The sequence below is a fragment of the Vitis riparia genome, unplaced genomic scaffold, assembly GCF_004353265.1.
Source record: "Vitis riparia cultivar Riparia Gloire de Montpellier isolate 1030 unplaced genomic scaffold, EGFV_Vit.rip_1.0 scaffold460_pilon_pilon, whole genome shotgun sequence".
Lineage (NCBI taxonomy): Eukaryota > Viridiplantae > Streptophyta > Magnoliopsida > Vitales > Vitaceae > Vitis > Vitis riparia.
Window position 1 is genome coordinate 117312 of NW_023269682.1, and position 72089 is coordinate 189400.

Below are 72089 nucleotides of genomic sequence, written 5' to 3' on the forward strand. Positions count from 1 at the left end.
CCGGGGATGGGAAATAACTATATAATCAGGTGCGGGAATGGCATGGGAATGACATGTCCCGAACCCGCCCCATTGCCATTCCTAGTTGGGCTAGGGTTTTTTCCATACCCAAATGCTTTCACTCGGATATCACCCCAGATACTTTCACCTGAATATCACCTCAAATGATCATTCTCCAACGGTGATACAATATGCCATTTTTCATGGGCAGGAGTGCTCCAACACCTAGGAATGTGGTTGATGTTGAGAGGGCTGTTAGCAACGTACCCGAGACTAGGGAGGCTACCGACAATACTCTGATGTTGTTGCATGAGAGAATTGTGGGGGGAATCTTCCCCCTTTTTGGTTATGGACATTTTTTTATGTAATGGATATGTGCGATACTTTTTTGGACTTCACTGGATATTTGCAATATGTTTTCTGTATTTTCCTAAGTTTATTGGGTGTTTGTTTTTGGGTTGTAATTTGATTGTGTGTCGATTAGTTGTTAATGGCTTTGATCTGGTTGGGTGTTTAGGAGTACTACAAGTCCAGTGCTTTCTGGTCATTTTTAGGTTGCAAGGCTTGCGTGGCTTAGCTAGGCGCTTTGTGGGCACACCTAAGTCGCAAGATCTGGGTGCCTCATGGGCACATCTTAGCAATTTTCTAGTGGCATGGCTAAGTGCTTTGTAAGAATACCTAAGCCGCTAAGTTCATGTGGCATGGTCGAGTGCTTCGTGGGCACTCATCAGCTTTTTGCTGGCGGTCTGGCCGAGTGTTTTGCAGACATTCTGTTGGGCTTAGCTTAATGCTTCATAGGCATATTTTTAGGCTTGGTGGAATGCTTTATGGGCATTCTTTGTGGCCGAATGCTTCATGGACATTCTTTTAGGTTTGGTCGAATACTTCACTAGCATTCTTTTCTACTTGTCCAAATGCTTTATGGGCATTGTTTTAGGCTTGGTTGAATGATTCATGGGCATTATGTTAGGCTTAACAAAATGCTTCGTGGCCTAAGGCTTGGTTGGTGCTTTGTAGGCACTCTTAGGTCGTTAGTTGTTGGTAGAGTGCTTCGTGGGCACTCCTAGGCTGTTAATATTTTTTCGGGTGTTTTACGGGCACTCCTAGGCCATTAGTTTTTGGTGGAGTGCTTTGTGGGCACCCTAGGCCTTTAATATTTTGTCGGGTGCTTTGCAGTTACTCCTAGACCGTTAAACTTTTGCTGGAGAGGACGCTTCTAGGAGTGAAGACATATTAAATGTTGTTAATGGATGTCGCTCATTCTACTGCATTTATCATAGTTCTGGTTTTTTTATCGTCCTGTCACTGCTTGTTCGCGGATCCCTCATGTATCACATGTATTACCGACCTTCATTCGATGACTGTTAATGGTTGCAAATGTGGCTGCTGCGTAGGGGTTTTGATATCCCCTTATAGACAGATGTGGTTTTTCTACATACTGTTGAAGCATCCCCGCTGGAATAAGCCACTCCACTTAGTAATGAAGGTGGCAACATTCCTCTGTGGTGTGCCCCCTATCCCTGTGATACTCGTAGAACCGACTTTGATCTCATTGGCTTGAGTCTCCTCTCATGGGGTGGAACCACCAAAAACCGTCTAAATTCTGAATGATGGGCAACAATTGCGTATAGCCGAGAGAAAGCTTTGTGAATTATGGGGTAGGGCGACCGCTTGACTCGCTTATTTTAGTTCTCTTGCCATTTGGGGGCTCCCGACCCATCTAGCACTTTCCTTCAAGGGAGCATGTGAGGTTGCCACAATTTTCTACAATGTGGTGCACAAAATGTCTTCCAACATGACATACTCGTTATTTTTTTGAAAGTCATCCATGGTCTCCGGTGGTTTCTTCGAAATGAACTTGAAGAAGGATGTTCTCGGCACGAAGCTTCTTTTGAATGCCTACATTATCGTCTCCATGCTGTAAGTCTTTATTTGTGTCACTGTCTGCCCAAACCTCTTCATAAAATCACGCAATGTTTCATATTCCATCATCTTAAGGTTGTTAAGACTATCGAGCCCTTGATGCGGGCGGGCGGAACAAAGATAATGAGCCATAAAAACTTCTGACAACTCATGGAAACAACAGATAGAGTTAGGAGGAAGTCGATCCATGAGGACTCCCCGGAAAGACTTTGCATAGTAGTAGATGGTTGTCGATATCCAAGGTTATGACTTGTTGGTAGTGCATTAAGTGGTCAAACGGATCAAAGGTGTCGTCATACATTGTAAACTTCGGCACAACGAACCCTAGTGGATGACCATGCTTCAAAATTCGATCTAAGAGTGAGGTGGACAACATGTCATTAAGAAGCCAAGATGTCATTCTTATCGGTGCCCAGACAGGGGGCTCCGACCAAGGTGAGATTCCCGAAATCATTGCACCCAACTTGCTAGACACATGGGTGCATCCTAGGGAATGATATACTCAGTTCTTTTCTAGTGCAGGATTGGTAGCCTCACTCAGATCAGGCCCTACCCATTGCGAGTGGGTTGTGCCTTCCTCTTCCCAATATGAATCATGGTCATTAATATCTACAATTGTTGTTTGTCCCAGATAATGTGATCCATTGGAGAGCTGGCAGGGTTTCTTTACTAGCTGGTGATCGATCTTTACTACACTTGAGTGCATTTGCGCTGCTGCATTGATTTATACAACCATTTTTGTTGGTGCTTGACTACTTCAAGGATTGGGGTTGCCCCAATGTAGACTAGTGACCACTTTCTTATGGTCGATCCAAGATAGCCACCAATTTTCTCAAATTCTTGATTCCTTACCCTTCAGTTTGTTTTTCTCTCCATGTTTTTCTGCCCCTCTTGCTCATCCTTTGTCAGGATTTATAGTTTCTTTTGGGCGTGCCCTGATTGGTGGTCATGGAGTCAACTTTTTCTTAAGAAGGAGCTCTTGTCAAGTCAAACTTATGGAACTTCATAATGCTTGCTATTGATCGAGGTGGTGTGTGTTAGGCAGCGCATGTTGCTTCCCTCGGAAAATACTCTACTGGTTATGTCTTTTCGCTTTGGGAGCCGTACCTCATACTCTGCGTATGCTGTCCTGTTAGCCTTCGAGGTTCATGCCCAAAATTTCTGAAGTGCGAGGTTTCCATCAAGATTTATTCGAGCTATGGTGCCAGATATGATTTGTGTCAGATGTCATGGCTCCTAAGGTCCTTCCATCAGGCCCTTTTCCAATAGATGAAACGATATTTCATTTTACGAATATATCAAATAAATCGAAGATATATCGAAAATATCGGTGATAAATAAATTAATGAAAATTTTAAAAATATTAAAAATATTTAAAAATTATATAAGAAATAAAAATAAATATTTTAAAGTTATTTAAAAAAAATAATAATTATATATATATATATATATATATATATATATATATATATATATATATATATATATATATATATAATTTGTTATATTTGATAATAATATCTTTCGATAAAAATATAAATTTTATAAGTGTACATTTATTATTAAGTTACATTATAGATTATTTTATAATATTATTATGATAATATGTTTAATTTTAAAATATATTTAATATTGAAATTATAATCCATTTTAATTTAAATGTTTCAATGATATCAAATAAACAATAATATATGTATAATTTTTTTAATATTTATATTTATTATATTTAATAAATATATAGATTATATAGAAAAGACATATTAAGAAAATTATGTTTTTATATTTTTGGTAATAAATTAAATCAAATGTAGAAATAAAATATTTATAATTTATTTATTTAATAATAAAAAAAATCAATGAAATATTGATAAAATGTTTGAAAATATCAATGAAATATTAAAACATGAAAAATTGAAAAATCAGTAAAATATCGATAAAATATTCGAATATTTTAAACCTTGTTTCCAATTATGTTTGATTGAATAGTCCTTCTCGAACACAAATAAGTGACTGAATGTTTTTATTCGGGCTTGTTAGACCGATACTTCCGATTAGGGTACACACAATTTCCTCATTTTTGCTTCGGAGCCTATTGGTAGTCTCCCTTAGCTCTTCCAACTGTGCTTAGTACTTAGCAAGTTGATGAGCTTCGAGTGTATCGTTGGGTTGGAGGGTTGATGATTGGTTGCCGAACGAGGTTCACACATATCTCCTGCATTGGCACTTGAATCTCATCCAACTGGTGTTCTTCTTGAGTGTAATCGTGCTCATGTTCACTCTTTTCACTCATTTAATGAATGAGTCATATTTAAGTTTAACTATTCAACCTGTCTAACCTATTTAATTAATTAATCATGTTCAAGTTTGAGCAATCAATCCATCCAACTATTAAACCTCTTTTGCTTAATCGTGTTGAAAATGACCCAATTATGACCCATTTAACTCATATAAATTTATTAATTTAAATTAAAAATATTTTTTTTAATTATAAATATTAGATAGTTAAAAAAAGTAAATAACAATCTAAGTAAAAAAAATTTATATTTCATTATAAAGATTAAAAAATATTTTATAATTAAAACATTAAATAAAGTTATAAACAAGTGTAAAATTAAAATCTAAATATACTTCTACATTATAACTATATTATAATTAAAATTCAATAATTAAATTAATTAAGGTTATAAAAAGTTAAAACTGAAAATAAAAGGTATTTTAAAATAATGCATTTAGAAATTTTAAATTTTAAATGTTCAATGAATTAGAACAGTGTTTACAAGTTCATCTTGTTAGAATCACGTTAATAGGTTTTTCAGGTTAGAATTGTGTTAACAAGTTTATCAATTAATATGTAATTTGACTTAACCCATTTGTGAAGTTGAATGGGTCATATTGTGCTATCCATGTAACTAACTTCTTGTATTCTTGTATACTAAATATAACATAGAATTTTTAAACTTTTAGTAAATATTTAAGTTGACGATAATATTGAACATATTAGATTGAATATTAAATTGAAATAAAATTAAACTTATTGCCAAAGCATGTCCAAAAGTGAGAGTAAGAGTTTTACACTAATGAAACAATGAAAAAGATATTTTAAATTATTTGAATAATAAAGAAAAAAATGTTAGTTTCTCCAAGTACATAAAAGTTAAAAATGTTATAAAAATAAAATAAAAATAAAAATAATAGGAGAACAAATAGAAGAAGAGATAGTGAGAATCAAACTCTCTGTAATTTTAGTAGAACTCTCCTTTTAAAGGAAATTAGGAGAAGGCAAACAACAATAGTTAAGAAAGATCAAGGAACATATGATCATCCATCCTAACAAATTCTTGTTCCCCACAATGAGTTCAATTGCCAAAGCACAAGGAGCATGAACTGCTACAATGGCTACATAATCAACACTTGCTTACAGGCCATTCGAAATATTTATCAGACGTACCTGTTTAGTTCACCTTGGGTGGTTACTGGCATGCTTATTCCAATGGGCTGAAATGGGTTCTATTTATAGAGTTTGGGATGTGGAAACTGATTAGCTAGGGGCGGCACCGCTGCCTATGGGCATGCAGAGCGCCAAATGTTTATGCCAAGCTCATTTTGACTCCGGCAATGCTGGTGAGCAAGTTAAAATAATGGAATAACAATAAGCTACAAAATTTGTTTTTATATGTTTATTTGATGTTTTAATTGTGCTATACGTTGTGATTTGATGATAAGCTCATGGTGAGATAAGATCCTATTTAGAGTAGTCTAATCTTAATATTCACCATCTAGAAACTTAATATGTATGAACATGCAACTAAATAATGCATCTTCAAGAGCTATGAACATGGGCTGCCATTTTCATTCATTTCCGATTTCTTTTCGTATTTCTTGGGATTCAAAGACAAATATTCCGAGGCAGCCTAGTTGTTGAACATGAATAAAAATCGTCATTTCATCTGATCCTCTGAGAAGAGAGGCTCTTCTTTCTACATGCCATACAGAAAATATATATATATATATATATATATATATATATATATATATATATATACTCATTTGAAGAGTCAAGTATATTAAGAAAAAAAAAAATCCAAAACTGCTTTGGTTAGGTTCAACGGGTTGATAAATCTCTGCACAAAGCCACAAACAATCAACAGCATCCCCCAAAAAGAAAACCCAATTCAGTTTGAAGCTTTGAAAGGTTGTTCAGTCTTGTACATTTTTCTTTCTACCATTTTTCTATTATTATTTTATTGATGGAAACTACCAAAAACGATGAGATGGATTAGTTATGAGTTAGGACAAATGTGTGTGTGGAGGAGGAGAAAAGCAGAGACTTTCCGAAGGACCATTCTGTGACTATATTATGAGAGAGAGAGAGAAGAGAAAAGGCAGGACAATAGATCATTTGGTCTCCTACTTTTCAGACCAAATGGAAAGAGTCAAACGTGTGTGTGGGTTTTACAGGTTAAAATGTGGCAGTCTTGGGAATATATCGTTCTCATCATGCTTAGATTAACTTTCCCCTTACGTGTTTTTGTGTCCTGCTCTATCAGCCATATTCTTACATGAAATTAGTAATTATCTTCTCAAGGATCCTCATCTTTATCACACAATGCATGAACCCATGGAAGTATTTCACTTCATTAAATAGATGAGAAGGCATAATTGGCAAAACTTGGGTTTAGCCAAGGCTTTTGGCTAATTCGAGCATATTAATAATAATAATAATAAAAAAACAAACAAGCAAACCAGCAAATGTATATATATATATATAGATATATACATATTAATGAAAAGAAAGGTCTTTCAATGGTGAAGGCTGGTGAACAAGCTCCAATCTCAAACACAACCCTAAGATAATAAACCCTCAAATGTAATCACAATATTTGATACACCAAAATGTGTTTTCACAAAGCATGCAAACGACAACTTGTAAGAACGAAGACAATCCTCCCAATACCAATAAGCAATTGCAAGTAAACTCACATGCTCTGTTTGATCCTCTACATTATCTGAGATGAACTTCCCAGTCTGCATTAAATTATAGACAAAATATGACCACAAAGTTTCATAATACTAAGTAATATAACAAATATTACATCAACACGTCTTGGTAAATATGACGAACTCTGGAATAAGACCCAGATCACCAGACACTAAGACTAGGTTATTGGCTTTGATGGCCTGAGAGTAAGGTCCCAAAGCTGTTGGAGCCTTGTCCGTTTGAACAACCTGTTTATACCTACAATCACAGCCACCCATCGTCATTTCTAGCAAGTGGCACTCATCCATGATCATCCCACTTAATAAATCAGTGACAACCCATCACTCATCTGTCCGGTTGGTTCGAGCTCTTGCAATTACATTTTGAGAAGGGACAAAAAAAAAAAAAAAAAAAAAATTGGAAAAGGAAGCAACTTTTTCAAGTCAAAAGTGAAAATAAATCATGTTTTGTGAATTAAAAGCTAAGAAAATTAGAGTAAAATCATGTTCTCTGAATTAAAAACTGAAAAGGAAAATTAAAAGTAAAACGATGTTTTCTGAATTTAAAACTAGAAAAAATGAAACAATGACACCATTTGTTTTTGCCTTCTTTTTCCCCTCTACACATGTTGGATACGAAGCATATGGGTCAGTTAACTTTGTCTCAAGGCACAAGAACAACAATGAATTCCATTAACTCTGATGGATGACCTTTGGACCCATTCCTTAGGGTCTGATTGGAACCCACCCAGTCAAACAATTGACTCTGGTACTAACAGTAACAGGTTTCCATCACTAACAGTAACAGGTTTCCTCAAAATCCTCATGTAGATTAATCCAAAGAATGGATTTGCAGATTCGGTGACAACCCAAAACGGCCTCTTAAATATGATGGAACACAAGTAACCCCCCAAAACAGTGTGGCTATCATTAAGGGCTGATTTGGTATAGCATGGCAGTATGAGATATGTAACATCTTACATGTTAAGACCCACAAATTAATGCATCTGCATAAGAAGGTGCCGTCTTTGTCTCGCTATTGCGCAAGTAATGACACCTTGGATATTGTCTTCCCGGATTGGTCCTTTTGAGGTTGGATACTCTCAACGAAATTCTATATCTCATTTCCACTTAGATACAAACAGAAAAATCATTCTTTTTTTTTTCCCCTCTCGTTTTTGAGAAGGGATGAAGATTATGTGACAGTATATCTCAAAAAAATTCTGTACCTTACATTCTCACACAAATACATATTAAAAATCATTCCTTTTTTCTTGTTTTTTACTTGTTTTTAAGGAGTCGGTCATGTGTTTGGTTCAGATTAAAAAATCAATTAATCTACAAGTTTTTTCTTCTATGGTAGAAGTTTAAACCTAAGTTTTTCTTCCCTACAACTCAAGAAAACACAGTTCACAAAAACCATAATACAAAGATGTTGAAACAATCAATATAATGACATTAATAAAAGAAAAATGATGATAGATCTAAGAGATTTTGGGTTACCTAGGAGTCCACAAAGAGAAGAATGTCGGTTGTGAGCATGTTGACTATGGATGAGAGAAAAGGTAGAAGAAGATTATGATTTTATATATAGGGTTTGTATACTGAGATTTTTTGGACAATGGGCTTTTTATATATTGGCCCTCATTATTAATTCTAAAAGTGGGATCAAGTAGGCTCATTAAGTTATAATACTTAAAAAAATTTGTTTTATATGATGTCACTTCCCGAAAAATGACACTATAAATATAAAACTAACATTATCTAACTACCTCAATTGAAGATTTTTTATATGATGTGTCACCTTTATTAATTATAAACCCTATGGTGTCATTATTTTAAAAGTGACACCATAAATTATTTTTGTAGTAGTGAAATCCTATAAATCATAATACTCCCCTTTAAATGATTAAAGAATATGCCTTATTAAAACCTTATTAGGAAAACAAATCAATAGGAAAAATCCTAGTGAAAGAAAAAAAAGTAATATTTTCTTCTAAATAAGTTGATCTTAACAATGCCTCATGAAATACCTTGTCAATAAAACCAAGTAAGATAAAATTTGGACAAAGGAAAAAGAGTACAGTGTATGGACATTAATATCCCCCCTTAATGTAGACATGATCATACTTTTTTCAATGCTTCAATTTATAGATCTCTCACTCTCTGCATCCCAGTGTTACATCTTAACTTTTTCAAAGTAGTAGATGGTAATGCTTTTGTAAATAAATCTATTTGATTATCATATGATCGAATCTATCGAACAACAATTTCACCATTCTCTTAGAGCCCATGAGTATAAAAGGACTTAGGGGAAATGTGCTTAGCATTGTCACCCTTTATAAATCCTCCTTTAAGTTGTGTAATATAAGCAACATTGTCTTCATGTAACTTGGTCAGATTATCTTTGATGAGGAATAGTCCACATTACTCTCTAATATGTTGGATCATCGATCTTAGTTATACTCATTTATTCAACAAGATTTAGACTTCAGATTCTCTTATTTTTATATCTTCATATATCTTCATGCATTAGACTTCAGGTCTTAATGTTTCTCATTTTGTTAATAAGTTTAGATCTATTTAGATTACTTGTTTCCACTTTGATTAATAGATTTATACCATTTTTTTTCAATTGAGATCCTCGTCATTTTTAATGATGTTAAGTTACTTTGGAAAAAAGACCTTATTTTGTTTCCATTTTATATGACTTATGGAGATCTCGCTATTTTTAGGTACCTATACCTTTTCAGGGGTTATTGCATTTTTTGAACCATCTTCCTTTTCAGGGAATGTTGTACTTATGCGATTTATTCAAGGGCTATTTATTTATAATTTTGGATTGATTAGTTAATTTATTGCTCTTCTTATGATGGTAACCTCTAAAATAAAACTAATAGTAATCTCTTCAAGAGTAGCCAATATTTCAATGTGTTTTTTTGTAGGATTTACAAGCAATATATTTGATTTTGTTACTATCTTTGTGTCAATGATCTCATAATTGATTTGCAATACTTTACAAATGAATAATATTTGTATGATGATCAAGATGAAATAAAGTCTATGCATTCCAAATAATTTTATTATTTTCACATTTGTTCTTCTGGAACTAGCTTTCATCCCCTAACATATGGGAAAATTGTGTCTATCAAAATATCACTTGGTATAATATGTCATGAGACTCTTTAGGGATTAATATATGTTACTATATATAAATAAGTACTAGAAAAATGAATTTTTGAATTTTTTTTTTTAAGTCCATGTGAGGATTGTTAGGACATTGAGTCTTGTGTGATTATTGACAATTTTGTTCCAATTAATGTTTGGTCATAGAAATCTTTTTAGATAACAACTTGTTTTCCATTGAAGATCAATTGTTCGTCCATTGAGAAGTCATAGGTACATCTAAATAGGTTTAACTTGTGCCATATAAGGCTCATTTGAGGTATAAAAAGGTTCAATGTCATTTTTGGTCTTAAAATGTTTTTTAAATGATTTTTTAAGAAGCAGGGACCGGTCAAGTGGTTAATCCCGCTCAAGTGGTCAACCCTCTCAAGTAGTAAGGATCACTCAAGTGGTCCAAGTCCACTCAAATGGTTATATTAGTCCTATCGAGTTTAGATACATATTTTGGATGAATTTTATTTGAACTTTATTTTGGAAACTTTAGATACCAAAACTCTTATGATTTTTGCCTATAAATACCTCCTTTATACCCATTGAGGGTTACCGATTAGAGATCATAGAGATTGGAGATTGTTGAGATTGTAGAGATCTTAGAGTTTGGGAAACCTCTTATTCTTTAAAGAGGGACTCCTTGTGAAGAAAGCTTAATTGTCACATCATTCCTAATATCTCATTCAAGGATTTGGATATTTGAATTGCTGGTTGAAAACCTTAATCCCTTAGGAGTAGCCAAAGGATCTATTAGGGAGCAATAGGGAGTTGTTGCATCATGAACGTGGATCAAGTTGTAAGTGTTGAAAAGTAAGTCTTTAGGGTAAAGAGACTAGGTAAATCTATGTAACTTGATTTCAAATAGTGGATTTAGATTAATTTATAGGTCTTAGACCTGGTGGTTTTTTATCTTCACAAGTTTGTAAGGGTTTTCCACGTAAAAATATTGTGCCCCATTGTCTATATCTTTATATTTGACATTATGTTTGAATTGCCTAAAATATGTTAATTTGATTAATCCTAATATATTGTAGGGTTTTCCTAAAAAGTGCATATTTATTTATTCCTACTTATATTCTGGTTGATAATGTTGATTATCTTGAATTGATTAGTTAGGTTGTTAATGAGATACCCTTATGATTGATTGGTTAGTTGATTGTTGAGGTGTTAGGTTGGTTATATTGGTGGTTATAGTGGTTATACCTATAACCAATTATTGTTATTCCTAACTTCATTTAATATATAATCTGTTTGGTTTGTTGAGAATGTCATTGAGTTTGTGAGGTTGGTTATTTTGTTGGTTATTATCATTCCTAACCTATCTCAATATCTATCTCCGATATTGATAATTATATTATTTTATCCTTGAATAATCTTTGGATATCAATTAACCATAAAAATCAGACATTTATTTATAGTGAACTCATATTTGATTATCCAAGACATCCCTGATATCTCTTAAAATAAAGTTTAGACATAATTTATATATAATTTATTTATAATTTTTTAAATCTCCCATTCACCCCGCTCTGGGCGTTCTTTAGTGGACTTTTGGTTATTATTCAAGTGGTATTAAAGTAATACCCATTTTTCAAGGACAACTGTTGTCAATCCTAGGAGACCAAGTTGGTCATTAAAAAACATATACTAATTTATTTCAAGGAACTTCTAATTCATCATAAGTATAATATGATATCCACTAGAACTGATATCTTTATTGATTCTTTAGGCATCTTAAGCATTATTCCCATAGAATTTTGTTCCATCTAATAATAAAATAGTAACTTTTGGAGACCTTTTAATCAAGTTTTTGAGCCTTGATATTGTATTGACATTAGTTTTAGGCGAATGTTGCATAATTTATGACATAATCATGTAAGGTTTTATCAATTCATTAGTACTAAACCCATATAATTTTATGTATAAACAAATAAGAGGCTTGAGATCCATAAACATTGCATGTAGTATATGAAAATAATAAGATATGAAAGTTAAACATCATGATATATATCAAATATAACATTCCATCTAAGAAATCGCCATTCAAAATTTATCTTTATTTTTTGTTGGTAAATAAACATACTTGACAAAAGTTAACTAAGTGTTTTGATAAACCATGAGTATAATGTCTAATCACTCTTATATTTAGAGAATTAATACAAGTGCAATAAATGAGAAGGAATTACCTCATAAATGCAAATGTTGTATCATTTTAAAAAAAACATAATATTTGAAACTAATATATTTAAAAAAAAATAACAATAATCAATAAAATCATAAATGGAAATTTATATATATTAACACTACCAATAGCTCTTCTAGAGCCTTGAGTTATTGTTTTATTATAATATGAATTTTTCATAGAAGCTAAACTTGCCCAATTGGGAAAGAAAGAACATAATATGAATAGCTAAGCCCATTTTTTGGAAGTGTTCCGTCATGTGAAAATAAAATAAAAAGAAATAAAAAGAAATTCTAATTTGACCCAATCTTTGAAAAGAAACCTAAATTGACCCATTAACTAAACTTACACAGCATACAAGGGATTGCTTCTAAAAACCATCATCATATTTCAACAATTAATTAATAAATGATAATAGTAAAACATTATTCACCACCAATATCATCAAAACTAAACTTAGACATTCACCACCATACAATTTTGGGTTGAAGCTATTAATACTTCTTGTTACACTACTAATACGGTTTTTCTTAGGCCAGGAACAAAGAAGGCATCTTATGAATTGTGGACTGAGAGAAAACCTAACCTCAAGTACTTTAGGACATTTAGCAGTAAGTGCTACACACTTCGAGATGAGGAAAACCTAGGCAAATTTGGTTCAAAATCTTATATAAGTATCTTCTTAGGGTATTCCAATAATAGTAAGGCCTATAGGATTTATAATAAAAAATTCACAAGTTATCAAAGAATCCTTGAACGTAGTTATAAATGACACTGGGTATGATCAAGATGAAAATGAGGTCATTGTGAGAAATAAAGCTAGGCTAGTAGCCTAAGGATATTCTCAAATAGAAGGGATTAATTTTAATGAAACCTTTGCTCTTATAGCTAGGTTAAAGTCCATTACAATACTCCTAGTCATTATATGTTCTTTGAAGATGAAACTTTTCCAAATAGATATCAAGAGTGCTTTCCTAAATGGGATTCTAAGTGAAAGGGTTTATGTTGAGCAACTTAAGGGTTTCGAGGATCTGAAATTCCTAAATCATGTTTATAGGTTAAAGAAAGCCCTATATGGATTAAAGCAAGCTCCTAGATCTTGGTATGAGAGGTTCATGTCTTATCTTTTAGAGAAAGATTATGAGAAAATGGGAGTTGATAGAACCTTATTTATCCATACGCCTAAGTCTGAGTTATTAGTGGCCCCAATTTATGTTGATGATATTGTTTTTGGATCCATCTCAAGTGACCTTGCACTTAGCATTGTTGAACAAATGAAAACTGAATTTGAAATGATTATGGTTGGTGAATTAACTTTCTTCCTAGAATTGCAAATTAGACAACTAAAAGATGTCATCTTTCTTTCATAGCCTAAATATGCTAAGGAGTTAGTAAATAAATTTGGTCTTGAATCCATAAAGCATTCTAAGACACCCATGAGTATTACAACCAAGCTTAGCAAGAACATATCTTAAAAAGATGTTGAGCAAAATACTATAGAAACATGATAAGAAGTATGTTTTACCTCACTACAAGTCGTCCAAGCATATCCTTTAGTGTTAAAGCCTATGCTGGATACCAAGCAAACCCCAAAGAGTCACAATTAAATTATGTTAAAAGAATTATATGTTATATTAGTGGGACTTTAGTCTATGGACTATTGTATCCTCATGATTCTTCTTTTTTTTATTATTGGATATTCTGATACTAGTTGGGTTAGAAATGTAAAGGATAAGAAAAGCATTTCAAGTGCTTATTTTTTCATTGGTGATTGTCTTGTGGCTTGGCTTAGTAAGAAGCAAAATTTGATCTCCTTATTCATTTTTAAGTTGAATACATTGTTGTTGGGAGTTGTTACACACAATTCCTATGGATGAAACAAATGCTATGTGACTATGGAATCGAGTAAGGGACCATGAACATACACTGTGACAACTCTAGTGCTATCAACATCTCCAAAAATCTCGTTCTTCATTCTCATACTAAACATATTGAAATTCGTCATCACTTTATTGGGGATTTAGTTGAAAATAAGGTTGTTTCTCTAGAGTTTGTCCCAACTGAACATCAATTGACAAATATCTTTACTAAACCCTTGGATTCTCTTAGGTTTGAATTTCTTAGGAAATCTTTAGGCATGTGCTTGATCGATTAAGATCTTTTTTGATAGGCTTCAAAGGTTTGTTTTTTATTGTCTATTTTTTGTTTTTGTTTCCTTTGGCCTTATTTATATCATCTTTAAGCATATGATTATTGTTTACTTACTTGCCTTATTAGCATAATATGTAATATCTCGAGTTTATGACCTAATGAAATATATTAAATGTACAAGATTTGATGTTAATTTTCCTTAGATATTTGTTAATCACTATTGAGGCACATGATTCTTGATAATTAATCTTTGTGATTGATTAAGAGGAAGACTTCTTAAGTTTACCTAATAAAGTAGACTTTGGTTTCTTTGGAAGGATCAATTGTCATGCCTAAATCTTATTATCCACATACCTTGTTTGACAAATATTATTATATTGTTTTTCGAAGTGAGTCAGTGCAAAATTTGAATCCTTGGCCAAGTTCAACTCTTATATACTTTCTAAGATTCATTCATTAAATTTATGCTACTCACTTACAACATTTGGAAACACCCTTAAAGTGGATACAAAGGCAACCGTGAATAAAATAAAGAAAAACCAAATGTGATCATGGTATATGATGCATCCACTTTCAAAAGAAAAAAGATGATATCAAATTAAAGGGAAGTTAAGTTGTGTTGTTTATAGATTAACAAGACTATGTTAAATAGAAATCCAATGGTCTTAGAACAAACAGACTGGATATGATTTTAATTTGACCAAAGACATGACTTGATTTCTTCAAAGAGATCAATTTCGAAATATAAAACTAGACATTAAGTCTTATTCCCTTGAATGTCAATACTTATGTTTCTATGTTGATCATCTTATACATTGACAGTTATACATTGAGTTTCTAAACTAAAATTGGGATTAACTTTGTTTTTTGGAGCTAAAACTTCATTCTTGTTTTATTAATCTATATTATCTAGCCATTTTACTTGATATATTACTTTTCAATCTAATTTTACAAGTTTCTGCACTATCATTATACCCTATGATATTTTGAAAAATACACACACACACACACACACACACACACACACACACACACACACACACATATATATATATATATATATATATATATATATATATATATATGTATATGTATATTCTATCTTGATTTGTTTTTGGGATTCTAAGCTCCTTGAAAGTTTTCTCATTTAAACTTGGTTGCTTCTGTTCTACTTTGAATGCTTGAGTGTTGTCACCAGCGCTCAAGTGCTCCTTTCCTTCGCACCTATCACTTAAGTACTATAAGTTACATCCAGTGTCGCTTCAAGCGGTAAGGCTGCTCAAGTGCTCTTTAAGTTGTTACCAACACTGCTTCCAACGCTCGTGATATTTGAGCGTTAATTTGCATCCAATGCTCCCGCAGGCTATTTAAACCCTTCCAATGCATCATTTCTAGTTAGCTTGAGTGCTTTGGGTTCTCGTCTTTCATCTATTTGAGGTCATTCTACTTTTCTTTATGCATTTTCATTCATACAGTATTGTTTAAGACTTCATTTAGAGCATTTATAGTGGCTTACTTTTCTTTCTTAGTTTCCTTCATTTTTTTTGTGCTTTTGTGCTTATTAGCATCTTTATCGTTGACTTCACCAAGTCAATATGGGTCTTTGCTACCTTCTTTACCTATTCTATCTTTCTTCTCATCATACCCAGACTCATCGATCAACTGCTCATTTCATTCATTTGATTCTTAGTGGTCAATAGTTTGATATTTGCTATGTCATTCTTGATGTTATGACTCCTTATCATGGCTCATCCTACCACATGAAAGCTCTTTCTTTTGCCTTTCTTATTTCTCAGCTATTAGAGGACATTGAATTCAGGTTTGATCCTTCACGAGAGGCTTAGATGTCTCATGCTTTCATCGACGTGAGCCCTTGATCCAAGCACTATAGTCATGTGTATGGTCCAATGGTCCCTCGGGCTTAGGAAGCTGCTCAAGAGGCCTCATAGAGAAAGACGAGGTTAGGGAATGCTCCAATTCTAAAGTTTAACTTTCCCAAGCCTGCGTTGCATTATCATTCTAGTAAAGGTCATGAAGGACCTTCTCACTCATCTGCTCAATCTTCTACTTCTGTCAATCCCACTCCACAAAAGCTAATGGACTCAACGAGCCTCCATTTGCGAATGGATGCTCATGACCAGGCTATCGTTGATTTAGGGACTCAACTCCATGAGATTTAGGGCCAATTCACATACATCATTTCTTAGATCCACTCATAGGGAGCATTGAGTTTGGCTCCACGTCCCCCTTCCCCAGATGCCTAGTTTTCAGTATATATATATGTGAGAGAAGGAAAATAGAGAGGAAAAATGAAAGGAATAACAAAAATAAAAAAATAAATTTAAAATTAATAAATTATTTTTATATGCTATTTTGAACTCATTTTAATTCTTTTTTAAAAAAAAAAAAAAAAACTTTTTAATATAAAAATTAAATAATTTTAAAAAATATAAATTTTTAATTAATTTTAATTATATTTTATTTTCTTTGATATTTTTCATGATATAATTAAACATAAGAAAACCATTTTTGTTAATTTTTTTTTCCTTTTTTAATACTTTTCTAAAACCATTCATAACTTAAAAGTCATCTTTGAAGAATTATTTTTAAAAACATCATCAAATGTTGCCTTAATTCATCAAAATTTATTTGTTTTTTTAATTGTTATTTAAAAATCATTGCAAAATACATCCTTATTCTCCCATGCGATCCTCCAAGTTCAACTCCGGTATGCCGTATGCACTCCATGGATGACAATGAGCTAGAGACTAAAACGTCATAATCTTGTCCCACAAACCGTGTGTGGACGACCCCCATTTGGGGCTCCCTTTTCATGCAGGTTATCTTGCCCGATGTCACAGTCCTGGAAGGCCATGTGTCGCTTCGTGGTCAGAGAATCAGGTAGTGGAATTGAGGAGCAAATGAGAATTGGACACCTGGGGGAATATTGAGCAGATGAGCGTTTTTCTTGCACGGAAGCCGTTAGAGAGAAGAGAATATTCTGGAACTTGGGAGACAATGGAGAAAAAGGAAACTTCAGAGAGGAAGAATCGGAGGGTGGAAGTTTGGGGTGGAGATTTTTTTTTGGGAGAGAAGAGAAGCAAGCCAGAGGGTTGAGAGAGAGAAAAGAGAGGATTCAGTTTTGAGAGAGTTCAACTTGGAGGGGCAAGCTGCTACAGGGGAGGGTATTCAGTTTTTTTTTTAGAGAATGAGGATTGGCTAGCTTGAGGGGAAGTCTTGGAGAAGAGAACAAGCGGAAGAGAATCAGAAAATCCGTTTACCCTCATTTTCTTAGTCCAGGTATGATTTCAACCTGTTTTACACTTCCCGTGTTGAACTGTTCTCCTCTGGTTTTTGTTGTTTGTGGGTTCCTCTTGACGCTTGAAGACTACTTGTGCATTTATCTGTTCTGGAATGCTTTGAGTATAGATCCATTACTGCTTTTGATTTTTGGGGATCATGCCCATGTTTCCTTTGGATTCCACCTATACCCCTCCCATTGACATTTATGGAATGGGGTGAGACTTAACAGCCTTCCTTTTTTTTATACATGCTCTATTTTCTCCTCATATTTTCTGTTTAGTCTTTTTTGGAATATTGAGTATCACATTTGGACTGGTCATCTGGGTCGAGGTGCTTCTGGGAAAGCTCAGGTCGGTCTCATAGATGCAGCTGTAGGAGAAGTTAAGAAGTGGAGCTTTATGGAAGCAATACGCTACAGCCTGAGTTTGCTATTGTTCTTCTATATGATGTTGATGTTGAGCCAAGAGCATTTGTTGAGGACATGACTGAGAGTTGGAATGAAAAGAGAAAAGGCCAGTAAAAGCAAAAGGGAGAAACGTGTTTCACTTGATAATCTGGAGAATATGAAGAAATATTACTGGTTGAAGAAACAGAGGCTGCATGCTGGGTTGTGGATGAAAGAGACTGAGAATCATGAGGAATCCAAGTTGGGTATTTGGCTACGGGGGGTGGGGACGACATTGATAGGTTGCTTGATAGCTGAAATTTTTTTTATGCTGGTAATAATGATTTCAATAGCTTGAATGTTCTGAGCTCTTCTGAGTTTAAAGAAGCCTGATGGTTGGGAAACAGTATCAAAGGCTCAAGACGAGAATATATGGGAGATGTCACAGAGGGAAGAAGATATCCTCCTTCAGAAATTCGAACATAGAATCGCACTGTGTAAACTCCAGGTATCGAGTTTCATTAAGACGCGCGTGTTCAGCCAGAGGAGACCCATCAGCCATTTTCAGTTAACTGTTTTTCCCCTCAACCTGAAACTGATGCCATATTCCCTAAACAGCCCCTCACTTGACCCGTTTTTAGTTCCTTTGCACCATAGACCTCCACGTATACATTCTCCATGCATGGTAATCTAATACCACCAGAACCCCATTCCTATCTTCATGCTTCATCAAACCCATTCCCATTTCCATTTCTATGCCTCCATCATCCATTTCCCCTCACCACTTTCCATCACCCTTAATGGCCCCCTCCATACCCGTCACTATGTATCATTCATCCTACTCTTAACCTCACACCGAACATACCCATGCATTTTGCTACTTCCATCACTCATCCTTCCATTTATCCTCCATGCACCCCTTCCTATTTTTTCGACGCATGCATGGCCACCATGTGTGTGCCACTTTCAAAGCCTCGGATGCCGTGGGATTAGATCTCTGTCGTGCAATACTACCGACGTCGCCTGCCTTCATCTCACCATGAACCGCCTCTCAACCTTTTCTCTTCTTCTTCTTCTACCTTTATTGATATCCGCGCAATGTACATGCGAGTCTGACCCAGAAAAACAGAGCAGCAGAACAGGCAACCCATCAATTTAGCATCATCAGTTTTGTCAAGTGACAGTATGCACGTTGGGATCCTAGCGGCAGCAGCCCATACAGCTGCAAACAATAGCCCTTTAACTGTGTTTTACAATCCAAGGGCTATTCCATCTGAATTTGTCATCCCTTTAGCCAAGTACAACAAGGCAGCCTACAGCAACCAAATATCTCTTGGCATGCGCTTCCGGATGATGTTTGAAACTAAAGAGTCGGGGATAAGAAGGTTGATTGGGATGAGTCAACTGCTGGAGAACGGAGGAACCGTGTCTCAATCTGGGAGATTGAACCAATGACAACCCCATTTTTTATCTGTCTTCCTCCATTTTTCCGATCAAAATGTCTGAGGCAACCAGGAATGCCAGATGATAAATCTTCTGATCTAGAGAATCTTTTCAAAAGGACAATGCCTTGGCTTGGTGATGATGTCTGCATGAAAGATCCTCAGGCTGTCCATGGCCTGAGCTTAATTCAATGGATGAACATGCAGCAAAATCCTCCCTTGTGTAACTCTGCACAACCGAACTACATGCATTCCTTATCAGAGTCTATCATGCAAAACCTTGCAGGAGCAGATCTCTCCCGTCAGTTAGGCCTGTCAGCACCCCAAATCCCTCAGCAAAGCAACTTACAGTTCAATAATGCACAGAGGCCTCCTCAGCAAGGCCACCAGGCCTGACCTCCATTAAGCTGGGGTGCCTCTTCTGGTACTCCTTCAATGCAGCAACCTGGTTACAGCTATATGTGGCTTGGATCCTATCCTGGTTACAGTTATGACAAGCCCAACAGTACCACTGATCCCTATAGCGCAGTCTCTCCCTTGGGCCCAAAAGAAAATGTTTTTGCATGGGCACCTTTGGTCCATGTGCCACCTCCTATTTCTTCCTTTTGGTTTTGAAAATAACTTTCTAAATCCCTTTCATTAAATAATTTTCCAGATTCTAACTTTTTTAAATAATCTCAACTCCAAAATTTTCATCCTTAGAGTTTTAGGTACCAAAAATCCCATTTTTAATAAAATTTTGCCGTCATCTTCTTTTCTGTCGAGCAATGCTCACATCTCCTCTGTTTTTAAAATATTTTACAATAAGAAAAAATTAAATTTCATAATTCATGGAGTTATTGAAATTGGTTCATACAAAATAAAACAGGCTTTGGTGGGGGCCCAACATTATTGGATGTTTATTTTGAAAATCAATTTGATTGAATAGTGATATATGATGATTTTGTACTCGATCTAATGGTATGTGAGCTATATTTTATGCTCTTTATTGTACACTGACCTCATTTTTATGATAGCGCATTAATCGTTTGATGCAAAGGTATGCCCCGCTCTCATTTCAGTCGTTCTTTATTGAGTATTTTGATTCTCACATGTGCATGATCACTCTGAGTATTCATTGATTTTCTTATCGATTGTCATGTTAGCTTCATTTTATTAGTAGAGACTCGACTTTAGGAACTTAAAGGGGTGTTACGATCTTTACCGTACCTTCCCGATAAGTAACCTGACCCCCGAACCCGATTCGGTTTTTCACAAACCACATTTTCCAAAATAAGGAGTCACACTTAGGGTTTTTTTTCTTATTTTGTTTACGCTTTAAAAGTATAACAAAAATAAATGGAGACTCTTAGTCATTTTTTAACAAATAAATCATTTTCAATATAAAATCGAGTTCGCCATCAAGTGGAAGCGCATAAATCAAAATACAGGGTCTACACCTTTAAATGAATTCCATTATTATTATTATTTATTCTAATTTTGATAAAACAAGCTTTCATACGTCAAAATTTTAAATTTTCATAATATTTTTCTTATTATAAGAATTTTAAATTAGATGATCCTATGACTTTATTTAATTTCAATCATAGGGATTTAAAAAAAGTAAATTATTAAAAATTTGAGAGCACTTCAAAGATGTTACTATATTAGCCCCCAAAAATCCAAATAAAAATAGTGATAGAGGAAAATTTTGGAGAAAGATACCACACCAATTACAAAAGTATTAAAGGAGAAAAAGGAAAAATAAAAGTAAAATGTAAAAAATAAAAAAATGAAGAAAAAAATCAAACCATTAATACCTGAAAGTAGAGGAAGGATTACATGTCTTTGATCTAGACCAAACCCACTATCATCTAAATTGTACGGATATCACTGCAAAAGGGCAATGCTAGCTACTACAGTGGCTTTCTTCCCCAAAGTTTCATAGGAATTACATCCCTTCTTTTGCTATCAAGACTTAAATGGCTTAAGAAGTCAATAATAGTCATTCAGCATTTAAAGACCAAAATTTGAAATATCGATAAATATAGATATATCGGCACTTGAATTTTACAAATATATAAAAAATATTGAAAAAATATCGATGAATACTTTGATAAAAATATAGATCTTATTTAGAATTAATAAAAATATTTAAAAAACTTTTAAAAAATAATAAATTAAATAATAATTAACATATTAAAGTTATTTTATATGTGTAATTGATATAAATATTTATTTATTTTTAAAATTTAAAAATATTTTAATTAAAAGATGTTTTATTATATTTTAAATAAAAAATTAAATTGATTTATATAAAATATTCAAAACCATTACCCGATAATTTGAGAAGTATTCACCACCATCCATGCAAATCAACCCCACCTTTGATCTTTATTCACAATTTCATATATTATATATATGTCTACTAAATTTATGTACGTTTTATAGCTATATATATATATATATATGGGTTTATGCATGTGGGTGTGTGGATGAAAAGTTGGAAAATAGTCTCTATTGTTCTTTATTGAGGAACGATAGCTAGGGTTTCTATTCGTCTCTCATTCTCTGTACTGTTTTGTTTCTTTCTTGGGGACTTACCTTTGTTTGTGAATCAGAACCTATGCTCAATCAGCTTAAGAATTACCCAGTAGTTTGTTTGAATCGGGGGGAGTTTGGGTGGGAGAGGCTAGGGTTTGTGATTTGGGGGGTTTTGGTGTTGTGGGAGCTGATTGGTGTCTGGGTTGGGAGGAATCTAGGGTTGTGATATGGGGTTTTGGTGTGGTTGAGGTGGGGAGGGAAAGATTGAATCTTGGTGATTGTTTTTGTTGGTGGGGTTTGGGGAATCGTGGATCGGTTGCCGTCTGATTGCCGCTTTTCCGGTGGCGAGCAACTGTCCGATTTGAGGGGTGGGGGCTTTTGTATGGAAACTCGAAACCGCAAGCGGGCAAAGACGTCCTCAGCAGCCCCTTCTTCTGGACCCACCACCCAGTTGAGCAAGCAACCTCATATCTCCTCTTCTTCTTCGACAATCCCAATTCCATCGAACCCCAATGCCCACGCTGTAGTGAAAAATTAATTTCGAGGGGAGCGGGGCTGCACTTTGACTGAAGCCAGCGCGTTGATCGACAGAAATATCGGTAAATTTCTCGAAACATTGGCAAAAAACCGATATTTTCCGATTTTTCGACGATAACTTCGAAAAAAGAGCGAAATTCCTTCCAACCGATTATCGGTCCTCAATGTTGTATCGAGTTTCACCGATGACCGAAATATCGGCGAAATTTTGCCGATAAAAATCGACATTTCAATCACTGCCAAAGACCTTCTCTCTCTCTCTCTTTCCCAGACTTTTGCAAGTGCAGCACAAACAATCCAAAATGGCCTCTACCAGAGCCCAGAAAGCCTCTTCTTCTACTTCTACTCCTCATAGTTATGATGTGTTTATAAGTTTTAGAGGTGAAGACACTCGCAAAAATTTCACTGATCATCTCTATACAACTTTGGTTGCATATGGAGTTCATACTTTCAGAAATGATGAAGAACTTGAGAAAGGAGGAGATATTGCATCAGATCTCTTGAGAGCTATTGAAGAATCAAAGATTTTCATTATTATTTTCTCGACAAATTATGCTAACTCCGGGTGGTGTTTAAATGAACTCGTAAAAAATTTTGACTGTACGACACAAAAGCAATCAACAATTCTACCAATTTTCTATCATGTGAATCCATCGGATGTACAAAAACAGTCGGGAAGTTATGGAGATGCGTTTGTGGACCACGAAAAAGATGCAGATGAGAAGAAGATGGAGATGATACAAAAGTGGAGGACTACCCTGAACCAGGTAGCTAGTCTATCCGGATTGCACGTTGATGAACACTAAGAAATTTTACCTCACCTACCATTAGTTCTACTATCAATTTTGTTTCTTTTCTTTCATTGGTTTCTATGATAATTTTTCTTATTTAAAACAATATCAATTAAGTTGTGATGAACCAACCCCAATTTTAAACTATCATCTGATTTTGGAGATTAAAATGTCTTATCAAAATAATATAACAAACCTTAATATATAAAATTCTCAGCAATACTAAAATTTCTGAAACTTTGTTTCCCTGGAGTGGTGATATGGCTTGATTTGTCTAGTTTGTAACTTGTCTTGTTAAACCCATCAACCAAATAATTCCCATTTACAGGTATTTTGAATAAGAAAGGGGTTTGTGTTTCAATGGATTTAGTTGTGACTCCTCATCTGATGGCTACCTGCTGGATGTGGTTTTGTTCATCCGAGGGTTCTAGGAGGATGTCTTTTATCTACATGATAAATGCCATAGTTTTTGCAGGTGGGTGAGTGATGAACTAGTGTGGCCTGAAGAACGGTCAGTGATTCATGCCTAATCGGTGTATCAGCTGATTCTTGTCCAACTGGTGCTCTTTGATGGAGGGAGTAATCAACAAAATTTATAACCTATTACACCATGAACTAGGGTAGCAAAGAAAAAGCTACTATAGCATAGTGGCTCTAGGATCGTTCACTGGGAAGGGTTTTCAAACTGAAAATGATACCAATTCAAAGTGAATTGGTGCTATTTCATTTCAAGGTTAGCTTAAGAAATAAAACACAAACTTTGGTTGAAAAAGGTTTAGACTTAGACTAATGACACAGCAAGTAATGGAAATTACTTAAGAGAAAAACATTCCTTGGAGATTTAGGTTCACAGGGGAGGTTCCTCATGCAAAAACATAGCTCTGGTCAGTTGGTTCATTTCCTCGTATTAGAGAATTAACATAAAGTCAATTCTATAACAGGTGCTGCACAGGTGCATCCCTTAATTGGATTTTAGCTCTAAATCTCTCTCATTGATGCAACTTGCAATGGTTCGAGCCTCTCACTTAGCCTTTACCATTCAAGGTGATCTTTAACCTTGGATTACCCGTCAAAAGCTCGCAAGAGATAACTAATGGATGTCTCATTGGAGTCCAAAAGCTTACCAAGTGTTGGCTATTCTAGAAAATCCTACCTTCAAGTCACCTCCCAAAGGCTCGCAAGGGGTAAACTAGTACATCTCCATGGATAGAGATCACTTGCCTTACCAAGTGTTGGCCCAGGTGATTTAAAGGCGTTTTAAGTTAACTAAAAAGATAAAAACCATTAACGGGACACACTTTCTCTTCATTCATAACTGAAACCACAAAGCTACTAATTCTTGCACTTGGAACCTTTCCCGGCAACCTTAACTCCAAGGAACTAAAGGTTTAGTTACTCATTCTCTGGGGATACCTCCTCAGAGAGTGCATAACTTAGTAAATGAAAAATACAATCAAAGTGAGAAGGTAAGACAGAGCTCAAGCTCTGTATTTTACTTTCTTTCAAACTTTTACAAAAGGTTCATCACCACCACACTTCCGAGAATCCTCCTGAGAGTTTATATAGGAAGGTAATTTACCCTTCCTTGGATACTTCCTAGCTAAGGAATTACATGAGTGGCAAAATACAAGGAGAAAATGGAAATTTAGACACAAAAATATCAGAAGAAAAGATCTAAAAGAGTCGGTGCACAACTATCGGGAAACTTCAGGAGAAATTCCACAGCACTGTGCAAAATGGCTGCGAAATCATTTCGCAACAAAATGGTGATTTCGCAGCCGAGCAAAATTCTTCCTTCAACTTGATGCAGTTGTCTTCCAAAGGCTGTAACTTCCTCATTTCAGCTCCAAATCATACACGGTTTGAAGTGTTGGATTCTTGACTTCCTGAGCTTTGAAATGGTATATAGAATGTAGAAAATGGACTTCAGTAAGTGCTCCAAAAGTGCGAAGGAAGACTGCAGCTGCTGTCCTCTGTTTTCTTCTTTGCTTTTCTCCTCTTTGCTTCTCTCCTTGCATTCCGGATTTGCTTATGGCAAAGGACTTCAAAGCTTTGGTTCTTCATGTTTCTGAGCTCTTCATTGCTTTGCCATGGATTCCAAATAACTCTCCTCAATCTCGGATTGCTTTGGTGATCAAAAAGCTATCAAAACACCAAAACTTAACACAATTTGATTAGAATTGATTGCAAGCGTCCTTAACATGTTAATTGGGTTAAAAGGCAATAACTACTACTCAAAAGTGTTTAAAAGAGTTAATTACAAGCTATCAAATAGCACTTTTTGAGTAGTAATCACTCCCCCCAACCGATATATTGCTAGTCCCTTAGCAATGAAGGAGAGAAAAATAAAATAAAAGTACCATAATTTACAACATCATGCTGATCACTTCAAAAAATGTTTAAGTGGCATGACTGATCAAACTCTCACATGGAACATTAAAGAAATAAAACTCAAACTTCAATAGGAGCTATCAAATAATTTGCCTAGTCACAATTCATAAAGAGTAGGCATTATGCAAATTTAAGCTTCAAAAGAGTTTCCATTCCCAAAGGGTCAAACCTTACTCTTCCACAAAAATCTAAGTGTTACTTATTAGTTTCCGAATATAGTATGTTGAACTAATCTCTCCCCTCAACCTAGTTCTTTTCAAAGCTTAGCAAACTGATCAACCTCCAATAGGCTAAGAACGCACCTCTTTTCTTTCACAATTTTTTCTTGTAGGAGTGCAAAGCTTAAAGGCATTCTTTTCTAAATTGTCCATGTAACGGGGGTCCATCAATGACTCCCAACCAATCAAGGTTTAGGGCATCAAGCTTTAAGGATTTTTCAACCACTAACTCCTCGGATTTCACCCCGGACTTTTGAGAATGAATTTTTAATACCCAAGCACCTACAGTATGCTAAACTCCACCTATCCACCCATGTAACGAGCATTGAGGTCGGTGACTCCCAACCAATGAAGGCTTAGGGCACCAGGCATTAAAGATTTTCACCATATACCCCTCAGACCTTGCTCGGGTTTCAAGGCAAGCAAACATTTTTCTCTTTTTTTTTTTTTCAAAGACTCATTGGCCTTTTACAAGGTGTCCCAACACTATTAAATGAGGTCAAAGGTACCAAGTCTAAAATTTTCCTAAGTCAAGAGGGAAATAGTTTTTCATCTTATAATCGGAACCTAGTGTGCACAGTGTGTGGATAGCTTAAAGTGGAAGAACTGAGGTTGAATTCAAAAGAAGTTTCAACAATTCATCAACTTTAATAAGCATAATACAAAATCTAAGTCAAGTAAAAAGATAAAAATTCAATTTCTTCCTTTTCATTTTGAAAATTTTTCCTTAACAACCATGGAGAGTAGAATAAAAAACTTAAAAAATTTTAAAAATTAAACAAAAAGCAACTAAATTACCAAAATAACTTAGCATTAATAGCAATACTTACTTCCTTAACTCTCCCCCCAACCAAGCTGAACATTGTCCTCAATGTGACAAAAGCGATTAAAAAATAGGGAGGAAGTGGTACCTCCTAAGTGACATGGAGTCTGAGTCTTATAGGAGAAACCACATGTTTCAAAAAAAACATAAGAGTTAGTGAGTAGAGGAAATAGAAAAATGCCAAGTTTAAACAAGAATTGATGTCTATATATGATGTATCATCAGTAATACATCCAATCCCAGAATATAAGACATCAAAATATGGAATTATTATACTAATATGATATGTAAAGACAAAAAAGTAAAGAGATGATCAAGTAATGGTAGAGTCATGTGGAGCTGATGCATCTGTGGTGGCTTCTTGAGTGGATTAGATCAGAACTTCAACCTCTGCTTTGTTAGTCTCCTTAGATGACATAGTCTCCTCAACTGGAGCTCTCAGTTGGTAGCTATGGGATTTGATGGTTTAAAAAAGGTAAGAAATGGAATGAGAGGCTTCAAGTGTGATCTCAGGGTGCGCGAGGCTCTCCTCTAGTCTTGGCCATGGCTGAAATGGAGAGGTGGCTGTTCATGAGTTCCAGAGGGTACTCAGCTGGTGCGCGGGGCTCTCCTCTTCATATGCATGGTCGTGGGGCTCTGTTGGCATTTTAGCAACTTCCCTTGGCTTTGTAAGGTGTTTTTGCAAACCTCCCTCCATTTTGCAAGTCAATTTCGCAATTTGAAGGCCATTTCGAACTTGGAGGTGATTCCGTAGCCATTTCGAAGCTCGCAGACCATTTCGCAGCCTAAAGGTGATTTTGCAACCCATTTCGCAGCTTCAAAATGAGTGTACGGGGCTTCCAAATGGTACTCGTGTGCCAAAAAGTGGTTTCGCAGCTTCGAAATACCCTGCGAAATGGAGCTTTGGCTGCGAAATTGGAAGTTTTTACGTTTGCAGCCGTTTCGCAGTTGCGAAATGAGGGTCACTATGCTGCAAAAATGGCACTCGTGTGCCAAAAGTTGGTTTTGCAGCTACGAAACTCCTTGCGGAATGGGGCTTTGGCTGCGAAAAATGAAAAGAAATTTTTTTTTTTTTTTTTGGGTTTCGTAGCCATTTTCGCAACTGCGAAATGGCACTCGTGTGCCAAAAGTTGGCTTCGCAGCTGTTAAACACCCTTCCAAATGGAGCTTTCCCTGCGAAAATGGGATCTTTCATGCTTTGGTGGTTCGCAGCCGTTTCGCAGCTGCGAAATGGGAGGTTCCTGTGCTGCGAAGTGGCACTCGTGTGCCAAACTTGGATTCGCAGCTACGAAAATTTTCGCAGAGGAGTCAATTGAGTTGCGAAACGGTTTCACAGCAAAGTGCCAATTTCGCAGAGGCTGCGAAATCTCGCAGACCCCTGTTTTTACCCTATTCTTGCCCTGTTTTTGCCCTTTTCTCGCTCCGAAAAATTTCCTTTCAATTTCTTTGCAATTCCTCCTGATTTTGATCATCCAAAAACCTATATTACATCAAAACAAAGTAGAATTAAAGCATTAAAATCAAAATTAAAGCATTGAAATCAAAATTAAAATATTGAAATCAAAATTAAAACAAGTAATAAGTAAAACAAAAAGCTATGGACTAGTTAGTCTTAAGAAAGACTAAGTCCATCAAAAAATTCTGATCCTGACTTAGCTTGCCCGGATCCCATATGAAGTTTGCATCCTTCACTTGAGACTTGGTTTGTATGATTTTTCCATACAAAGCTTGGAGAAAAAGCGGATGCATGTGTTTCATCATTTTTTCCTTGATGACTATCCTCTGTGGTTCTCTTTGTTCATTAACATCATAGCCATCTTTCTCTATGCTTTTCCCCCTTTTCTTTCCTTTGATTTCCTCTCTCTTTTCTTTCTCTGTTTCACTCTCTACCATATGCTCTAGCTTGCATGTGGGCAGATCAACCTCTTTACCACTTAAAGTGATCACTTCTTTGACTTCCCTCTTTTGTGAAGATTCTCCCTCCTTAGCCTCCATTTCATGGATACTCATGGAATTTTGATAAGGTTGAGAAGGAGAGTTTTCTTTCTCTTGCACCGTGTTGAGGTTGGCAAACCTTGAGATTGAATCTTGGAGATTATCTATCTTTTGAGATAGATTATGTTGCACTCCATCCATCATTTTCTCTACACTGTCAATTCTTTGACTGAGCTGAGCATTGATGGATTTTTTAGCTTCAACAAAGTCTTCCATGACCTTGTTAAGATTCATCATAGCTTGTTCAAGGTTTGAGGCTTGTTGTGGTGCTTGAGCAGGTTGCTGATACTGAGGTGGCTGTGATTTCCAAGAGAAATTTGGATGGTCCCTCCAATTGGAATTGTAGGTGTTGCAATCACCAAACATTTCCCTCGCCACTGGAATGGTAGGACACTCCTTCACCAAGTGCTCATAAGATAGACAAATGGCACAAGGCATAGCTTGCAATGGTGTCTGAGAGATGGCTTGCACTTCTTGCATTTGGTTCATTTCCAGCTCTTCCAATCTCCTTTCCATAGCTGCAATCTTTGCCTTCATGTCTATGTCGTCATTCAAAAATATACATCTCACCCTTAGCTTTAGGTTGAGACGTCATTCTTCCCAAATCTCGAGCATTTGGTTCATCCCATCTTCTTGAAAATTCAGCCACATAACTCATGAAGTTTATGGCTTCCTCTGCTATCTCGTATTCAATATGACATGCACAACTAGCAATTTGTGAATTAAAAACAGAGAAAACAAAAGAAAACAAAAGAAAAATAATTCTAAAAAAAAAAATTAAGACTAACTAAAACTACCTGAAAGGTAAACTAAAATATAAATAAAGAAAAAGAACAATTAAAAAGAGTTAGTAAAAGAAAAGAAAAATCATCAAACTTGTGATGAAGATCACAAGTGTTCTCAAAAGATCATATCACTGCAAAGTGGCACCATCCCCGGCAACGGCGCCATTTGATTCATGCCTAATTGGTGTATCAGCTGATTCTTGTCCAGCTGGTGCTCCTTGATGGAGGGAGTAATCAACAAAATTTATAACCTATTACACCATGAACTAGGGTAGCAAAGAAAAAGCTACTATAGCATAGTGGCTCTAGGATCGTTCACTGGGAAGGGTTTTCAAACTGAAAATGATACCAATTCAAAGTGAATTGGTGCTGTTTCATTTCAAGGTTAGCTTAAGAAATAAAACACAAACTTTGGTTGAAAAAGGTTTAGACTTAGACTAACGACACAGCAAGTAATGGAAATTACTTAAGAGAAAAACATTCCTTGGAGATTTAGGTTCATAGGGGAGGTTCCTCATGCAAAAACATAGCTCTGGTCAGTTGGTTCATTTCCTCGTATTAGAGAATTAACATAAAGTCAATTCTATAACAGGTGCTGCACAAATGCATCCCTTAATTGGATTTCAGCTCTAAATCTCTCTCACTGATGCAACTTGCAATGGTTCGAGCCTCTCACTTAGCCTTTACCATTCAAGGTGATCTTTAACCTTGGATTACCCGTCAAAAGCTCACAAGAGATAACTAATGGATGTCTCCTTGGAGTCCAAAAGCTTACCAAGTGTTGGCTATTCTAGAAAATCCTACCTTCAAGTCACCTCCCAAAGGCTCGCAAGGGGTAAACTAGTGCATCTCCATGGATAGAGATCACTTGCCTTACCAAGTGTTGGCCCAGGTGATTTAAAGGCGTTTTAAGTTAACTAAAAAGATAAAAACCATTAACGGGACACACTTTCTCTTCATTCATAGCTGAAACCACAAAGCTACTAATTCTTGCACTTGGAACCTTTCCCGGCAACCTTAACTCCAAGGAACTAAAGGTTTAGTTACTCATTCTCTGGGGATACCTCCTCAGAGAGTGCATAACTTAGTAAATGAAAAATACAATCAAAGTGAGAAGGTAAGGCAGAGCTCAAGCTCTGTATTTTACTTTCTTTCAAACTTTGACAAAAGGTTCATCACCACCACACTTCCGAGAATCCTCCTGAGAGTTTATATAGAAAGGAAATTTACCCTTCCTTGGATACTTCCTAGCTAGGGAATTACATGAGTGGCTGAATACAAGGAGAAAATGGAAATTTAGACACAAAAATATCAGAAGAAAAGATCTAAAAGAGTCGGTGCACAACTATCGGGAAACTTTAGGAGAAATTCCACAGCACTGTGCAAAATGGCTGCGAAATCATTTCGCAACAAAAGGGTGATTTCACAGCCGAGCAAAATTCTTCCTTCAGCTTGATGCAGTTGTCTTCCAAAGGCTGTAACTTCCTCATTTCAGCTCCAAATCGTACACGGTTTGAAGCGTTGGATTCTTGACTTCCTGAGATTTGAAATGGTATATAGTATGTAGAAAAAGGACTTCGAGAAGTGCTCCAAAAGTGCGAAGGAAGACTATAGCTGCTGTCCTCTATTTTCTTCTTTGCTTTTCTCCTCTTTGCTTCTCTCCTTGCATTCCAGATTTGCTTATGGAAAAGGACTTCAAAGCTTTGGTTCTTCATGTTTCTGAGCTCTTCATTGCTTTGCCATGGATTCCAAATAACTCTCCTCAATCTCGGATTGCTTTGGTGATCAAAAAGCTATCAAAACACCAAAACTTAACACAATTTGATTAGAATTGATTGCAAGCGTCCTTAACATGTTAATTGGGTTAAAAGGCAATAACTACTACTCAAAAGTGTTTAAAAGAGTTAATTACAAGCTATCAAATAGCACTTTTTGAGTAGTAATCAGTCAGTTGCTTGTGTGGTTTTGACTATGATTTGGTGTTGTGTGCCCTATAAAAGAAAACACATTTAGGGTCCATTTGGTATAAAAGAATTAGAATGAGAATGGGATAATGTGAGAGAAGAATGAACATCTTGATTGATGGCATTTCATTTCCATGAGAACAATTTTTTTAGTTTCTATTCACCTAATAAGCCATCCAGTCATTGTAATAAATGAGAAATGGAATGAATTCTCCATTCTGGCTCTCTGTTCCAATGCTCTAAATATGATATAAAGGATATCATCCTTTGCAATAATTTCTCTAGATTGGATGTGGCCTTTCAATGTGGAGACTCTAGTTTCTCCCTTTGGTGATGGTGAGACTCCTTTGAGTTTAATTAACCAATACAAGGAGGGCATTTGGGATGATCTTTCTTCCTAAATTCATTTGATTTCATTAGTTTTTATTGATTTTGTTGAGGATACCATCCGGTTAATACTGATTCTTTGGAAAACATAAGAACAAGTTTATTTTAATGATTAATTGAGCTGAAACATGTCTGCCTGAATAAACAAATAGGTTTGAGCTCCATTAATCATTAAAATAATTAATTCGTTCTGTAGTCCTTTCTATGCTGAATCTAGAATAGACTTCCCAACAAAATAAATTTGGGGCTCTTAAGCTCATTTGAGAACACATTTATTGGCCTTGGCACTCTCTGTTTTTGTTGTTTTATGTAGATTGCTTGTATATATAGTTTCAACCAAGCTTGGGTTGATTTCGGGTTAGACAACTCAGGTTGAGTATTAGTTTAGGTTGGAATTAAGGCAAATGAGCTTCATGTTAAGGCTAAGGTCAAATTAACTGTCAACTGGACCCAATCCACCCAATTTGTATTATTTTTAGTGGCTGTGACAAGTCTAGGAATCGTGTTTTGTTTTCCCACCATGAAGGATTTTGTTGTCATTATAAGATCTCTACCTCTCTTTATAGTCTATCATCACCATTACATTCACTTCATATCACCTTTATAGGCTATGCCTTGACAAAAATTTTGTATGTTTGCAAGTCCAAAACTTTTTTTGTGCACTTGCAACACATTAACATAAGCTTGTAAAATCTATAAATATATTATTCATATGTTTAGCCACTTCATTTTGCTGTGAGGCACCAGTGATTTTATAAGGCCTATGCACCAATGATTATATAAGGCCTATAAATTCCATCCCTGCAAGGGCCACAACAAATATTCCCATGCACTTCCCACCATCATACAAATCTTTAATTTCTATCTTCTCTCCTTTTTGTGTATAAATTATTCAAGCAATTGTTTGTTAAAGTTTGCTACACATTAATCACAATTTTAATTTATGTTCTTTGAATGTCATGTGTCTTTAAATTTTCTTGTTTTCGTGGCTAATTTGTTGGGATGTTCTTGCCTTTTAGGAATACATTGTAGTTTGTTAATTTTATTTAAAGCTGATGAACAAGAGAAGGGTGACACTATTTGATTTTAGACTTGTATTTGGAGGTTTATGGTGCCCTCAAATGAACCTATTATTTTAATTAATACTTGAGGCTGCCTCTTTAATCCCAAAGATAGTCAGAGGCAAGAAAGTCATCTCAAGCTTGACCATATCAGAATTTCCATTGACTTGAGAATTTGTTAGCGATCATTTTTTATGATCTTAATGCATTTTTTTATTTATGAGAAGGAAGTAGCATATATGTGCCATTGACCTTGGTATTTGCATTGTGTTGTTTATTCTTAAACTCAATCTCTTAACCCTCCTACCATGAGCAATAAGGATTAATTTATTAGTATTATTTTATATAATCTTGAGTTCAGTTTGCTTTATATGATCTTGACTTTTGTATGCTATTAGTCTCTATTTTTATATTTCTCATCATGAATGAAAGCATTAGCAAAAGCTCTCTATCTATGTTGCCCCAAAAGTAAAAAACACCAAAACTTAACCCTTTTCTCTAAAAGATTATTCCCCCTCTTTTTCTATCTCATTCAAGGTTCTTCAACCAACTCATGGAACATTCTTTGATGTACCCTATCCCTTCTGGGAAAATGCATGGGGTTTCCATGAACATGTGAAACTTAATAACTTACTGGTGAATTAAGAAGCAGGAAGTCTTAAAATATTAGTAAGTTGATACAATTTAGAAATAGGTAAAACTGAAAAGGAACCATAAGCTAGCAACATGTTTGTGTTATAAAGATTGAAATGAAGTCATGGGAGCAAAGAGGGGAGTCTTTAACAATTCTCCGATCAACAAAAGTGTTACTAGATTAGGAAACTTGGATGGGGAAAATGCAAAAGCTCAAAACTATGAAATTAAAAGTTATATCTGCTAATGCTCTGATAATAGTTTCCATAATCAAATATTGCTAGTAATATCCTTCACTTTTCAACTTCATTGTGAAACTTCCAGCCAATCTAGCTATGAAAGCTAACACAAATTATATTTATGTCTTTTTTCACTTTTCTTTTCCATGTGTACTTGACATACTAAATTCTACCTAAACATGTAAATTTTATAAATTGGTTGACCATTTATCATTTTATATTCCATTGCCTGTAATTCAGTTCTGGTAGACAGCAAGAGACATCATGAAACTTACCTCTTTGTTATATTTTGCAACTCATCACATTTACTTTGTAATTAACGCAGATATGAGACACTGGTTGTCAAGCAAATTACTGATGACATCATTAGAAGATTGAATTGTAAGCCTTTAAATGTGGGCAAGAATACAGTTGGAATGGATTTTCATTTGGAAAAGTTGAAATCATTGATGAATATCGAGTTGAATGAAGTTCGTGTAGTTGGGATTTATGGAATTGGTGGGATTGGTAAGATTACTATCGCCAAGGCTGTTTATAATGATATCTCATATCAATTTGATGGTAGTAGTTTTCTTAACAATGTTAGAGAAAGATCCAAAGACAATGCACTTCAATTACAACAAGAACTACTTCATGGTTCCTTAAAGGGAAGAAGTCTAAAAGTAAGCAATATAGATGAAGGAATTCAGATGATAAAGAGGAGTCTTTGCTCTAAAAGGGTTCTTGTTGTTTTTGATGACATGGATGATTTGATGCAACTAGAAAACTTGGAAGAAGAGCATAGTTGCTTTGGTCCAAGAAGTAGGATCATCATAACAACTAGACATAAACGTTTTCTAACCCAATATGGAGTCAAAGAATCATATGAAGTTCAAAAACTACATGATGAAGAAGCTATTGAGCTGTTTAGTTTGTGGGCTTTCCCATAAGATCTTCCTAGCAAAATTTATAAAAATCTCTCATACCGGGTAGTAGATTATGCTAAAGGTCTTCCACTAGCACTTAAAGTTCTAGGTACTTTTCTCTTTAAAAAGACAATAAGTGAATGGGAAAGTGCATTATGTAAACTTAAAACAATACCCCATATGAACATTCAAAATGTACTCAAAATAAGCTATGATGGACTCGATGATATGGAAAAGGGAATATTCCTTGATATTGCATGTTTTTTTAAAGGGAAATATAAAGATTTTGTTTCAAGAATATTGGATGAGGATTTCTATGCAGAAAGTGGAATTGGGGTTCTCCATGATAAGTGTCTCATAAGTATTTCTAAAAATAAGTTAGACATGCATGATTTGTTACAACAAATGGGGTGGGAAACAAGAATCTCTAGTAGAGCCTGGAAGACAAAGTAGATTGTGGGAACATGACGATGTTTATCGCATACTAACAAGGAATCTGGTATGCCCCAAATGCATTAACTTATTGGAAGATATATATGCTTCAATAATGTTATTATTTTTTGTGAAGAAGTTGAATATCAATATAATTCCTTTTATACATTTTGTGCTTCCCTTATTCTTAACTTATATTTTCCAGGGGACCGAAGAAATTGAAGGAATATTCCTAGACATGTCTAGATCAGAGCATATACAATTTACGACAGAAGCTTTCAAAATGATGAATAGACTTAGATTGCTCAAATCCATCAAGATGCTACATATAATTCTGTAGTAAAATCTTGGATGGTTGTGGACCCTTCTCAAGTGCACCTCTCTGAAACGCGCGTTACTGAAGAATTTGAATTTCCATTTTATGAGTTAAGATATCTCCATTGGGATGGATATGCTTTACAATCTTTGCCATTGAATTTTCATGCGAAAAATCTTGTCGAACTCAATTTGCGGTTTAGCAACATAAGACAACTTTGGAAAGGAAAGGTATCTTTATTATTATTTAGTTATAATTTTTCTTTCTATTAATTTAAAATTTATTTTTATACTGATCTATTTAATTTTTTTCGTAGGTTCTTGAAAAATTAAAGGTCATCAATCTCAGTTATTCACAACATCTCATAAAATTCCCAGACTTCTCAAGTGTGCCAAATTTGGAAATTCTAATCCTTGAAGGTAGTATCATTTACTTAAGGTTCACCCATTGATATTAGTATGTTAACTAACACTCCCCATTCCCTCCCCCCCCCCCCCCCCCCCCCCCCCCCCCCCCACCCCCGACTTTTTTTTTTCTTGGTTGGTTTTGATAGGGTGCATAAGCCTTGAGTCTCTTCCAAGGGGCTTCTATAAATTGCAATGAGATTTTCACTATAGAGTCACTTTATAAGTCTCTTGTTCATAGCTGTGCAGTCTCGTTTCCATGCAGTATTATTTGGAGTCCGTATGTTCCTACAAATGTGAGTTTTTTTACTTGGGAAGCCTCTTGGGGGAAGGTTCTTACTCAAGATCAACTTAAGAGGGTTTGGATTTTAGCCAACAGATGTTCCTTGTGTTGTGCTGAAGAGGAAACGATAAATCACATCCTTGTTCATTGCTCTAAGGCGAAGATTTTGTGGGATCTTGTGTTTTCTTTATTTGGTGTTAATTGGGTACTTCCGTTTACGGTTAGAGACACTCTCTTAAGTTGATATGTTTCTTTTAAGAACAAGAAACATAGAAAGGTTTGGCGGGTAGTCCCTCTTTGTTTATTTTGGACGGTTTGGAAGAAAAGAAATAGGATAGTCTTTGATAATGAGGTCTTGTCGATTCAAAGATTGAAAAATTCCTTTGTTTGTAATATCTTTTCTTGGGCTAAATCTTCTATAGTTGTAGGCCCCTTAACTTTGTTTAACTTTGTAGACTGGTTGGGTTCTTGTTGAGGGCGGGTGAGTGCTTGTTTTTTGTTTTTTTTTTAGGTGATGCTTGTATACTCCTTGTATGCTTTGAGTTGCCTTTCTAGCACCATTTTTCTAATATATCTTTGTGCGTTTACCTATAAAAAAATATATATATTTGCAAAAAAAAAAAATGGATATGAAAGAGAGAGGACTGCAAAGAATTGTGTTTATATGCAGACCCAATCTCTACCGCTTGGCCCATTGTTGGCATATTGGGCCTATTTCCACTGCCCATGAAATACCATGTCCATAACCATTCTATTGTTGTGGACATAATAGCACTCTAACTGCAGCCCCGAACCCCAAGAAATTTACCCACTTGAATTTGGTACGATCATGACTAGTAGAGGCAGACCTCTCTTAAACACAACTATACACACCCCTCTAAACACAACTGTACACACCTTTTGGTCATGAGTTTTGGTAACCCTCACTAAAGTTGTGTGACTATCTCCTCATTTTCTCATAGTGCTATAATTATTTTTAATTTTAAAAAACAGAATCTTCTGTCTTAGTTTCATGGTAGGTTTTAAGAATATATGAAGATGATTTATTCATGTATTTTCTATAAGAGTTGAGTTATTGCTACTTTGTGTTTTTAAAAAATAAAAAACAAGGAAAACGAATCCAAACCACACTCAAATGTGTATCAGTTATGATCGGACTGCATAAATATAAATGGGCTTGAAAATGACTCAATTGTATATTTTGGTTCGACAGTTGATGGAAGTGAGTAAATGTAGTATTGTAAGGTGGTTAAGCATGAAATTGAAGTAATCCTAGGGAAATCTAATAGCCAACTGTGTCATGGGATATTTTAATTCCTTGTTTAAAAAGTTGTAACTCATCTAAATTAAGACATCTACACAAGCTAAACAACTCAAAATCAGATTAAGAAAGAAAAGAGACACAACCCACCAAGAGACGTTATGAGAAGATTTGGGTGCATATCAAGCATTTCTCTAGGTTCCTCCTCATCAAGGGTTGTCCTAATAATGCCTGCATTCCGAGCATTACTTTGGCCGCATCTCATTATTGGAGCGGCCCGTTGCAGTGTGCTCTCCTCATCAGCAGTAGAGCAAATGAAGTGAGTTTTTTTCACTGTGCATTTGAATGTGTGCATGTTCTTTATTATTTTTCTCCTTTTCACACATCACATGACTATCTTTACAGTGTGTGGATCATGGAGATGGATTTGAGACTGAATTATTTCCATCCGCTTGCCGCTTTGAATGTGCTTTGACTATCCATGGTGATCAATCAAAATATGTGGATCATCTTTCATTTTACTCTGATTGCGAATGTTATGTTGATGACAATGATGGCGAATCAGATCAAGTGTGGGTGATATGTTATCCCAAGGTTGCTATTGACCAGAGGTATCGCTCTGATCAATGGACACACTTCATGGCTTCATTTATGGGCTTTTACAACTTTGGTGAAAGAACATTTAAAGTGATGAAGTGTGGGATTCATCTTATATATTCCCAAGATTTTCAATACTCTCATTGTCTTGAGCTATTCAAAACTCAGTAAATTGCCCAGGAACCTTAATGATTTGGTGGAAAAGTCAAAGTGGAAGAGAGTGCGGTCCATCTAATGTATGTCAAGATCATGAACAGAACCTTATGCCCATTACAGACGATGCTAAGAGAAACCATAAAAGATTCAGAGGATCACAACACTAATCTCAAGCTTTAGATTCACTCACACTTGCTTCAGTAATGCTCTGTTTATTGGTAATTCACCTTCCCTTTTTCTTTCTAATTCATATATCAAACTGATGAAGGACTAAATTTCTTTATTATATTTTCCATATTTTTAATTTATATTTCAATAGATATATAAAAACAAAAAAAATAAAAAATAAATCTCTACAAAGCCTGTCTTGTCCATGCTTTGGACAATAACTTGGAGCAATTGATTACCACGGTAGAACATACATTAAGAGAAGTTGTGATGGTTCAGGACACGGGGGACTTGGAGTGAGTACTAATCTAGCCACAGTGGACCTCAACCTGAAGGCCAAATTCTTAGGGCGACGGTAGGATTAATAAAGCCATTGTTCCGATGAATTCACTCTTTACTGTTGATCTGAAGGTATGTGTCTTTCAAGCTCTCACCAGATTTCTTGCTTGAAATTATTCACAAGCTCCATTAATTAAGACTGACCGTATGTTTTTGCTCGCAACTAATGGGTAAGTTAGTTTCATTTTTTCATTAAAATCATATGCAAAAAGGATTAGCGTGCAATCCGAAATTCTTTTGATTGAGAACCATTTTAATTGATTCTTGTTTTCAGTATTCACAATCCAACTTGATACCAATAATTTTACTTTTGAAGCACTAAATATTTTGTTAAACAAGTTTAATGCAGAAAATGACACAAGTCATTGCAGCTTAGCTGATGAGTCAAAGCCCCAATACTTATTGATTGAGGCAAGTAAGATAGCAAGTAAATTTATACTTTTGATTGAACACTAGTCACTTCAAACTCACTCTACTTTGGTCTTCTCCTCTTTTTTTTTTTTTTTTCCTTTTTTGTTTCCTTGAAGGATGAGAATCTTAAATAAGGAATAAGCAGTCAAATAACGATGAGAAGAGCATTTCCATTTTTAGTATAAATTTGGTTTCCAATGTTTGAGAGGTGGGTATTTGTCCCTACCTATCATTGCAAATGAGTTACCAATAAATTTATTCTATTGATTTTGCAAAACTAAAAGTTTTTTGGATTAATTCTTCAATTCACAAGCTAACGATCATGTATGTGTGTGTCTTGAAGAGAAGAACGGGGAAAGGAAGAAGGGGGTATGGTTTTGTGGTGGGTGTCTTCTAGCTGCTTCATCTTCATCTTATTCTCCTTTCCATAATATTTTCTGCAGCCATTTTCAAAAACCCATAATCACCAGCACCACCTTAGCCTCCATAACCTCCACCACCATCCACAACTACAACTTCTCACCATTCTGGCACTGCCAACCCCATGGAGCTTAAAGCAACCCTGGTCACCATGACCATCCACAAGCACTGCCCTCTATGAGCATCACCAAGTGAAGCATGCCATGAGCTCTACAACCTCCACCGTCCATGTCAAGCTCTCACGGTTTCACACCACCAGTAATTATCTGAAGATTCCCCTCCTTCATTGGCATTGCAGGTACTGTTTTCCCTTTGAAATTCTGTTTGGTTTCCTATGCAATGAGATAACAGCCTCTTTAAGAGCGAAGGTTCAATGGACATTTTTGTTTTCCTAAACCATGAGATTCTCCATCTCTGGCAATTAAAGTTTGTCTTTTTCTTTTTTCTTTAATTTTGTTACTTTCCTCTCCCTACATACACTGATATGCTGAGTTGTGTGAAAATTTTAAAGTTTGAAATTTAATTTTAACTGAAAACTATTTTTGCTTGATAGTATTTTTCAGTATTATCCCTCAAATCAATTTTGGTGAGAAAATCATTTCAATTGAAAAATAATAATTTTTGTTATTTAAGATCATTTCTACTTTCGGATCTTGATGTGAAGATTCATTTTAAATTAATGTGATTCAGTGATGAAACATTAGATAATCAAATTACCATTATTAGTACTGGATTCAAAGATGTCTATTCACATCAATTATATTTTATTTATTTGTTTACTTTTGCATCAAATATGCTCAATTAACTTGTTATTTATATTTAAGACATCTATCAATTAGTTGATTAATTTCTAAAATTGTCTTAATTTACTAGTAGAGATCGATATGTTCGTTTGGTTTGCTAGGTGCCTCCTAACCTTTCATTGAGGAACCTAAACCTTGAATCTATTACTAGTTTGCAAACCGTTTTCCTTTTTGAAAGTCATTGGAGATCCTATTAGGTTTTGACAATTTAGGTTTTTTTTTATTTTGTTTTCCTTTTTTTAAAATTAAGTGGTACATATTTTTCCACTCAATAATAATAATAGTAAATAAATAAACAAGGAAGAAAGAAAGGAGCTTTAGGACCTCCCTTGTGAGATCATATTCACATCCTTCGAATTTGTTTAGCCCTAGGCCTTTACGTTTTCCATTCATGTTTTGGTTATTCTTACCTCCAATCTTCTTATTAGAGAACAGTTAGCATAATTAAGCACTTGAAAGATCCAATATTGCTACAATATTCATTTGATCTATGTGACTCTCTTGTAGCGCTCGAGCTTCTTGCCAAGTGGCAAGCATGGTGTTGGAGTCATATTCTAACTCGACGCTAGCTAAAACATGAAGCATGGTGTCCTCATCTAATATGGAAGTTCAAAAGTTCCAAGATTGTCGGCAAACATCTTCATTTTTGGTAAGATAATCATCCATGGACGTTGACCCTTTTCTTGTTTGGAGTTAAATTTTTTATTGGAAAACTGTAGAACAAGCTTCGGATGCATACACCATTTCCAACGCCTTCTATGTCTCATGAGTTGTTGAGAGGCTCACTCTCTTGGGTAAAATGCTATGTAAAATTGAAGACTATAACTAACACAGTAGTCTATGATCTATCCTAACCCATTTCATGTAGGTTGGACTGATGTTAAATCTAGTTTCACCAGGCTTCTCCGTTAGTGGGAGCAACTTTTCTGGGAGTTTGTATCTCAAATAGATAACTATCTAAGTCATGTCCTTTCATAGTCGTAATTATGACGGATTTTCAAAATTGTTCCAATCTAGTTTTATTGGAAATCTAAAGCTCATGATATTGCCCAACAAAGAGTTGTTGTTAATAATGAAGGATTAAGGTAGATCAATATTGAGTGCTAATGGAGTTGAGTCTATTACTGTCATAGATGGAAAGGAATGCAAGTATGCTGAGTCGGCTTTAATTTATATTGATGATGCCCAATGGTTCTAATACGAAGATAGAAAATAAAAAACAGAACAAAGAGAATTTTAGGTTTGAATGTGGCTGAACATAGAGATGGCAAACCACAACAAATTCCATTTATATGGCCAAGAGAATACATGACGGTATTTATAGTCCCCCGACAACCATGTACAAAAGGTTTTGTATTGGAGAAATGAGAAATAAAAAGTAAAAGAACTTTAGGCTCAGCAGTAGCACAAATATTGCATTATTGGGCATTGATGTGTAGGTGCTGAAGTGATGATTTTCAATATCTTCTCTAACATTGATCTACTAACATGCACAGTTACTGAGAAAAATAAAGAAAATTTAATAAAGACATGCATTTATGAATAGCAATGTTCAAGCCGTTAGCAATTTAATAAAGACATGCAATTAAAGATGAAGAAAAAGGCAAAGACAACAACAAAATTTGTGATGATTCCACCAAGAAAAAGACATGTTTTTGTGCAAATATTTTTTTAATTTGTCTACTAATTTTCTTATGAATTTCTTCAAATTCAGAATTTATCTATTTCTACTAGCATCATGTCTATTTGGTTGTCAAGAAAATATAGAAAATTAATTTTGATGATATTTGAGTATATATTGAGCCTTTTCTCCACCAAACAAACTGCAAAATTTAGCCTTAATTTTCCTAATCATACAATGAAAACAAAAAACAAACCAGAATGAACTTAAAAAATTAAACTAAACCAAAACCTCCAAATTGCTCTCATTCACTAACTAGGCAAATGTTTGAACCAAACTACCAAAGATTTAACTAGAGATGTGCAATTACCTTCAATAGAAGGGGTTTGGATAAGAGGGAGAGATTTCAACTGCGGTTTTGCCCTAAATTGGATACAAAATCTATGGAGTTTGTAATCTAGGGCTGCTGAAATTAGTTCAAAGTTTTTAAGTTGGCTATTAATGTGGTTTGAAGCCATTTCTAGTCTGCGTATTAATTTGAACAAAAGTGAGATTTTTCCGATGGGTAGAGTGGAGAATGTTGAGTTATTGGCTGCTGAGCTTGGCTGTAAAGTGGGATCTCTCCCTTCCACTTATTTGGGGCTCCCTTTGGGTGCTTCGCATAAGTCGGTGATGGTTTGGAACGGAGTGGAAGAGCGGATGCGGAAGAAACTTGCCTTATGGAAGAGGCAGTTCATTTCTAAGAGTGGAAGAATCACTCTCATCCGGAGCACTTTGGCGAGCATGCCAACCTACCTTATGTCATTATTGCGCATGCCAAGAGTGGTTAAATTAAAACTTGAGAAAATTCAAAGGGATTTTCTTTGGAAAGGGGGAACGTTGGAAAAGAGGCCCCATCTTGTAAAGTGGGCTGTTGTTTGTACTCACAAAAAGATGGGTGGATTAGGGATTAGAAATCTTTCCACTTTCAATAGAGCCCTCTTGTGCAAATGGAGTTGGCGTTTTGCAGTTGAAAGAGATTCCTATTGGAAGCTTATTATTAGTACGAAGTATGGGGTTGAAAAAGGAGGGTGGAGCACTCACGGGGTTAGAGAGGGCCATGGGGTAGGGTTTTGGAATGAAATCAGTAAGGAAGGTTTGTTATTACTCAACAATGTCTCATTCTTGGTGGGGGATGGTAAAAGGGTGAGGTTTTGGAAAGATATTTGGTGTGGGAACATTTCCCTTTGTGAGGCCTTTCCCTCCTTGTTTGATTTAATGGTTTCTAAAGAAGCGTGGGTAGCAGACTATTAGGACCCAATAGGGGAAGAGGGAGGGTGGACTCCCCACTTAATTAGACCTTTCAATGATTGGGAGGTGGAGAGATTCCTTTCGTCCATTCAAGGAAAGAGGTTGGATGTTGATGTGGAGGATAGGATGGTGTGGAAAGAGACGAAAAATGAGATTTTCACTGTAAAGTTACTTTATAAGTCTCTTGTTCATAGCTGTGCAGTCTCGTTTTCATGCAGTATTATTTGGAGTCCGTATGTTCCTACAAAGGTGAGTTTTTTTGCTTGGGAAGCCTCTTGGGGGAAGGTTCTTACTTAAGATCAACTTAAGAGGAGGGGCTGGATTTTAGCCAATAGATGTTCCTTGTGTTGTGCTAAAGAGGAAACGATAAATCACATCCTTGTTCATTGCTCTAAGGCGAAGATTTTGTGGGATCTTGTGTTTTCTTTATTTGGTATTAATTAGGTTCTTCCGTTTACGGTTAAAGACATTCTCTTAAGTTGGTATGTTTCTTTTAAGGACAAGAAACATAGAAAGGTTGGGCGGGCAGTCCCTCTTTGTTAATTTTGGACGGTTTGGAAGGAAAGAAATAGGATAGTCTTTGATAATGAGGTCTTATCGATTCAAAGATTGAAAAATTCCTTTGTTTGTAATCTCTTTTCTTGGGCTCAATCTTCTATAGTTGTAGGCCCCTTAACTTTGTGGACTAGTTAAGTTCTTGTTGAGGGCCGGTGAGTGCTTGTTTTTTGTTGTTTTTTTAGGTGACGCTGGTATATTCCCTGTATGCTCTGGATTGCCTTTCAAGCACCCTTTTTCTAATATATCTTTGTGCGTTTAACTATATAAAAAAAAAATATTTACACAAAAAAAAATGGGTATGAAAGAGAGAGGGCCATAAAGAATTGGGTTTATATGCAGACCCAATCTCTACCGCTTGGCCCACTATTGGCATATTGGGCCTATTTCCACTGCCCATGAAATACCATGTCCATAACCATTCTATTGTTGTGGACATAATAGCACTACTACAGCCCCGTACCCCAGTAAATTTACCCACTTGAATTTGGTACGATTGTGACTAGTAGAGGCAGACCTCTCTTAAACACAACTATAGACACCCCTGAGTCATGATTTTTGCTAACCCCTATTAACCCCTCTAAACACAACTGTACACACCTTTTGGTCATGAGTTTCGGTAACCCTCACTAAAGTTGTGTGACTATCTCCTCATTTTCTCATAGTGCTATAATTATTTTTAATTTTAAAAAACAAAATCTTCTATCTTAGTTTCATGGTAGGTTTTAAGAATATATGAAGATGATTTATTCATGTATTTTCTATAAGAGTTGAGTTACTGCTACTTTGTGTTTTTAAAAAATAAAAAACAAGGAAAACGAATCCAAACCACACTCAAATGTGTATTAGTTATGATTGGACTGCATAAATATAAATGGGCTTGAAAATGACTCAATTGTATATTTTGGTTCGACAGTTGATGGAAGTGAGTAAATGTAGTATTGTAAGATGGTTAAGCATGAAATTGAAGTAATCCTAAGGAAATCTAATATCCAACTGTGTCATGGGATATTTCAATTCCTTGTGTAAAAAGTTGTAACTCATCTAAATTAAGACATCTACACAAGCTAAACAACTCAAAATCAGATTTAAGAAAGAAAAGAGACACAACCCACCAAGAGACGTTATGAGAAGATTTGGGTGCATATCAAGCATTTCTCTAGGTTCCTCCTCATCAAGGGTTGTCCTAATAATGCCTGCATTCCGAGCATTACTTTGGCCGCATCTCATTATTGGAGCGGCCCGTTGCAGTGTGCTCTCCTCATCAGTAGTAGAGCAAATGAAGTGAGTTTTTTCACTGTGCATTTGATTGAGTGTATGTTCTTTATTATTTTTCTCCTTTTCACACATCACATGACTATCTTTACAGTGTCTTGTCTTGCTTCTTCTATCACATTTTCTTTCATTTATCCTCTAACACGCTTCCAGGACTAATTTGCAGAAGAAATGGACCCCTTTATTTACTTTATGTTGTAGTACAAGTCTTTAGCAAGTCCACTCAAATATCTCATTTAGTGGAAGTGAGGCATGGCTTGGATTTCTCACCAACATCTGTAATTCTTAGATCCGCAGGTTCAATCTTTTGCTTCTTGTTCTCCTTTTCAGAATTATATTAATCAATAGAAGCACTTTTCTCTACAGGTAATTTGGAGTGGTAACTCAAATCTCTTCATCTCTCTACTTCTCCATAATGTGTGCTGCAATTTTTTCTTCTTCTCAGCGCAAGCATGATGTTTTCCTCAGCTTTGGAGAAGACACACCCAAGAACTTTATTGCACACTAATTATTAGAAAATTGATAAATGATAAAACCTTTATTCACTGTCCAAGAATCTCATGCTAAATATGTTCAAGTAAACAAATATGTCATGGTTATAGGAGTCTATCCATCGCATATAGGCTTTAAGGGCATCGTGGCATAACCGTCGAGGCGAAGTCAGGACCTAAAAAGATCGAATGAAACGATACATAGACAAGTAAATCCCTTATGAATTCTAAGGTACTCCTTTAATTTTTAATTTAAGTTTAAGGGGATTCATCATTCGAAGGGAAGTAGACTACTCAATAATATTTCATTTATGTCGTAATTGAATAAAGAATTCAGAAAATCTAAATAATCAAGAAGAATGAATCATCAAAAAAATTAATAAGAAAGCATACCTATATCTATTGGAGTGTAATAATGGAATTACTTAAATTTCACTCAATGATGGGATGCGAGGAGAATAGCAATACATTCCATTTAAAGATGCCTTATAAGTCTAATAAATTAATTAATTTAATTGATATTTTTAATATGCTAATAACAGATAGCACACATATACAATTAATATTAATATGTAGGCTCATAATTGATTTATATAATTCCAAAAACTCCATGAACAAAACAAAAGAAATTCTGAAGCAAAATGTTAGCTATAGCTTTGTACAACTAACAATAAGTGAATGATAAAGCTAAATGTTCTTAATTTCAAAGCAGAAATGGAAAAAGAGCTATAATTGAAGAATGCTACTATGAGAAATCTGAACACAAGAGAATGACCGATACAAATAACTAAAAACGGTGACAAGTGTTTGGCGATGATGACTACAAAACTTGCAGCATACGAGGGGAATAAGTTGCTTCTGCAACAACTAAAGAAAAGGCCCCATCAACATGCGGTTAAGAGGAGGAAAGCACGTTGAAGGTCGAAATAAAACCATTGCCTCCACTTAGTTGCCTTGCTTTTACTTTCCATGTGACAATGACATCATCCCTTTTTAATCCAATGGCTAGATTTCATCTTCTGAACATTCAACGGCCAAACTTCATCCATGATTTATCCAACAACTAGACTTCATCCCTTGTGCACAATGACCATATATTTTACAAGATTTTGTATATATATATATATATATATATATATATATATATATATATATATATATATATATATATATAGAACATTAATAGTATATTGCACATTAGATTACCAATCAATCGCAACAATTTTACTATACATATATTTAAAAAAAAAAATACTAATTTAATATATGTATTTTTCAATGTTTCATATAAAATTTTTAAGGGATTATTTTATATCATTTTCCCTTTTTTTCATTGTTATAAAAATTTTATCAATATTAATACTTTCATTGATATTTACATAAAATCTGAGCACCAATATTTTTATTAATATATATATATATTAAACATTGGATTAACCTAACCCCTTAAGACTCCATATCTCAATAAATATCATATAAAAAAAAGTCATCTAAAACCTCATTAGTCTATATTTGGTTATTGGAAAGTTTGAATTCTAAATTATCCTATAGGAAAGGAAAAATTCAAAAATTCATTTATATAATCCCAAAAACAAAGGTATATATGAACCACCACAATTGAATAATGAAGCTAAATTTGCTTAATTAATTGCAAATTTGAGAATATAGTTGTGAGATCCGAATAAGAAAATGAGCAATAATAATAATTAAGCACAATCAGATGCTGCAGATGTCTCACAACAAAACTTCAAATATTTTAGGCAACTAAGAAAATCCTGAATCTGCTTGTAGCGAGGAGGAAAGCGCATTGAACGATAGAAGAAAATGATGAAGTCATGTGTGATGTGTTACAAGTCAAGTAGAAAAGAAGTGCTTTGTTGACCTATTGGTCGGCTTTGTGGGTTTGCTTTTCCCCACATTATTGTCTTGCAATGTCATATGAGACTAATTGAACTTGCCAATTTTATACAAAAAATAATATTTTATAGACTTTGATATTTGAAAATCTATTTGAATCTTAAGTTCTTTGAATAAAATTAATTTTTTTTGGCTTTTTCTCTTCTTCAAACCGGGCAGTAGAGAGATATGAACCAGTAGACAATTATCCTACAAGAAAGACTAAGTTCCCCAATTCATTTATATAATTCCAAAAACTCATTTACATCCACCACAATTGAATGATAAAGCTAAATTTGAGAATACAGTTGTGAGATATGAACAAGAAAATGAACAATAGTAATAACTAAACCACAATGTGATGCTGCAAATGTAATTGAAGCAGGAGGAGGAAAGCATGTTGAGTAATAGAAGAAAACATGAAGCCTCCATGCATTACACGTAAAAGTAAAAAAGAAATGCTTTGTTGGCCTATTGGCTTGTGGGTCTACTTTTCCCAAACCCATATGATGGATTTAGGATTAATCATTTGTTCATGAATGGTGTGTTCATAAACAAAAAATGATGTTTTGGGGCTGTGGAATCCATGAAGGAGGGTGGATGGTGGAGAGTGGCCTATATCATTTTGGGAGAATCATGCAAAATGGAGAGGAAAAAAGTACACGGTGGGTGGACTTACATTGAAAGGGAAAAAAAAAAAAAGGATGAAGTTATAAAGATAAAAGGCCCCTTCAATCATTCATACTTTTTATTTTTCATGCCAAAGTCTTAAGAAAAAAGAGAATTAATTAAAAAAAGCCTTCAACTTTCTATATAAGGTCAAAATCCACTTTTAACTTTTTATATAATTAAAGTGGATGACATTTGACTCATTGATTATACAAAAAAAATACCAAAATTATTACTATTATCATCTATACTAATAGTATGAATATTATTAATTTTATAATATTGTTATTAATATTATTATCCTATTAGTATTTTTATTATTATTAATTTCACCAAAATATTTTCATTATCTATGATTATTATTATTATTATTACTATTATTATGTTACTCCTTGATAGAGGTGTAATTGGGTGGGTCTAAGATGAGTCAACTATATCTCTACCCTGTTTAATTATTCAAACATATCATCCCATTCCTAGAAAAAAAAATGTTAAATAGGACAAATTTGAGAATTTGTCATATTTGTTTCATCTCATTTATTCTACATAATTTATTTTATTATATTTTTTTAAACTTTGTTTTGAAATCATATAAAAAAAAGGATATAATTACACATGATAAAGGATCCTTCTATATGTGGATAAAAAATAAACTTGACAAAGTGCTTCCCATTTAGTCAAGGTCAAGTAAGTTGAGGTTGTGCAAAAGGAAGAGGGGTTAGAGGTAGTTGGAGAAAGGGCCAACCGACCATTGTAGTTATACGAAAGAAGTCCATATTGCATGTGTTTCTATTAATGTTGTTAGTTAGTATATTTTAAATTTTTAAGTATGGTTTGAGTTATTTTCTTATTTTTTATTTTTAAAAAATAAAATATTAGTAACTTACCTCTTATAAAAATAGACTTCCCTATTATTGGAAGTAATTCATATTCACATTCTTTTAAATAATTTTTGACAACTATTATCTTTCAATATAAAAGTTTCTATATTTTATATAGAAATTATTACTACTATTATTATTATTATTCTTTTAGAAAAAGAATTGCAATATCCCTCCTATATAAATATAAGACTTCTAGAATAAGATATAGAAATTTTAAAATTGCTTTCAAAATTTTCTGCCTTTTTCTTTTTTAAAATAAAAAACAGAAAATCTATTAAAACACCAAGTTAGTTATTTTACTAACAAATAATATTACAAGCATTGTCTAATACTAATAACAAATTTCCCTTTCAATCATTAACATGCTCCAATTTTAACTTTTTGTCAAAGTCATCACCACAATTTTTTTTTTCCTTTTAATTCCAATTTTGACTTATCATTCTTAAGCATACCAATAGCATGTGACAAAAAAATGAGAAATAAATTACATGGTGAGGCATAGAAATCAACTCAAAAAACAAAGGAATGACTCAAATTTACTTATGACCTGCCTAAAATCTACAGTTCTACAATGGAGAGAAAATCGGACAAGAAATACCATATTTAAATTATAACCAAATAGAAGTGCGGACAAGCAAGAGTGTGTGAGATCAAATGCAGACTTTTGAAGTATGATGTAAGGTAGAGATAATAAAAGGAATGCAAAGGCTCTGGGTTCTGCTGAGGTTTTGAAGCATGCAGTGACTTTGCTGCATAGTAACTAATACTTCACATAGTAGTGAAACCAGTGATAAATGTATTGAGTGAAGAATCTAACAAATTAGAGTACTGTGAATACTATAGTTACGTAGAATGAAGAAAAACAATGCAACAACAATTAGATTCTGGAAGATTGGGTTCTGTTACAAGACCTTTTCTCTACTATCCTTCTAGCTCTGCTTCTGCTCCTGCTCCTTCACTAGAATAATCCCCTCATCAATCCATCATCCCAGTTAATTGCATTGCATTGCCCACTGCAAAAGCAATATGGAGGCATTGGTATATCCACTGAAGACGATCAACCTAGAGACAGACATGGGGACTCTGTGATTAGTTGCCACAATTAGTAAATGAGAATGCATAAATAAAAATAGACTCAGTAATGATTCTAGTGATGTGCAATCATTTGTATCTTAACACATGAAATTGAAGATGTGTGAGAAACAATATCACTTGTTCATCAAATTGTTTCAGGAATTGATGGGAGAGTAATTCTAAGCAAATCTAATTTAGAACAGTGTTATGGGATATTTTAACTCTTGCTTTAAACAGTTCTAACTTGTCCTAATTAAGACATCTACTCAAAATCGGATAAGGAAGAAAAGCAGAAAAGAAACACACAACCCACCAAGAGATATTATGGGAAGATTTGGGTGCATATTAAGCTTTTGTCTGGTCTGTTACTTCTGATCAAGGGATGTCCTCATTAATTCCTGCATTTCAAGCGTTTCTGTGGCCGCATATCTGATTCAGAGTGATCCTCAGAGCAGGCAGTTGCAGTACTGGGTTCCTCCTCATCAGCAGTATGGTATTCAGAATTCTCTTCTTCTGAGCCATCAACATTAGAGCACCCATTTCCACTGGGTTCCCCCTCATGGATTTCTTCAAGGACAACAGTTGACTTATTAGGAGGAGGGGGAGGGGGAGGAGGAGGAGGAGGAGGAGAGGATATAGAGTTGAATTGGATCATTGGGGGACTGTCGCGAATCCTGTCTTCATTACTGTACACTAGACCAACCCCACACCTCTTAATTTCAATCTGACCCTCCATGGGGAATGTTTTAAATGATATCTTGAAGCGAGTCACTTGACAGCAATTGCTCATCAACTGGTGAAGTCGTAAATAAAAAAGGCACACGTGATCTGACTCCAACCTTCCATTAAACTGAAGCATACGAGGACCGATTTCAAAGGAGGAAGAATTGTCAAATGAGACCTTCATTGAAACAATGGTCGAGTAGCAGACTTGGGGAAAAATGACAACACTCAAAGCAAAACCCAGAAGGTTGGAATTAAACCAATTTGGAGGTAGCTCTACTTTAACTTCACTCCCTGAGCTTTGATATGTTACCCAATCAGGTATTCTACTTCCAGGAATAAATGCCATTGATGCTATTGATGCCACGAAGTAACCCTGTAGAATGAAAATGATTAGGGTGTCGAAAGATAGAAATTGTTGCTTTCCTTCATTCATCATTTATTACTAATATTATTTGAATACACTTTCCTTTTGTCAATTGTAATTTTAATTTCTTTTTCTAAGGAAAAAAAATAAAAGGAAACATAACAAACTGTCTCCATATCTTTCATACTTCAACAAGATCTCAGCAATTATAAAAATAAAACACACGACTTATTACAGAACCATTTTTTGTAATAATATATAATATGAACTTTATTGCAAGACCTTTTTTTAATAATTAAAGCAATGATTTATAGGATATAGAGAAAACTCACCATGAACTTGCGCTTTTGGTGCTTGCCAGTTGGAAGTAGTGACTTAAGTACTTGATGTGAGCCGTCTTTCAATGATGTGCAATTTTCTGCATAAATATGATATATGCTTGATGGGAGTTCTGGAAGTGCTTGCAGTCTTCTACAGTTTTCCAACTCCAGCCGTTTTAGGTTAGAAAGTCGACTGATGGTTGAAGGCAAAGTAACAAAGTCGTTCCCACATAAATGTAAGTCTTCCAACGATGATAAGAAGCCAAGACTGCTAAGGTTTGGTTCATCCGATAAATTGCAGTTACTTAGGTTTAGCGTTGTTAAAGAGCATAAACCTGACAAAGGTTGCAATATGGAACCAATGGAATTTGAACTTCTTCTTGGCAACAACCATAAGGTAGATGATGGTCCTTTACATCCCTTAAACGATAATATTTTAAGGTTTCTTAAGAAAGAAAAAGAGGAGGGAAGTACTCTTATAGCAATTTCATCTGCATAAAGTTCCTTCAACATTTCTAAGCTTCCAAAGTTCTCAGGAAATCCTTCAAATTTGGAGCAACCAGAAAGAATAAATGTTTCAAGAGATTTCAAATCACAAGTGCTGCTTGGAAGACTCTTTAGCATTTTGCAATTTTTCAAATTCAAGAAACTAAGATTCTTCAGATCTCCAAGTGATGAATGAACCTTACGTAAAGACACACAGTCTTCCAAAACTAACCGCTTAAGGTTGGTGACTCCTTGAAAATTTGGAGTTTCTATTAAGTACTTGGAGTGACTGAGATCCATGAATTTTAACTTTTCAAGAACCTGCCATGAAAGAAACTTGACTTTAAAAGTAGCTTTCGTAAACATTACATACTCTCTAAAGATAATAACATGGGTAGATCATAAATTTACCTTCAATCCTTTCCAAAGTTGTTTAATGTGACTATAAGGCATGCTGAGTTCAACAAGATTCTTTGGATTGAAGTCAATGGGCAATGATTTCAAAGAGTATCCATAAAAATATAGGCACCTCAATTCATGGTAACAAAATTTAAAGTCCTTGGAAAAGTTCACTTTGCAATTCTCCATATTGGAGATATCTTTGAAGTTTCTTGAAATATTTTTAGATTTATAGACTTTGAGCAATCTAAGTCTATTCATCCTTGCAAGGGCTTGAGTGGTAAAGTCTAGCATCTCTTCTAAATGAGACAAGTTGAGGAATATGCCTTCAATTTTTTCAGTTGCCTACAAGCCAAGAAATTGAGTAAGTAAAAAGCATGCATAGTGCATAAAAGCTCACTAAAGTTTGTCAACATATAAATATTGAAAGGAAAATAATTCTTGATTTCTTATCTTAATTTGTGCTACATGAAATAAATTTCATATATTTTTTTTGCACTTACCATTTTTTTTTGCAATACATCATAGATATCTTCATGAAACCATAATCTGCTGCGTTTACTAGGCTCTTCAAGGGATGGTTGACGAACAATTTCCCTTCCCATTTCTTGTATCAAGTCATGCATCATTAACTTATTATTCCAAGAAATAGTTATGAGTGACTTCTCAATGAGAGCTCGTATTCCACTAAGTGAGAAGAAGCTGCAACTATCTAGTATTTCCATTACATAATCTTTATCCTCTCCTTTAAAGAAACATGCAATGTCTAGAAATATATTCTTCTCCTTATCATCTAGCCCATTATAACTTACTTTAAGTACTTCTTGAATTTTCATATTAGGGGTACTTTTCAGTTTGTCTAATTGATTTCTCCATTCTTCTTTTGTCATGCTAAATAAAAAAGAACCTAAAACTTCTAGAGCCAATGGGAGGCCTTGAGCATAACCTATTACTTCTCTTGAAAGTTCAATGAAATCATCTCTAAGAATTTCACGTTTTAACAAATAATGTGAAAGGAACCTTATAGCTTCATCATAATTAAATCTCCGAGCCTTATAATAATTGAGTACTCCATGTGAAATTAATATACGTTCATCCCTAGTGGTTATAATAATTCTACTTCCTTGACCAAACCAATCCCGGTTTCCAACCAAGCATTTCAATATTTTTGGATCATTCACATTATCAAGAACAACAAGGACTTGTTTCGAGCGGAGCCTTTCCTTTATAGATGTGAATGCCTTCATATTTAGATTTGGTTCCTCCAATAGTTGAGCAAGAAACTTTTGTTGTAATCTTATTAAACCCTCAGTTGCCAAATCCTCCTCAACATTTTCAAAAAAACAGCACGCTTCAAATTGACCTCTGATTTTTTCGTAAATAGCTCTAGCAAGGGTTGTTTTCCCTATTCCGCCCATGCCCCAAATTCCTACCATCAGAAAATCATCAGACCCCAAGCATAATTGCATTTCTATTTCTTTCATGCGAGCATCTATTCCAACCAGATTTTCGGTATCACTAATGGATGTAGTTAACAACTTATTCAAAATATCTGTAACGATTTCCTTGATTAGTAGAACCTCATTCCTGCCATATTTGAAGCATAAACACATAATAAGTCTAGCTATCCATAAAATGATAATAAAAATAAAGGAAATATGAGAAGATGTGTGAAGACATAGTCAATATTAAATCTACCCTTATGTACAAAAAAAGTTCTGAATTCTTTGTATCCGGTCCTTCAATCATTTAACATATATAGTATCCTTATACCCAGTATGTTGTAAGAAGTAATAGATGAATTAGCAAGAGCATTTCATTTGGCAATGTTAAAAATCACAAAATAAAAATAAGAGTGAAAAGAAAATTACTTATTTCTTGAATCCCAACCAGATAAATTTGCAACTTGAGTGAGAGCATCCTTCCAACTCTCCACCCTCTCCATGTTCTCGGAGTTCTCTTCATGTTTAGCCAATGCTTCCCCAAATGTACCCCTGTGTCTTCTCACATCCGAGGGATCCACATCGTAGAAAATTGGGAAAACCATCTGTCTCTTGCTTTTCATGCACTCTACTATCTTCACCAATTCCTGTAAACACCATCTAGAGGATGCATAATTTTTCGACAAAACAACTATCGAATACATGGAGTTTTCGATAGCTGCAACAAGGGCAGGAGATATGACTTGGCCTCTCTCAAGCTTGTCATCATCGATGAAAGTGTTGATTCCTTTCTGGCACAAGGTGTGATAGAGATGGGCAGTGAAGTTATTGCGGGTGTCTTCTGCTCTGAAGCTGAGGAACACATCATAGCGCCTTTGAGAAGAAGAAGAAGAAGCAGCAGCCGCAGAAGCCATTACCGAGCAGTAGAGAGATGAAGCTTGAGATATGAGTTGTCAAGTCTGAATTATCCTGTAGGAAAGAGAAAGTTTCACAATTGATTTATATAATCCAAAAACTTCATGAACAAAACCAAAGAAATTCTGAGACAAAATTTTAGCTCTTTGTATTATCGAAGAGAACTGCAAATCTGAAAATAGCTATAATTGAAGAATACACCTGAGAAATCTGGAAAGAGAATGATCAATGATAACAACTAAACACTGTGGCAAGTGAACGTAATTGAAGCCAAGTCTCCTCACAAAACTTGAAATAATTGAAGGCAAAGAAGTCGCCTATGATACAAGCAAGAAAATCCTCCCTCTGCTAAAAGAAGTGGTGAGGAGGCAAGCGCGTTAAACGACAGAAGAGAAAAGATAAGGCAAAGCAGCAAAAAAAAAAAAAGGGTTTGTTGACATTGTTGGCTTCGCATGTCATATCATAGGGAAAAGAGACAAGTGAAATGAGACAAGTGAACAGGGAAAGGTATGGCCTATTTCCTATTTGACCATTCAATTCTTCTTTTCTTTTCTTTTTTATTTTTGATTTTATTTTGAGGCAGCATACACGTTTGGTCACAATTATTTTCCAATCCACCTATGGACAAACAAGGCATATGCCGTAAAAGACTTCTTCCACCGACATGCTTTGTTTTGCAGTTTTTCTTCGACGAGGAGAGGGCGTTCACTATTCAACCCAAGCTAGATGACATTCAACTTGCAGCACTGTCTTTTTTCCCTTTTTTTTTTTCAATATTTAAATTTTAGATAACATTTTTAACACTCATTGTTTTAACACTTAAAATTCAACAATTAAGTACTTAATATTTAAATATATGAAACATCATCTTGGCTATATTTTTATAAAAATTGATTTTATTAGCTGAAAATAAACTTTGAAATTATTCTCAAACATATTGGTACATTACGTATGAAGATGGGTCTTTCCAAGTAAGTGGTGGGTTAAGACCAAAATGGCATAAAAAAGGTAAAGTGACAGTCATTCAAACTTTCACTACAAAATAAAAAGAAATACAAAATAATAATATATATTTAATTTTATTCATATTAAACCCATAAAGTTTACTTGGATATTTTCGTTTAAATTCTTTTTAAAACTTTGATACTACTTGTTGTGCTAGCATATAGTCAATTATGTCTATCTCCATGAATGAAATAAAACATTTCATTATATGATAGAAAAAGAAATGAAGGACAAAAAACAGATATAATTATCGAATTTCTTTGTATTTTCATTTTCACTTTTATATCTCTATTAGGTGGTTCTTACTCATTCTTACATCTACGGTGTACTAAGCCTTCTTATTTTATCAAGTGTCTCTCTCGCTTTTCCACATTTCTATTTCATATTTCTCATAAATTTTTTCACATAGAATATTTATAAAGATATTCTCACTAATCTTCCTTATTCTACAAGGAATATAATTATAATCACTTAAAAAGTTAAAAGCCAAAGGACTAACAACCAAAGGAGGTGAATGAGTGTTTTTCAAATATTATAATATAAGAATTGACATTTTGAACCCAATTAAATCTGTGAAAGGGATTTAAACTTGTTTAACTCAATTGAACCCTAGTATATGAAAGAAATCAATGAAAAAATGAATCACACACAAGAGATAAAAGGGATTTTGTGAGGAAAACCCGTACACTAATTATGGAGATAAATAATCACGGGGTTAAAGACCTCTAATATAATAATCCACCCATATGAAGTCAAAATATATAAATTTACCTAATGGTTTTACCACTTACTCTCTAATATCTATACCTTAATCAACATCCACGATTCAACACCTCAAATCCAAATGGATTCATTTCAACTTCTATGGTAAAGTAGGTCCTTCTAACAACTCAAAATTCAATTAATAAATTATGAGAGTTTGGGAATTATGGGGCAAGTTAGGGTCAACTCTCTTACGACATTCATCTCAAAACACATTTAGGTAAGATATATATTATAAGGGAAAATCTAGTAAACTTGGAATCAGTTATAAATCATATTTTATTAAAAAATAATTTAGAAACTTAATAGTTTTAAAAAGATTTAGATGGATTTCATATTTTAAATTTAAAAATATTTGGAAAAAAAATTCTTTTTAAAATTTTTAATTTAACTTCTTTTTTAAATCTCTTTTCCAAATTCCTTAAAAGATTTGAATTTTAAAAAAAAAAGAATCTTGATTTTAAATCCTCAATTTAAAATTTCTTTTCAAATTATTTTTATTATTTGAAAAGATGATTTTTTTTTTAATTCTCAATTTAAAATTCTTTTTTAATTAATTAACATATTTTAACTCAATTAAAACTTCGAATCCAACCCTATCTTATAAAAAAACTAACTTGTTTTTACTCAAATCTTTTCAAACTTACCAATGAAGGTCCAATGGACTAAATGACAAGGTCGCAAAAGAGTAATCAAACTGAAAACTAAATTTGATTATTTGGAAAAGAAAAATAATAAATAAATCTAAAGATGAGAATTGGGAATAGTATAATAATAACTAAAAACAGTGAAAAATGATAATACATGTAGTAGTTTCACATGTGATTGAAGACATCATGTCTCTCAGCAATACTTGTAGTGTATTAAATGAGCAAGTGGCTTTTGCAACAAGTAAATTAAATGCATGTAAGATCATTGAAGAAGAAGGGTCATTGTTGACCCACTTATTTTATCTGAACATACTAAAAAATAATTTATTTTTAAATGAGGGGTATTAAAACATTAATTGTAATAAGCTGAGAGTACTTTGTATAAACATTTTGTATAAATTAAAGTTTATTATTTATTTCATAAATATTTTGTATAATTTATTTATAGTGAGGTGGCTGGGCCATTAAGAATTTATTGGTAGACTTGCCGACTATATTTTTAAAGCTAGAGTGGTTGGATAGCCAACCAAACACCTTCTCATTTAATGTTGAAATTAAAAGAACGGTTGATGAAATTGATCGATTGATTGGTTTTTCTAGAATTTTATTTTTGGGTTATCTAGTTTGATAGGCTAAAATAATAATCAAATGGTAAGAATGACCTTCTTCCTTAATTTTGCTTAAAGATGATATATTTTGGATTATTTTACCATTTTAAACTGTTTTCCTCCAAAAGCACCGTATTCCCTTTATTTTGCTCTTTTTTTTTTCTACTCATTTATCTTGCAAACATTTTTTTTACTTTCTCACTCTAACATTGATTCCAACATACTCTCTCTCACTACATGGCTAAATCTTTAAATACCGTGACTTCAAACTTTTCTTCTTTCTCATTTCATGATCGTCCATTATATTTTTAATTTACTTTATTTTTTGCAAGACACTTTGGTTAATTATCATCTCATAATGCTCTATCCACCATTTATTGGTGTTCATCCAAACTGTATTGACTAAAAAAAAATCACTTTCTCTTTTTATTTTATTATTATATTCATTTCGTCATTTTTTATAATATATTTATATTTTTATTTCACTTTTTTATTATTAATTTCCTAGGGTGTTGACCTTAATTGCATGGGAGTTAAGTTCAATTTAAAAAATAAAAAATAATAAAAACCTAAATAAAGTTAAGCTTTCAATCGTAATGATATTTTGAACTATACTATAATTAAGTTTTATTAGAAAAAAGTTAACTAGTGTTAAGTTTCCTTCTCATTTGTAGAAAACTTGAGTTGTAATGTGATTAAGTTTCATTTAAAAAGAACTTAAATGAGGTTAAATTTTCATTTCATTTATAAACCTTAATTAAAATATTCATATATTTGATCTCATTTTCAAAACCAAATAAAAAAGGAAAAAGTGAGTTTCAAAACTTGATGTGCGAAAAAATGCTTGTCTATTAAAAAGAAATTCTAAAATATCAAACACGTCGGCCATGCACAAGGCTTTTGGTGGGTTCCATTCCTGTGCCTCATTTGATATTATTAAAAAAAAGATAATTTTAAGAATCTTCTAACAAATGCTTGAAGATTTTAAAACAAGAGGAGAGGAGGTTGCTTGGTAGGTGAGCAAGCCGGCATCAAAAGTAGGGCAAACTTCGTGGAGGCATTTTTTAACTAATCTCACATGCATCTTTTAGGAAAATACAAACTACCTATTCATTTCTTCCCCACCATTGCATAAGAATACCATTTTTTCTAAGATACAGCATGTGTTGATATGCAACATAATTGTATGTTTGTTCCAATATATATAAATATATTTTCTCAAAGAATCAAAAATTTATCTAGGGTGCGTTTAATATTATTTTTATTTAGAATACTTTTAATGAAAGTATTTTTATAGTAATCACCTGTCAAATGTTTTTTTCTAGAAATATTGTAAATGATTTTTTAATTATTTAAAAATACTTTCTAATTTTTTTCGAACACATTATTCTTTATTTTGAAAACATTTTTATACTATAAATATTCCCTAAAAGTATTGTCAAACAAACTTTTAAAGTGCATTTGATAAGTGTTTTTATTTAAAATGCTTTTAGTAAAAGTGGTTTTTCTAAAAATGTTTTTGAGAAAATCACCTTATCAACTTTTTAAAATATAGAAATTTTGGATGAAATATTTAAAAATAATAAAACAAATTATAATACACATATCAATTAGTTTAATATATATATATATATATATATACACTTCAGGGGTTAGGTCCATGGTTAATTCAATCCAATAATGCAGGTCCAACGTTGATTATTATTGTGAATATATTGAATGAACAATTATATAAATTTATAGTAATATGATAGACTTAATCTTATAGAATCACAAACTATTAAATACTTGGATGAACTTATTACTTGGAATGAAAAATATAACATGTTTATTCATAAGTTTTATTGCAATTATCTATGTTTAAAATGCACTTAATAGGAATTGAATTATTATTTATACAAATGAAACTAAACCAATAGTAGTTTAAATTGAAGTTAATATTTTGATTGAGAACTTAACCTTCATTAAGTTCTTCATAGATTATAACTCAATTATAGTTAATTTTAAGTGAATGTTTTACATGAGAACTTAACCTCAATTAAGTTCTTCGTAGGTGAAACTTGAACATAATTAAGTGCAAGTGAATATTCTAATTGAGAACTCAATTTTAACTAAAATTTTTATAAATGAAACTTATTCATATTTAAGTTTAGGTGTAATTGAGAACTTATCAACAATACTAAAACCACCACAATTAAGTTTTCAACTTTTTTTGGGCTAATTGTTTATCCCTTTTTAAACTCTTTTTTCATAGTTAATAGTGTAGAGTACTTTTTTTTTTTGCAATAGTAAAGTGAGATTTTATATTTCTTTATATTCCTTGGACTAATTAAAAAGGGATTAAATATGTCTTTTTAATTAAAAGGGATGAAATCTAACCTTTGAATTAGAAGGGACGAAACCTGGCCCTTGAATTAAAACAGGATTTTTTTTCTTGCCATGGGATTAAGATGGGGTTATTCCTGACCATTGGATTCAAGTACTTTTGGCTCTGGCCATTGGATTAAATTTTGACGGGATGAACGGAGGATTGTACATATGGACGAGTGCTAAGAACAAGCAAAGCAAAAGGACAGGAGCATGGTGGGGGAGTCGAGGCTTCTTTTGAAGTATACTTTTTTTTAACCTTTTCGACCAAGTACGTTCACGCGGCTTGCCTGGCTTGCCTTGTGGTTGTGGGCCTTGTGGCCCAACAAGACCATTCTACATTACCAAATATCAGCCGGTTTTCATCTTTTCTTGTAATTGCCGTGTGCTTTCCTCCTACTCACTGCTCAGTGCTGTGAGGCTTGGCTTCGATTGTATCAGCATCATCAGATTCATCACCAAACCCTGTCACTGTTTTTAGTTATTATCGTTGCTTATTCGCTTGTTCAGATTTCTCACTCCTGTGTTCTTTAATTGCAGCTACTTTTTCTTTTCTGCTTCCCGGTTTAGCTCTATTATTCAATTCAATTCTCGTTGATGATACAAAGACCTCTTGCGTTGTGTTTCAGAATTCCTTTTGTTTTGTTGGATAATTTCGACTTCAACTCTCTAGCTACTTCCCAATGGCTGCTGCTTTTTCTTCTTCTCAGAAGAGCTATGATGTCTTCCTCAGTTTCAGAGGAGACGACACCCGCAACAATTTCACTGCCCATCTCCTTCAGGAGTTGCGCACCAAAGGAATCAACACTTTCTTTGATGAGGATAAGCTCGAGAAAGGTCGAGTCATATCCCCCGCACTCATTACAGCTATTGAAAACTCCATGTTTTCTATCATTGTTTTGTCGGAAAACTATGCATCTTCTAGGTGGTGCTTGGAGGACATGGTCAAGATACTAGAATGCAATAGATCCAAGGAGGAGAGGGTTCTACCAATTTTCTACAACGTGGATCCATCAGATGTGCGGAATCACATGGGAAAATTTGGAGAAGCCTTGGCTAAACATGAAGGGAATTTGGAGGAGAACGGGGAGAGGGTGAAAATTTGGAGGGACGCTCTGACTGAAGTTGCAAATTTATCTGGCTGGGATTCAAGGAACAAGTAATATTTCTCTCTTAATTTTGTTTTAAATTTTTAAATATGCCTCTTTGAATGCTCTTGCTAAGTCACTTGTTAGTTATTATAATACAGAGGCTATAAGAATACCCTGTTATTAATTAATGTTATTTGATTAGAGGATAAAGTTCATAAAATTCAAAAAAAAAATTTATTGGAATTTTGTGAAGTTAGATATAGGACCAACTAATATGATCATGACATCTTCCGCTATTTTTTTTTTTTACTCTTACTAACTTTTTGTGGGTAGTTAAACTTATTATACATGTTTATGGTTCAAATATTGCAGGAATGAGCCTCTGCTAATAAAAGAAATCGTTATGAAACTTTTGAAGAAGTTGTTAAATACATCGACAAGTGATACTGAAGAGAACCTGGTTGGAATACAGTCCCGCATTCAAAAACTGAGAATGCTATTGTGTTTGCAATCAGATGATGTTCGGATGGTAGGAATTTGTGGTATGGGCGGAATAGGGAAAACAACCCTTGCTAGAGCTATTTATAGCCAAGTTTCTAACCAATTTGAAGCTTGCTCCTTTCTTGAAATTGCAAATGATTTCAAAGAGCAGGATTTAACTAGTTTAGCAGAGAAACTTCTTTCTCAATTATTGGAGGAAGAAAATCTCAAAATAAAAGGATCCACTTCTATAAAAGCAAGGCTCCACTCAAGAAAGGTCCTTGTTGTTCTTGATAATGTGAATAATCTAACAATATTGGAACATTTAGCTAGAAATCAAGATTGGTTTGGTCAAGGGAGTAGAATTATCGTAACTACTCGGGATCAACGTTTGTTAATTCAACATAAAGTTGATTATTATGAAGTTGCAGAATTTAATGGTGATGAAGCATTTGAGTTCCTCAAACATCATTCGTTAAAATATGAACTTCTTGAAAATGATTTACAGGAGCTTTCAAGAGAAATAATATTTTATGCTAAAGGCCTTCCATTGGCTCTTAGAGTTTTAGGTTCTCTTTTATTTGGCATGAACAAAGACGAGTGGAGAGATTACTTGGTCAAACTAAAAAGTACTCCTAATATAGAAATTCAGGAAGTACTTAGATTAAGTTACGATAGGCCAGATGATGAAGAGAAAAATATATTTTTGGATATTGCATGTTTCTTTAAAGGAGAGGACAAAGATCATGTGGTGGAAATACTAAAGGGTTGTGGCTTCTCTGCAAAATGTGGAATAAAAACTCTCATTAACAAGTCTCTCATAACTATTAATTTTGCTAACAAGTTGGAGATGCATGACTTAATACAAGAAATGGGTAAGGGTATTGTTCGCCAAGAATGTCCAAAAGAGCCTGAAAGACAAAGTAGATTGTGGGAACATGAAGATATCTTTGATGTGTTGAAAAGAAATATGGTAAGAGAAAAATAAAACACGAAATTTATTTTGTGTAGAACAAATTAAGAATTATTTTATTTTAAGTAGTTATATATTGATAAAATTATAGTTATTTTTTTGCATTTTGAATGCTTTTCACTTAATTTGCTTCTTGGTTTGTAGGGAAGTGAAAAAATTGAAGGCATATTCCTCAACTTGTCTCATTTAGAAGATACACTAGACTTCACCATTGAAGCTTTTGCTGGGATGAAAAAACTTAGATTGCTCAAAGTCTATAATTCTAAGAGTATTTCAAGAGACTTCAGAGATACCTTTAACAACAAGGTGAATTGTAGAGTGCGGTTTGCCCATGAATTTAAATTTTGTTCCAATGATTTGAGGTACTTATATTGGCATGGATACTCTTTGAAATCATTACCAAAGGATTTCAGCCCAAAGCATCTTGTTGAGCTCAGTATGCCTTATAGTCACATTAAAAAACTTTGGAAAGGAATCAAGGTATTGTTATGATCTACAACTCATGTTATTTTGTTTAGAAAGTATGTAATATATAGGGAAGCTAATTTTTAAGTTAACTTTCTTTTATGACAGGTTCTTGAAAGGTTAAAATCCATAGATCTTAGCCACTCCAAGTACTTAATACAAACTCCAGATTTCTCAGGGATCACCAACCTTGAACGTCTAGTTTTAGAAGGTTGTATAAATTTGCCTAAGGTTCACCCATCACTTGGAGTTTTGAAGAAGCTAAATTTCTTGAGTTTAAAAAATTGCAAAATGCTTAGAAGGCTTCCAAGCAGCACTTGTAGTTTGAAATCTCTTGAAACCTTTATTCTTTCTGGTTGCTCCAAATTTGAAGAATTTCCAAAGAATTTTGGGAACTTAGAAATGTTGAAGGAGCTTGACGCAGATGGAATTGTGGTAAGAGTACTACCCCCCTCCTTTTTTTCCGTGAGAAACCTTGAAAAGTTATCTTTCGGTGGATGTAAAGGACCAGCATCTGCCTCATGGTTGTGGCCAAAAAGAAGTTCAAATTCTATTTGTTTCACGTATTTTATTACTATATATATATATATATTCCTCAAACTTATGCTCTTTAAAGAACCTAGATTTAAGTTACTGCAATATATCAGATGGAGCAAATGTTAGTGGCCTTGGCTTCTTAGTTTCACTTGAATGGTTAAATTTAAGTGGAAACAACTTTGTCACTTTGCCTAACATGAGTGGACTCTCTCACCTGGAAACGCTTCGGTTGGGAAATTGTAAAAGACTAGAGGCACTTTCACAGCTTCCATCAAGCATACGTTCTTTAAATGCAAAAAATTGCACATCGTTGGGAACAACTGAATTACTCAACTTGCTACTTACAACGAAGGTGCATACTCCGCTGAGACCGCGGGAACTCGAATCCCTAGTGAGTTCTCTTTAAATCCAATTTTCTTTATAAAAAATAAAAAATAAAAAGCTTTTGCCAGATTTTTTATTTTTTACTTTTATAATTCCTGTATGAAATATGAGGAGACAACTCATATTTTAGTCTTTGTTCTGTTTTACTAAATTAGATTGATAGTGTAAAATAAATGTTGAATGAATCAAGATGGGAAAGTAGCAATTTCTCGCTCTCTCAACATGGACATTAATTATTTTCTTTCTGCAGGATTCTACATTCGGTGTTGTGATTCCTGGGAGTAGAATACCAGATTGGATCAGGTATCAGAGCTCGAGGAATGTAATTGAAGCAGACCTACCCCTAAATTGGTCTACCAACTGCCTGGGTTTTGCATTGGCTCTTGTCTTCGTTGGCCGGTTTCTTGTCGCTTATGATGATTGGTTTTGGGCACGTGTTTTCTTGGACTTTGGCACATGTCGCCGTTCTTTCGAAACTGGTATTGCTTTCCCCATGGAAAATAGTGTTTTCGCTGAAGGGGATCATTTGGTTCTGACTTTTGCACCAGTTCAACCCTCACTCAGTCGGCGTCAAGTCATTCACATCAAGGCTACATTTGTAATGATGTCCGTGCCGAACCATTATGAAATTAAGAGATGCGGGTTAGGTTTAATGTATGTTAATGAAGAGGTGAATTGCAACAATGTGCCTCCCCCTAATGAGTCAACTCTTGTCCTTAAAGAAATCTCTGCGGGGGAACCCATTGAATGTGGGGACATGACCATGATCCAATTCAATTCTCTCTTCTCTACTCCTCCCCCTAATAACTCAACTCTTGTCCTTAAAGAAATCTCTGCGGTCCCACCCATTGACCATGACTCAGAATTGCCACATAAATGCTTGAAATGTTGGCTATGATATCAGGACAATCCTTGGTGAAGATGAACACCGACAACTGCTTGATCATTTCTGGTGAGTGTTTCTTTTCTTTAATTTCTGTTTTTTTTTCTTCCTTGTTTAGATGTCTCAATTGAAATGCATTTGAATAAGGATTTAACAAATTGATGAAGAAGTCACATTATTTCTCACACATGTTCAATCGTTGGAATACAGTCAAATTTTTGAAGAAGTTGTTAAATACATCCACAAGTGATATTGAAGAGAACCTGGTTGGAATACAGTCCCGCATTCAAGAACTGAGAATGCTATTGTGTTTGCAGTCAGATGATGTTCGGATGGTAGGAATTTGTGGTATGAGCGGAATAGGGAAAACAACCCTTGCTAGAGCTATTTATAACCAAATTTCCGACCAATTTGAAGCTTGCTCCTTTCTTGAAATTGCGAATGATTTCAAAGAGCAGGATTTAACCAGTTTAGCAGAGAAACTTCTTTCTCAATTATTGGAGGAAGAAAATCTCAAAATAAAAGGATCCACTTCTATAAAAGCAAGGCTCCACTCAAGAAAGGTCCTTGTTGTTCTTGATAATGTGAATAATCTAACAATATTGGAACATTTAGTCGGAAATCAGGATTGGTTTGGTCAAGGGAGTAGAATTATCGTAAATACTCGGGATAAACATTTGTTAATTCAACATAAAGTCGATTATTATGAGGTTGCAGAATTTAGGGGTGATGAAGCTTGATAATTTCTGGTGAGTGTTTCTTTTCTTTAATTTCTGTTTGTGTTTTCCTTGTTTAGATGTCTCAATTGAGATGCAGTTGAATAAGGATTTAACAAATTGATGAAGAAGACACATTATTTCTCACACATGTTGAATCGTTCTAGAAGACTAGATTTACTAAGAGCCAAAAAGTAATTCATCCTTTGAAAAGATAAATTCAGTGCAAAAATAAAATCAGTGATTAAAAGTCTCATTATTTTTGTATTTATTTTTTTAACAACTATTTTTAATAATATTTAAAAAAAAATATTCTTGATACAACCCGTCCTTCTATTTGAAACCCAACGTCTTCTCGAGCCCTAACACCATTCACAACTGCAGCGACCACCCTCTCTCTCACTTCCACTTCAACAAGACAAGACCACGGAGTTCCAATTTCTTCAAATCAACTTGATCTTTTTGACAATCAGCTAAAACGTTCAATTTCTAGGGTTCTTTCCTCTCTTCTAGTATTGAATTTTAGGTTGGATCTTGTCATCAAATTATTAGGGATTCTGCTTAATCCTCCATTTTCTGTATTGTTAGTGAGCAGTAGAGCTTGAATGATAAACATATTCCTGTTTGGATTTCGTTTCTGGTCTTCTTCTGCCAACTTTATATTTCCAGAAATTGCCTTGAAGGTGCCATGGGCGACTCTTAATTTTGAAAATGGGGAAGGATTTTAGCCTAGAAGCCCTTTGAGCATGTTCTTCAGTTGTTTCCCTATTTACTTGGATGATAAACATAGGCTCCTTTGTGGTTGAACCTATGCATAGAAAATACTGCCACAGATCTCCTTCTACTCCTAAAAAAGTCCGAATAGTGTTGAGTCGTTTAACTACCAAGTAATTTCTATGTTTCAGGTCCAAAAGTAAGCCCTAAGATCTGGTGGGATTCATGATGCTGATTTCAGAGGTGTGGAGGCATCATGATTTGCTGATTTCAAGCCCTGAGGTATGACGTCTTTGCTTTGCTGCTGTTGTTGGATCTGATTGTCTATTCTTCCAGAGGCATTAGCTTTGATGGAGTAATTTCTATCTTATTGTAGAATTAGTGTTCTGCTTTCCTGGTTGAGCATGTTCTTCAGTTGTTTCCCTATTTACTTGTATGATAAACAAAGGCTCCTTTGTGGTTGAACCTATGCATAGAAAATAGAGATACAGGGTTCCTGCAGTAATGAAAACCTAGGGCTGGGATGCAACTATTATGGTTGGCCATTTTGCATTTTTTTTAAATTTAGTTCTTGATATAATTTGGATGATTTGTTTGTTTGGTTCTTTATTTGGATAGGAGATCATAATATTTCATGACCATTATGAAATTATACTCTTTTATGATTCTAAAGAATACCAATATGCACAATTCCATGATCTTAGTTTGACAACCAATGGAAAAACGTACAGGGACCTGGATTCAAATCCTAATATGGCATCATATGACTGTGGTGACAGAAGGAAAGAGAAGAAAAAGATGTGGGGATAAGAATCCAAGTCCATTGGTTGAAAATGAAGAGCCTGCTGTATATGGAGTGCCTTTTGTAGAATCCAAGTCCATTGGTTTCGGTTTTTCTGCTTCTTGTGCACTCTGCCCTGTTGAAGAGACTTCTGAATGCATCATCGTTGAACTGCTTTCTTCGCTGTCTGTATCACTTGGTACCTGTGTCCTTCTTCCTGAACATTGTTCCCAGTTGAAGAATCCAGTGACAGTCTCTTTGCTGGAATACTTTCTTCATCCTCTGGGTCCATTGGTCCTTGTATACTCTTTCCCTATTGAAAAGTCTAGTGAGGGCTTTTTCGTTAGAGAATTTACTGCAAAGTCTGGATTGATTGGTAAGAGTTCCTTTGTTTCCTTTATTTGCTGCTTTTATGTGTATTCATCATGGCCTCCTGTATCTGTAAGATGCTTTGATCTGCATTTACATATCAAAAATAGCAAATCGAGGAAAGGATGATGGAATGCGGCCTTTTGCAGCCTTCACACTGCAGTTGCACCTTATGCAGATCTCTTGAACGCCAATGGTAGGTTGCATTTTGCACATGCCAGTTTATTGCATTCTTCTTTTTCATTTTTGTTTTTTCATTCTTGTTATAGTCCACTGCTGAAAACAAATACTGTTTCAAGCCATTTGGGTTGTCAAGCTGCATTAAGTGCATTGGCTGCTCATTCAATTGATCCCGGTGAAGCAGAAAGACAAGTTCTTGGCATTATCTTAGGGCAAGGTCAACAAATGACTGGTGCTTTTCTTTCCACCACTACATCCAAACTAGTTGTTGTGTTGGTGTTGCAGTTTTTTGGCTGAATGTTTTATCTTGCTTTCTCATATTCCAGGATGATTATTTACAATGGGTTGTTGAAAGTCAGAGATTTAGTCTCCCCAAGGAAATGGCAGAGTTCCCTTCTAGGTGAATTTCTTGTTCCCTTATGTAGTGTTTAAAATTAGGAATTTAATCAACTGCTTGGGCAGTTAATGTAACTTGTGCTTTGGTTTATGGTCCCAGTCCCATAGGCAAAATTCACAAAGGGGCATTTTCAACCTGGATGAAGGCAGTATTGAAGCATTAAATATGTTGCTTTTGCACAACTTGGATGCATCAAAAAGGTTGAAGTAGATAAATCAGCTTTTGAGGTTCAAGCGAAGGTCGATCTTGAAGCGAAAGTCTACCTTGACCCGGTCATCATTGCAGAAATCCAAGCTTGACCCAAAGTTGAAGGGCATTGCAGCAAAGTCTCCTCATCTTTGTACCTACCTTGAACGATGAGCCTTCACTCCACTTAGTGTCTTATTTTTTTCTCGTGTGTATACGTACTCGGTATAAGGTTTATATGATCATCTCCGTTTCCCTCCTAATTTATAATATTTATATAATATTTTTAACAATTTTCCTTATCGTACAATGAAATCTAATTTTATAAGTACAATGAAATCTAATATTATAAGTACATATCAACATAGGAATATTTTATAATGGGATGAACATATTTTTGTAAATAAAACATCACTATTTTTTTTATATAATAATAGGAAATTCTTTTACAAAATATGATTCAAATAGAAAAATAAGGAAAACTTATAAATAAACCCAAAAAGAAATTTAGGCAAAGTGTTTGGTTTGAATAGTGAATGCATGGGAACCAATATTTTTTTTATGCATCCCACTCAATAGCAAGACTCGGACGGTAATAAAATTTCTCTTTCAAAACTAATTTTTTAATTGAGTTTTGGGGTTACAATTTATTTTATTTATATTTAAAAGTAAAAACAAAATAAGAGAGCAAATCATGTGTCTCCTTAAACAACAAAGCAAGTTCACAAACTAGAAATGGGTGTGTGGGTTAGGTTACTTAGGTTACATGTCTCTAAAGAAAATAATGTGAATACATCATAATCATACATTTATTTCTTTCCAAAGTTTTTTAATGTGACTATAAGACATGAAAAGGTCAACAAGATTCTTTGGATTAAAATCATTAGGTAGTGATCTCAAAGGGTATCTATGCAAATATGGGTATCTATCCAAAGAGTATCTTTCGATTAAAATTTATCAACACATAACTATTTAACTCAAAATAATTCTTGATTTCTAATCTTAATTTGTTTATAAAAAATAAATTTTATATTTTTTGCTCTTACCATATTTTTTTTCAATACATCATAGATATCTTCATGGAACCATAATCTACTGCATTTACCAGGCTTTTCAAGGAATTGTTGACAAACGATTTCCCTACCCATTTCTTGTATTAGGTCATGCGTCATCAACTTATTTGAAAAAATGGTTATGAGTGACCTATCAATGAGAGCTCGTGTTCCACTAAGTGAGAAAAAGCTGCAACCATCTAGTATTTCCATTACATAATTTTTATCCTCTTCTTTAAAGAAACATGCAATGTCTAGAAATATATTCTTCTCCTTGTCATCTAGCCCATCATAACTTACTTTAAGTACTTCTTGAATTTTCATATTAGGGGTACTTTTCAATTTGTCTAATTGATTTCTCCATTCTTCTTTGGTCATGCTAAATAAAAAAGAGCCTAAAACTTCTAGAGCCAACGGGAGGCTTTAAGCATAACCTATTACTTCTCTTGAAAGTTCCATGAAATCATCTCTAAGAATTACATGTTTTAACAAATAATGTGAAAGGAACCTTTGAGCTTCATCATAATTAAATCTCGACCAAACCACTCCCGATTTCCAACCAAGCATTTCAATATTATTGGATCATTCTCATTATCAAGAACAATAAGGACCTTTTTCGAGTAGAGCCTTTCCTTTATAGATGTGAGTACCTTAATATTTAGATTTGGTTCCTCCAATAGTTGAGCAAGAAACTTTTGTTGTAATCTTATTAAACCCTCATTTTCCAAATCCTCCTCAACATTTTCAAAAAAACAGAACACTTCAAAGTGACCACTGATTTTTCTGTAAATAGCACTAGCAAGGGTTGTTTTCCCTATTCCGCTCATACTCCAAATTCCTACTACAGACCCTTAATTTTGTCCATTGACACTTGCATGTATCTTGGGGGTGTGGCCCGCACCCAACCTTTGTATGTCACGGCCATGGGGCCCTTGTTGAGATTAATCGGTTTTCGGACATCACGTGAGTCCACCTATGGTTCGATTTAGTGCGAGCATTTGGTCTATTATGAAATGTCATCATGGTCAATTCCTTGGTTTGTATCATACTACAGGTTAGAAGTTAAGGTCTTCATAAAGACTGTAGTTCAGTTGAAGTTCGCTAAAGCCCATCCAAGTCGAGAGCACTCTAGCTTGTTTTAGTTATTTCTCCCTTATCCGAATTGCGCACCTTGTTTTTTTTGTTGGATTCCTTATTTCTCGAGGGACACTCTATCAAAATTTGAAAATTTTTCTCAATCGGATCAACTGATTGGTTTTTTTGGTGTTCTTGTCACCCTAGGCCCATTTAGATGCAGCTGGCCCATTAGGTGGACTCCTAAGTCACTTGGCACGTTTTTTTATCACTTGGATATCTCCTTGGTTTAGTTTCCACTTAATTCACCTTGCCACTTTCCACTTAGGTCACATAGGTCACTTAGATATTTTTTGTGAGCTTAATTCCCTAAGATTAGTTTCTTGATTGATGGATTTTTTGTATCTTCATCTTCACCTTTGTATCTCTATTAGGTGGTTTTTACTCATTCTTACATCTATACTGTAATGGGTTTTCTTATTTCATCAAGTGTCTCTCCTCACATTTCTATCTCATTTTTCTCATAAATTTTTTCACATAGAATATTTATCTTTCTTGCTAAATGAAGTAAGTAATATCCACAAATGAAGTTCCGAGACTTCAGATAGGTAGAACCCAAGTTTTACTTAGGTAGTACCTAAGGTCAGTTAAGGTAGTACCTAAGGTAGATTAAAGTAGTACCTTAGGGCTATTAAGGTAGTACCTAAGATACAGTCACCAAAATACCAAAGTTGAACCAACTAATCACACTAATTAATCACAAAATGACATGCTCTAAAGGTCATAAATGAAGTAAGTAATATCCATAAATGAAATTTTGAGGCTTCACACAAGTAATACCTAAGTTTAATTAAGGTAGTACCTAAGGTCAGTTAAGGTAGTATCTAAGGTACAGTCACCGATCAAAGACCGGTCGACCGGTTCATCGGGACCCAATACTTTAAGAGTCTATTGTGCTTCATTTTCTGCACCATTTCCTCTAGTTCTTCAAGGGCTTTGCAGATTTAATGGTCTAGGAGAGATGTTTGGTGTTATTTCTTGCTGATAGAGCTATCTTGGACATGGATTTGTGAGTTTAGGACACATTTGGAGGTTAGGGTTTCGATTTTTGGGTACCCACTCTCTCCACCCGAGCTCCATTTCATTTTTCTCGGATTCTCTTGGACTCCCATGGCTCTTAGACTAGCCAAAAAAATGCATTTTGACATCATCTTGGAGTTTTGGATTTGGGTTTCTAAACTGAAATGAGAGATTTTGGGTTTTCGGGAATGAAGAAAAATGAGAAAGCTTCCAAATGAGAAAGGGTGATATGGAGGTTGGGATGATGTTGAGGATTCTGAGTTGGAGAAACGGAGGGGCAATTTGGGCATAAAAGATGGAGTCGGCTCAGAGTACACAAAAATGATAAAACTTTTCATATTAAAAGTTGATTATCATATTTCCCATTGTTGGGTTTTGAAAATGCTATTATGTTAGGATGGGAAGCCTAAAGCACAACTTTCCTTTTTTTTCTATTTCTTAACTAGTACTTTTTTTTTTTTTCCTTTTAGTCCCAAATTCTCACTTACAATCATTCTTAAGCATACCAACAACATGTGAAATAGAAATAAAATAAGAGCAACAAGT

At 34.4% G+C, this 72089-nt stretch overlaps 3 protein-coding genes, 1 long non-coding RNA gene and 2 pseudogenes across 16 annotated transcripts; 5 read left to right on the forward strand and 1 right to left on the reverse strand.

The window, feature by feature from the left end:
* The first annotated feature begins 1828 nt into the window (after positions 1-1828).
* On the forward strand, positions 1829-19553 carry LOC117909892 (annotated as a pseudogene).
* A 3141-nt stretch (positions 19554-22694) lies between these two features.
* Positions 22695-36680, forward strand: LOC117909880 (annotated as a pseudogene).
* Positions 36681-38317: 1637 nt separating this feature from the next.
* On the forward strand, positions 38318-41202 carry LOC117909886. Of its 3 annotated transcripts, none has more exons than XR_004650490.1 (5): positions 38318-38459; positions 38689-38820; positions 39088-39163; positions 39503-39877; positions 40890-41202. It is a non-coding gene; the product is annotated as an uncharacterized LOC117909886 (long non-coding RNA). The 3 variants fall into 3 exon arrangements; XR_004650488.1 differs by having other exon boundaries at positions 39098-39163; XR_004650489.1 differs by lacking the exon at positions 39088-39163.
* Positions 41203-49838: 8636 nt separating this feature from the next.
* On the reverse strand, positions 49839-55127 carry LOC117909878 (disease resistance protein RPV1-like). Its single transcript, XM_034823924.1, has 6 exons — positions 54304-55127; positions 52936-54019; positions 52445-52777; positions 51560-52354; positions 50451-51236; positions 49839-50125 (listed from the first exon to the last, which is right to left on the reverse strand). The coding sequence occupies exons 1-5, from the start codon at positions 54786-54788 to the stop codon at positions 50529-50531; spliced, it is 3405 nt and encodes a 1134-aa protein (XP_034679815.1). The 5' UTR covers positions 54789-55127; the 3' UTR covers positions 49839-50125; positions 50451-50528.
* A 5493-nt stretch (positions 55128-60620) lies between these two features.
* LOC117909881 (disease resistance protein RUN1-like) lies at positions 60621-64865 on the forward strand. 3 transcript variants are annotated; one of them, XR_004650479.1, is made up of 3 exons: positions 60623-61340; positions 62870-63205; positions 63299-63571. XR_004650479.1 is itself a non-coding variant. In XM_034823928.1 (2 exons), the coding sequence occupies exons 1-2, from the start codon at positions 60865-60867 to the stop codon at positions 64381-64383; spliced, it is 498 nt and encodes a 165-aa protein (XP_034679819.1). In that variant the 5' UTR covers positions 60621-60864; the 3' UTR covers positions 64384-64865. The 3 variants fall into 3 exon arrangements, 2 of the variants coding, with proteins under 2 accessions (XP_034679819.1, XP_034679818.1); XM_034823928.1 differs by lacking the exons at positions 62870-63205; positions 63299-63571 and adding an exon at positions 64362-64865 and having other exon boundaries at positions 60621-61340; XM_034823927.1 differs by lacking the exons at positions 62870-63205; positions 63299-63571 and adding an exon at positions 61645-62794 and having other exon boundaries at positions 60636-61340.
* Positions 64866-64880: 15 nt separating this feature from the next.
* Positions 64881-68600, forward strand: LOC117909885. Of its 9 annotated transcripts, none has more exons than XR_004650487.1 (7): positions 64881-65063; positions 66616-66706; positions 67156-67581; positions 67652-67770; positions 67844-67971; positions 68081-68154; positions 68259-68600. XR_004650487.1 is itself a non-coding variant. In XM_034823933.1 (5 exons), exons 1-3 carry the CDS (start codon positions 64988-64990, stop codon positions 67759-67761), a joined length of 612 nt encoding a protein of 203 aa, XP_034679824.1. In that variant the 5' UTR covers positions 64881-64987; the 3' UTR covers positions 67762-67770; positions 68081-68154; positions 68251-68600. The 9 variants fall into 9 exon arrangements, 1 of the variants encoding a protein (XP_034679824.1); XR_004650485.1 differs by having other exon boundaries at positions 64882-65063; positions 68251-68600; XR_004650484.1 differs by having other exon boundaries at positions 64884-65063; positions 67844-67986.
* Positions 68601-72089: the final 3489 nt, after the last annotated feature.

What these genes read in the sequence shown, in the direction of transcription:
- LOC117909878 (XM_034823924.1), bottom strand. Translation starts at nt 54,788, where the DNA reads ATGGCTTCTGCGGCTGCTGCTTCTTCTTCTTCTTCTCAAAGGCGCTAT. An exon ending in GGTTGGGATTCAAGAAATAA is followed by an intron (nt 54,020 to 54,303) that starts GTAATTTTCTTT and finishes CAAATATGGCAG; the next exon opens with GAATGAGGTTCTACTAATCA. An exon ending in ATGTATTGCAAAAAAAAATG is followed by an intron (nt 52,778 to 52,935) that starts GTAAGTGCAAAA and finishes CTTGGCTTGTAG; the next exon opens with GCAACTGAAAAAATTGAAGG.
- LOC117909881 (XM_034823927.1), top strand. Translation starts at nt 60,865, where the DNA reads ATGGCTGCTGCTTTTTCTTCTTCTCAGAAGAGCTATGATGTCTTCCTC. An exon ending in GGCTGGGATTCAAGGAACAA is followed by an intron (nt 61,341 to 61,644) that starts GTAATATTTCTC and finishes CAAATATTGCAG; the next exon opens with GAATGAGCCTCTGCTAATAA.
- LOC117909885 (XM_034823933.1), top strand. Translation starts at nt 64,988, where the DNA reads ATGCTTGAAATGTTGGCTATGATATCAGGACAATCCTTGGTGAAGATG. An exon ending in CAACTGCTTGATCATTTCTG is followed by an intron (nt 65,064 to 67,155) that starts GTGAGTGTTTCT and finishes AAAAACGTACAG; the next exon opens with GGACCTGGATTCAAATCCTA. An exon ending in TGCAAAGTCTGGATTGATTG is followed by an intron (nt 67,582 to 67,651) that starts GTAAGAGTTCCT and finishes TGTATCTGTAAG; the next exon opens with ATGCTTTGATCTGCATTTAC.